General features: G+C 40.0%; 5 protein-coding genes across 12 annotated transcripts; 1 reads left to right on the top strand and 4 right to left on the bottom strand.

Moving 5' to 3' along the window:
• Nucleotides 1–22,713: 22,713 nt before the first annotated feature.
• LOC109174334 lies at nucleotides 22,714–26,821 on the bottom strand. 2 transcript variants are annotated; one of them, XM_019323566.1, is made up of 8 exons: nucleotides 26,265–26,821; nucleotides 26,089–26,156; nucleotides 25,049–25,115; nucleotides 24,674–24,828; nucleotides 24,522–24,592; nucleotides 24,203–24,271; nucleotides 23,670–23,770; nucleotides 22,714–23,096 (listed from the first exon to the last, which is right to left on the bottom strand). In XM_019323566.1, exons 1-8 carry the CDS (start codon nucleotides 26,544–26,546, stop codon nucleotides 22,803–22,805), a joined length of 1,107 nt encoding a protein of 368 aa, XP_019179111.1. In that variant the 5' UTR covers nucleotides 26,547–26,821; the 3' UTR covers nucleotides 22,714–22,802. The 2 variants fall into 2 exon arrangements, with proteins under 2 accessions (XP_019179111.1, XP_019179112.1); XM_019323567.1 differs by lacking the exon at nucleotides 22,714–23,096 and adding an exon at nucleotides 23,158–23,264 and having other exon boundaries at nucleotides 23,620–23,770.
• A 15,136-nt stretch (nucleotides 26,822–41,957) lies between these two features.
• LOC109174553 (pentatricopeptide repeat-containing protein At5g66520-like) lies at nucleotides 41,958–44,201 on the top strand. Its single transcript, XM_019323766.1, has one exon. The coding sequence runs from the start codon at nucleotides 42,040–42,042 to the stop codon at nucleotides 44,041–44,043; it is 2,004 nt and encodes a 667-aa protein (XP_019179311.1). The 5' UTR covers nucleotides 41,958–42,039; the 3' UTR covers nucleotides 44,044–44,201.
• A 357-nt stretch (nucleotides 44,202–44,558) lies between these two features.
• LOC109174554 (alkaline/neutral invertase A, mitochondrial-like) lies at nucleotides 44,559–49,730 on the bottom strand. Of its 3 annotated transcripts, XM_019323769.1 has the most exons (7): nucleotides 48,935–49,730; nucleotides 46,739–46,898; nucleotides 46,306–46,517; nucleotides 45,620–46,113; nucleotides 45,491–45,539; nucleotides 45,103–45,217; nucleotides 44,559–45,015 (listed from the first exon to the last, which is right to left on the bottom strand). In XM_019323769.1, exons 1-7 carry the CDS (start codon nucleotides 49,553–49,555, stop codon nucleotides 44,891–44,893), a joined length of 1,776 nt encoding a protein of 591 aa, XP_019179314.1. In that variant the 5' UTR covers nucleotides 49,556–49,730; the 3' UTR covers nucleotides 44,559–44,890. The 3 variants fall into 3 exon arrangements, with proteins under 3 accessions (XP_019179314.1, XP_019179313.1, XP_019179315.1); XM_019323768.1 differs by having other exon boundaries at nucleotides 44,560–45,217; XM_019323770.1 differs by lacking the exons at nucleotides 44,559–45,015; nucleotides 45,491–45,539 and having other exon boundaries at nucleotides 45,082–45,217.
• Nucleotides 49,731–51,083: 1,353 nt separating this feature from the next.
• Nucleotides 51,084–59,444, bottom strand: LOC109174551 (nuclear poly(A) polymerase 4-like). Of its 5 annotated transcripts, none has more exons than XM_019323761.1 (13): nucleotides 58,937–59,444; nucleotides 58,698–58,775; nucleotides 56,826–56,966; nucleotides 55,615–55,677; nucleotides 55,359–55,520; nucleotides 54,884–54,997; nucleotides 54,740–54,802; nucleotides 54,193–54,522; nucleotides 53,930–54,094; nucleotides 52,870–53,763; nucleotides 52,674–52,769; nucleotides 51,644–51,720; nucleotides 51,084–51,546 (listed from the first exon to the last, which is right to left on the bottom strand). In XM_019323761.1, the coding sequence occupies exons 1-13, from the start codon at nucleotides 59,072–59,074 to the stop codon at nucleotides 51,522–51,524; spliced, it is 2,346 nt and encodes a 781-aa protein (XP_019179306.1). In that variant the 5' UTR covers nucleotides 59,075–59,444; the 3' UTR covers nucleotides 51,084–51,521. The 5 variants fall into 5 exon arrangements, with proteins under 5 accessions (XP_019179306.1, XP_019179307.1, XP_019179308.1 ...); XM_019323762.1 differs by having other exon boundaries at nucleotides 51,084–51,456; XM_019323763.1 differs by having other exon boundaries at nucleotides 56,859–56,966; nucleotides 58,937–59,443.
• A 4,561-nt stretch (nucleotides 59,445–64,005) lies between these two features.
• On the bottom strand, nucleotides 64,006–65,811 carry LOC109174471. Its single transcript, XM_019323708.1, has 3 exons — nucleotides 65,265–65,811; nucleotides 64,070–65,181; nucleotides 64,006–64,023 (listed from the first exon to the last, which is right to left on the bottom strand). The coding sequence occupies exons 1-3, from the start codon at nucleotides 65,809–65,811 to the stop codon at nucleotides 64,006–64,008; spliced, it is 1,677 nt and encodes a 558-aa protein (XP_019179253.1).
• Nucleotides 65,812–71,005: the final 5,194 nt, after the last annotated feature.

The following is a 71,005-nucleotide window of genomic DNA, read 5'->3' as shown; positions in this document are numbered from 1 at the left end:
CATTAGGTTATAGCTTGTCCTATATAAATTATTGCAGTACAGCACTTTGATGAGAAATAGATGAAACCCTTCACACTTTCACATGGTATCAGAACCTAAACCCTAAATAATATTTCCCCTTTCTTTCCTGCTGCTGTCACCATCGCCACCGGAGTTCACTGCCGCCGCGATTGTTTGTTGCTTTCCGACATCTGCCTGGTGGTTCTTCTCTCAAACAAAGACCACAGGCCTCACCGGAGCCTCGTCGCGAGCTTGAACCCAAAGTCCGATCGCTGTCTGCCGCCGCCGTCGTCGAGATCCGCCACTGTTTTCCGGCCAGATCTCCCTCCGATCTCCGGTCGAGACACTGTCACCACTGTTAGACTCGTCTCGACGAGACGCTTCCGGCAGTGTTGTCCGTTTCCCCTGCCGCTGATCACCACCGGCCAGAAACAGTAAACAGTGTGTTGTTTTTGTTGGTAACCTCTATGGCTTCATCTTTTACCTCTTATCCCACCATTACAATGGACAAGTTTGTTGGCAGTGAAAACTACACTTCGTGGGCCGCATCTGTGAAACTCTGGTTCAAAGGTTAGGTGATGTCTGACCATCTAACCAAAAAGGTTTGGGAAATTGAAGAATCGAAGAAATCAGATTGGGAAAAGGCAGATGCGCTATTGTGCAACATGTTGTGGCAATCCATTGACCCTAAACTCTATCTCATTTACAAGTCTTATGAAACTTGTTATGATGTTTGGAATAAAGCTAAGTCATTGTATACTAATGATATCTAAATGCTATATTCCCTAATATCTAATATGCTTAATTTCCATTCAACTGCTGATATGAGTACACAAGACTTCTTGGGTCGGATTGAAGCTTTACAACAGGAGTATAAGAGATAACAGAAAATCATGCAAAGCAGTGTGATAGGTTCTTCATGGTGTTGACCTTAGCTGCCCTTCGGCCTGACCAGGTTCACGTTCGTGGTCAGATCCTATCTAGTCCTAGTGTGCCTACCTTCACTGAAACCGCTGCTAGACTGCTTCGTGTTGCCTCAGCTCCCTCAATTGAGCCTATTGGAGAATCATTGGTTTTAGCTACTCGGGCTACGGATAGAGGACCCTCTGGACCATCTAGTGGTGATGGTGTTCGTCGTGGCAGACGTCCTCGGTGTGACTACTGCCACAAAGATGGTCATACCAAAGATCGTTGTTGGAAGTTACATAGTCGACCTCCCCGTTCTACTAATCTGGTCCAGGCCACTGAATCCGAGAGTCAGACTCATGAACCAAGCTCTACTACAATTGAGATGACCCCTAGGGAGTATGAAGAGTATCTCCAGCTTAAAGCAGCATCCCGCCTTGACTCTTCCACACCTTCACTGAATGCTGGTACTTCATCTTTGGTTTGTCTTTCACACACCAATACTCCAAAATCTTGGATATTAGACTCAGGTACTTCAGATCATATTTCCTGTAACCTTTCTCTTTTGCATAATGTGTCTAAGTTTAAGACTTTACCAATGTTCACCTTAGCTAATGGTCATTAGACACCAGCAATTGGTGTTGGTCAGGCTTCCCCTATGCCATATTTTTCTTTGGAGTCTGTTTTATATCTCCCTAATAGTCCCTTCAACCTTATCTCTGTGAGTAAAATTACCTGTACTCTCAATTGTTCCATAACCTTTTGTGCTGATTCGGTTGTTGTGCAGGATCGCAGTACGGGGAGGGTGATTGGCACCGACAATGAGTCACAAGGCCTCTATTACATGCGGGGTGGTGATGTTGCTACTTCTTCCTCTACAGAGTCTCCTTTGCTTATTCATAGTCGTTTGGGTCATCCTAGTCTCTCTAAACTAAAACAGATGATCTCAGTCTGTCTATTGAGTCTTTTGAATATTAGTCGTGTCATCTTGGAAAGCAATCACGTAAGTCTTTTCCAAGAAGAGTCAATAATCGGGTTGTGTCCCTCTTTGATTTAGTTCATTCAGATATATGGGGTCCTTGTCGTGTCAACTCTATTTTGGGTTTTCGTTATTTCGTAACCTTTATTAATGATTATTCTAGATGCACTTGGGTTTTCTTATGAAAGATCGTTCTGAATTGTTTCAGATTTTTCAAACTTTTTGTTCTGAAATACAAAAATTGCAATGTGGCAATGTGGCCCAAATGACATTGATATGTGACAACCAAGCAGCTCTACATATCGCATCAAATCATGTTTATCATGAAAGGACTAAACATATTGAGGTTGACTGCCACTTCATCAGAGAGAACATTGTGTCAGGGTGCATTAAAACTAGCTTTGTCAATTCTGCAAATCAGTTAGCTGATATCTTGACAAAATCTCTTAGAGCTCCTGGAGTTGAATATATTTGTAACAAGCTTGGAGCATATGATTTATACTCTCCAGCTTGGGGGAGGGGGGAGTGTTGAAACCCTAGGCCCGTTACAGTGGGTCATTAGGTTATAGCTTGTCCTGTATAAATTATTGTATTCTGTACAGCACTTTGATGAGAAATAGATGAAATTCTTCACACTTTCACATTTCCCATCTTTATCCTTATTATTTTAAAGAAAGGCTGAAGTGTCATCCCGCACCCTGAACCATACGCCATTCTTCATGCCGCACCCTAAACTTTTAAATGTGCTGATTCGATACACAAACTAATTTTTTTTTCCACTTAGCATTTTTTACAGGTTTCCCTCAGGTAGACGGTAGAAGTTGCTGATGTGGAGGTGATTAGTCACTGACGTGTTAAAATTTGTTGTGTTGGCATCCCTTTCATCTCTTTAGTCAAATATAATACGCAAACTAACCCCTAATTTTTAAAACCTAATTTTACTTTGTTCTTTACCCGGAAACCTCAATCGCGAAGAAACTAACCCCGACAATTCAACGAACACTGAGCGACGAACACTAGGCGACAAAGAGCACACTAGGCAACGAACACTGGGCGACGAAGGAAAGAAGAGTGGACTTGAGTAAGGTATTTAAATATCTGTATATGTAGAACAATGTATATACGAATAGTGTGAATATGGTGTGAATATGCTTTGAATATGATGTGGTGTGGTCCTCATACACAGTGATTTTGCTTTCATTTTGTATTGCTTTTGATGTAGTGGGGTCCTAGTGTTTGATTATGCTTGTATTTTAGTGTGGTCCTGCATTTCTTTAATCTTCTTTTTGACAGTTGGTTTGTGTAAAACTGTGCCTTGAATGTGTGACAGTAGCTTTGTGTTTTGTGTTTAAATGTGCCTTGATTTTTTTTATTTTTTATTTTTGTGTCAGGATGAATGAAAGTGTGGAATTAATTATCCATCATGGTGGTAATTTCATCAACAAACTTAGGTTAAAATATGTGAATGGTGAGACAACAGTAGTGTGTTTGGACCCTGACATTATCTCTTATCCCCACTTAGTGAAGTATATAGCAGGCCAAAGATATGGAAAAATAGCCTCACTGACATATAAGTTGACCACTGAACCCTTTACAGCTTTAAAGCTACTTCATAATGATGCTACTACTATCCACTTAGCTCAGATTGCTAGTGAGAATAAAAGTTGTGAGATTTATGTTGGACATGGGGTAGATGAACCTGATGTGGTTGATTTATGTTTACCTAGGCCTGAATGGGGGAATGCAGTTCAAGCTGAGGATGAAGCAGCAGATTTAAGGGGTGAGGAGGCAGATTTAAGGGGTGGGGAGGCAGATTCTGGGGGTGAGGAGGCATGTGACACCCCAAAAATCCACATTCAATCCATAGATTAATTGAGTAATTAATCCTATTGTATTTGAAGAATTAATTCTTAAAATCCTGATTTTTAATACTCAAGGACTAGTATTTGACTAGTCAACCTTAAAGTTGTGTTGTACCTTGAGCTTTGAGGGGAGTTCCCTTGTTCCTTACACTTCCTAAGGGTTAGTAAGGGTATTCTTGACTTTTCACCAAGAGTTAGTATTGTAACCTAACCTAGAAGACTTCTTCATTTCATTCCATACATTTCTTAGAAATTAGTTCTACCTTCTCTCTAGAAAATAAGTGTAGCTTATTCTCCAAGCCAAGTTGAGACCCTTGTCAAGATTCCAAGATTTGCTTCCAAGATTCAACCTTTCACCTATTTGGGCATCTAGGAGGGTAAGATCTAAGTTCATCTTGTGGTTTTGGTTCCATCTTAGTTGTCTTTTTCTTAAAGGTAGGATCTTTATGATCTTTTGGTTTGATCTTGAAGTGGGTTTGGAAAGTAAGCCTTGTGGAGAGCTTGTTGTGGTGTAAAGTGAAGTCTTTTGGTCTACAAGAGGTTTGGAAAGTAAGCCTTAGCGTTTACCGTGTTTGGTAGACGTGGCGTGACACCCCGTTCGGATTTCTTTTATCCAGTTTTCGCTTTACCTTCCGTTGTGCTAGTTTTATTGTTTAATCTGCATGTGTTAAGGCTTTTATATAGGTCTTGTTTGGGGGGGGGGGGGTGTTACAATGCAGATTTAGAGGGTGATGATGAAGAATTTGGGTGTGAGGAAGATCTGAGTGAAGAATTTGAGTTTGTCTGCTACCGGAGTGGCTCAGTACAGTGGTCATTCTTGGATTAGTACGGATACCATGGGGTACCGTGACTATTTGAGCTATCTGTTGGGCCGTGCGAGTGGTTTCACTCAAGCCTCTAGGCCAGAAAAGAAGTTGTTGTCTGCGGAGCAAAGGATCTTGGTGATGTTGGTGTCGGATTGTTTGTTGCCTAATAACAACAAGAGCAATTTGTTGGGTAAGTTGGAGTGCACCTTTGCCTTTTGCCTCAAGAACATGGTTAAGTTTAACCTGCCTGCTTTGATGATGCAACACATGGTGTTTTGCCGGGATCACAATCGGAAGAGCTTGCCATATGGGATGGTGTTGAGTTGGATCTTGGTTAAGAAAGGTGTTAGTGTGGACGGTTGCCTCCCGAAGGCCGTGGGAAAGATGGCGTTGGATACCACCAATCTCCGGAGTTGTAATCTGTTTCGGTTGGATGATGGTGAGTACATCACGCTTGAAGAGGTTGCAAGGAAAGCACCTGATGAGAGGGAGGAGTTAGCTGCTGAGCTTGGAATCCATGCCGGGAAGTTGAGCCTCGCAGTCCAAAGTTTGGGCGGTGACGAAGAAGCTGAGGAGGAAGCAGACCAAGAGGAAGAAGTAGGAGCACCGGAGGCCGCCGAAGCTGAAGAAAGTGATTCGGACAATGAGGAAAGCCGGAGAAGGAAGGAAGCTCGCACAAAGAGGGAGCATGATGTCATGGCGCATGAGGAGCGCGTTGCCACCTTGCTTCGTCAGCAGAACAGCATGATCGCCGAAGGCTTTGCGTTTATGAAGGCGCAGTTCGTCGCAGTGCATCAGAGGCTGGATCAGATTGAAGCCAGTTCTAGCCGCAGAGACGAAGACGAAGAGGAGTCCGAAGAGGCCGAGGAGTCGGAGAGTGAGGAGTTTTAGCTTGTGTTGCGGTAATCCCGTTCGCCTTGTTCCTTGTTGTTTCCTTCTTAGCCGTTGTTAGCTTGGTGATAGGTTGTTGTTTGCTTTGTGTGCTTGCTTGCTTTTGTTGTTGCCTTGTTGTTTAGCTAGCTTGATAGTTGGTGTTTGGAGTTAGTAGTTTAGTTCTTGGCTGTTGTCTAGAAGTTGGTGGTTGTGTTGAGGTTAGAGTTCTTGATGCTCAATCTATCTGTTTGTTAACCTCTTGGCAATCCTTGAATTTGAAATGCATTCTTTCTTGCTTTGGAATACTTTTTTGCTTTGGAATCCTTGTGAGTTCTTTTGGAGTCTTTGACCAAAAGAGTTGTTCTTGAACTTCTTGTCACACTGTCGTTTCCTTTCACCGTTTGCTTTTAATTCGTCGTACCCAAGCTTCGGGGACGAAGCTTCTTTGAAGGGGGAGAGGATGTGACACTCCAAAAATCCACATTCAATCCATGGATTAATTGAGTAATTAATCCTATTGTATTTGAAGAATTAATTCCTAAAATCTTGATTTTTAATACTCAAGGACTAGTATTTGACTAGTCAACCTTAAAGTATGATTCTCCCTTAGGGTGCGAGAGGTCCTGAGTTCAATTCTCGGAATGCCCCAAAATTACAATCTGTGGCCCAATGATGGACTGCTAGCTGGGCAGTTTCTGAGGGCATTAGCTTGTTGAGGGGATTGGCAATTTATACTGTGCAGATATTGTTTGGTGGATCTATACTTGTGTGGAGATGAAGCCACTTATATGGTTTTGCAGGTAGGTGGAGAGCTAAATATGAAGATGAAGATTTTTTGCACTAGTTTAAAGAGCTCCCGACTCGATGTGTAGTTGCTATCTAGCTTGATGGGCAAAAAAGCCACTCTAGAAGGGATTCTTGGGTAGGCTATGCCTTATGGGCTCATTCTGGAATGTGTTTAGAATGGGGAGTCTTGGTATGCTCCAAGTATAGCACACACCTGGAGATGTGAGTGTCTTTAGCTTGGTGGATCCTTAGGATTTGGTAATTGGAAATGAAAAAAAGAAGTGAATGAAAAATGAAAAAGGAAATGAGAGGGTGGATGAGGGAGTGATAAGGGGATATCTTGGAAAAAAGAAGAACAGAAAGGGAATGGGGAGAGTTGGGGGAACAATTGCTTAGCTCGGGGTCATAAAGACTCCCCGGATTAAAACACGGTATGCCGTGCCGTGGGAGTTGACCTTGGGCCAAAGGGTGGTGGGGAGGGATCCATTGCTCATGTCGGGGCCTCAAAAGCCCTCCCGGGCAAAACATAGTACGCTATGCCGAGGGGGGTTGGTTTTGGGCATGAGGGTGGACGAGGTGAGAGTTATCGCTTAAGCCAGGACCTGCAAAGTTCCCCCGGGCTAAAACACGGTACGCCGTGCCGGTGGGAATGGGTCTTTGACTTAAAGATAGCGGGTTTCTGTAGTTTGGATCCTAGAGCTTAGGCATCGTTCTCATCACTTGTGTGGGACGGGGAGCCTATTTTAGACTAAGAAAGGAAATGCTTGGAGAGGTTTGGAGTATTTAAGGCTAGACTTTACCCGGTGATCCCTTTGATGAGTTAGCCTTTTGGGCCTTTTGAGTTTTGATTTGCATTAGTTTGATGAGCTGGGAGCTCTTTCTCCTTTATGTGGGGTGGTCACTTTCGGGCCACCCCATTGTATATATGTTTTTTGAGTTGGCCGAAAAGGCCTAGACTTGTTTGAGCCATAGCCCACTTTCGGGGTTATGGCGTATACTTGTAGACGTTTGTTTGTTTTTTTTTTTTTTTGATGAAATAAATGTTATATTATATGATTGTTAAAAAAAAAAAAAAAAAAAAAAAAAAAAAAAAAAAAAAAAAACCTTAAAGTTGTGTTGTACCTTGAGCTTTGAGGGGAGTTCCCTTGTTCCTTACACTTCCTGAGGGTTAGTAAGGGTATTCTTGACTTTTCACCAAGAGTTAGTATTGTAACCTAACCTAGAAGACTTCTTCATTTCATTCCATACATTTCTTAGAAATTAGTTCTACCTTCTCTCTAGAAAAGAAGTGTAGCTTATTCTCCAAGCCAAGTTGAGACCCTTGTCAAGATTCCAAGACTTGCTTCCAAGATTCAACCTTTCACCTATTTGGGCATCTAGGAGGGTAAGATCTAAGTTCATCTTGTGTTTTTGGTTCCATCTTAGTTGTCTTTTTCTTAAAGGCATGATCTTTATGATCTTTTGGTTTGATCTTGAAGTGGGTTTGGAAAGTAAGCCTTGTGGAGAGCTTGTTGTGGTGTAAAGTGAAGTCTTTTGGTCTACAAGAGGAAACCCATGCTCTACAGAACCTATTTTTCTTACCTATATGTGATTTCTTGGATTCCATATGTTTTGCTATGAAATGTGAGGGTTTATGCATTTGTCTTGTGATATTGCATATCTAGAGCTTGTGTTTAGGGTTCCTTTGTGCCATTGCTTGGCATTTTCCATGGTTCAAGTCATTTTGTTGTATTTGGTGAGATTTGGCATGTTTTGGACTTGAATTTGTGTTTGGAGAAGAAAATCCCCGAAGGGATTTGTTGTGGAACAGGAATGTTCCCGCGGGCGGGGCACCACCCGTCGGCCTACCCGCGGGTGTAATGCCCTGTGGGAATGTGTTCCCGCGGGCGGAACCACGGGTGGGGCACTACCCGTGGGTCCACCCGCGGGTACACGAGTGGAGTTGGATCGGGATTTGTTCCCCGTGATTTGTTTGACTCGGTATTTGGTCTTTTGACTTCCCGTTCTTCTTTTGTGGAACTATTTGAGTGTCTTCTTGATGTTTCGTATGTCTAGAACTATATGGTAGGTATCCATGTAGGACTTTGGTGTCTTGAATCGTGCTAAGTGTTCAACATTGTGTTTCGTTGGACCAAGAGGTGTCTTGTGTGTTCCTCGGAACTATCTTGAGTTTCTCCGTTGTTAAGCATGCTCGTTTATTGTCTTAATGCTAGCGTGTGGGTGGTTTGTACCTTTCGTTTAGTTGATGATAACTTGCGTTATCCATCGTTGATGTTGTTGGGCTGTGACCCGTTCCTTGATTGAGTATGTTGCATACCTTCGTTGTGATCCGTTGTTTGACTCTTGTTGAGTTGTGGTGCGTGTGTGGCTTTACCTGGATTGCACGATTAGTGGTATGGGACACTAGTCACCAAGGTATTGCAGCGGTCCTCGTGGTGGCCGTGACGTGATTATGGAGTTGTGGCCTTTGTGTAAGGTTCACGTTTTTGGGGGATAACATGTGTTATCCGGGCATGTGTTGCCGTGTACGGTACCTTGTGTACTATGAATTGGTGGTCGAATTGGTGGGGGACGATGGTCCCGGGGGAATAAGGTTGGACTAAGAAGTACAGGGGTCCTGGAGGTAATGGTTGGAAGAAGATATAAGGCCGGGGGTAGTCATAAGGTTGGAACCGGGCATAAGGAAGGCATATCAACTCGTGATGGGTGATGTTGCGAGGGCTTGTAAATCCGGCGTTGTGTGTTCTTCTCTCGTGACGTGTGTAGTCACGGAGGCTTGTGTTGCTTTGGCATGTGTTGCCGTTGGGTGAGTCTTTATCCTTTGCGTGTGGTTAACCTTTGTGGTTTGGGATGTGTTCCCGTGTTATCCTTGTGAGTGATGAGTCTTGTGTTGACTATTGATCTTGGTTTTTGACTTATATACTTATGTATTCCGTTTCGAAAATGGTTTACCGCTTATATCTATCTATTTATGATACTTAACGGTATTGGTGGGTTACCAGCATTTATCACTGACCGGGCGTCGTCCAAATGTTTATCTTTGTATCTTTCAGGTGATGTTTAGACGAGCGCGATGTCTAGTGCCTGGTAGCTTAGTGCCCTCATCCTTGTGTTGTGGCCTGTGTGCCCAAGTAGTTTTAGACTGATGTTTTGGGATAGATGTATACACTTGCAGATTGTTTGCCGTAGCGTTTACCGTGTTTGGTAGACATGGCGTGACACCCCGTTCGGATTTCTTTTATCCAGTTTTCGCTTTACCTTCCGTTGTGCTAGTTTTGTTGTTTAATCTGCATGTGTTAAGGCTTTTATATAGGTCTTGTTTGGGGGGGGGGGGGGGGTGTTACAAGGCAGATTTAGGGGGTGATGATGAAGAATTTGGGGGTGAGGAAGATCTGAGTGAAGGTGAGGAATTTGGGAGTTCCGGAATTGGGAGTGACTACTACAGTGAGGAGGGGACTGCAACAGATTTAAGGGGTGAGGAGGCAGATTTAAGGGGTGGGGAGGCAGATTCTGGGGGTGAGGAGGCAGATTTAAGGGGTGATGATGAAGAATTTTGGGGTGAGGAAGATCTGAGTGAAGGTGAGGAATTTGGGGGCTCAGGAATTGGGAGTGACTACCACAGTGAGGAGGGGATTGATTGTAGTGAGCAGATTACTAGTGGTTGTGAGCAGATTTCCTAACAGGAGAAAAAGGAAAATCAGAGTAGATGATGCACCAATACCACCTTATGTGCCAACATCTGAAAATCCCTTAGGAGATGAGGCAGATTCTGTGTATTATGACTCAGAAGATCCCCCAACAGTTGAAGAAGAGTTAGAAAATGATGAAGGGAATGAGGTGCAATCAAAGTACAACGATAAGTACCCAAAGTTCAACCCAAAATCAGATCCACCATTTATTGAAATTGGTATGTACTTTGATGACAATGTGCAATTCAAGCTTGTTATGATTAGTTATGCTGTGAGCACAAAAGGGGATCTGTTTTGGAAAAAGAATCAATTACAGTATGTTAGGGTTGAGTGTTTAGGAAAGGGTTGTGGTTTTCATGTTAGTGCAGGGTGGGAAGAAAGAACAAGGTGTTTTCAGGTGAAGGCACTTAAGTTGGAACATCAATGCAACAGCCAATTTACCTTGGGGATAGTTAGTCATAAATGGTTGGAGTGGAAATTTGAAGAAAATGTGAGGCAAAATTCAATTATTGGATATTCAGAGTTGAGCAGAGACATAAAATCTGAAATGAACTTGAATGTAACTGTTAGTATGTGTCGAAGGGCAATAACAGGGATACTGAAGAAGTTGGATATTGGGTATGAGAGTCAGTTCAAAAGACTTAGGGATTACGCTCAAAAGTGCTTGAATTCAAATCTAGGTTCTACAGTCAAGATAGAAACAACCATCACAGTGGAAAACTCACCATTGGTGTTTAAGAGGATATATGTGTGTTTTAATGCAATGAAGAAGGGTTTTTTAGGGGGTTGCAGGAGGTTTATTGGACTGGATGTCTGCTTTTTAAAAGGAAAACTGAAGGGTGAAATACTGACTGCTGTGGGTAGAGATGGGAACAATCAAATGTACCCAATTGCTTGGGCTGTAGTAGCGAATGAGAATAGCTCATCATGGACATGGTTTCTACACCTTTTAAAGACAGATTTGGGAATTGTGGACAACACTCAATGGACCTTAATGAGTGATCAGCAGAAGGTAAATACAACTCTATTATTTCCTTTATGCAATTTGTTAGTTTACAGTTTACATCAGTAGGTAATTAACTTTGATTTAATCTTGCAGGGGTTAGCTAATGTGATACAGGAAATATTTCCTGGAGTTGAGCACAGAAATTGTGTTAGGCATGTCCATGCCAACTGGAGTAAGAATCACAGAGGGAAGGTATTCAAGGCTCACTTCAAGCAGATTGCAAAGACACCTACTCAAGCACTACTTCTAAAAAAGTTGAAAGATTTGGAGAAGGTAGATGCTACAGCACCTCATAATCTGAACAAGTATCCTATGCAGTTCTGGTGCAAAGCATTCTTTAAAGAAGAAATTAAATGTGACTTGGTGGACAACAATCTTAGTGAGGCATTCAACAAGATATTGTTGAATGCAAGGTCCAAGAACATTATTCCAATGTTAAAAGATATAAGAGTTTTTGTGATGAAGAGGGATGCAAAGAAGAGAGCATTTGCTGAAAGATGGACTGGGAATTATGGGTAAGTGTGCTGAAGAAATTAAATGAAAACATACTTGGTAGTGCTAATTGGGAGGTTGTCTACAATAGAGCTAATGGATATGAGGTGAAAAAAGGAATATTCCAATTCAAGGTCAATTTACAGTTGATGACCTGTTCTTGTAGACTATGGCAGTTGACTGGTTTACCATGTTCTCATTCAATTTGTGCTATATTTCACAAGGGGGAACAGCCAGATCAATACATCCATCAATGGTATAGTAAGGAAATGTACTTGAAGACTTATGAGCATGTAATTGAGCCAATCAATGGAGAAATGTTTTGACCAAGAACTGAAGGAGATGAGTTACATGCCCCAGTTCCAAGGAAGATGATTGGCAGACCCAAGAAAAAAAGAAAGCTTGCAGATGATGAAAAGAACAAGGACAAAAACAAATTGAACTCAGAGGTTAAAAAGCTGTCAAGGAAAGGAAGAATAATGACTTGTCAACTGTGCAAGGGGAAGGGGCACAACAAAAGATTTTGTCCTACATTGTCAAGGCAAAAAAGGAGAATGTGGAACTTCTAGTGCTGTTAGAGGAAGGGCTGCAAGTGTTAGAGGAAGAGGGAGGGCTGCAAGTGTTTAAGGAAGAGGGATGGCGACAAGTGTTAGAGGAAGAGGGAGAGACACTGTATTGTCTCAAATGTCAGGTAATTACATTACTAGTGGTTGTTTATCAACTCTAGTTCTGTTGGATTATGATAGTAATATATTGTTTATGTTTGTAGATTGCACACAACACTGAAGTGTCAAAGGCTTTGGGCTATTGTTTTGCTGCTACTGAAATAGTATTTTAGGTACTGTTTTGCTACTGATTTGTTCTGATTTGTTACTGATTTGCTACTGATTTGTTTTGCTACTGTTTGCTGCTAGTGTTTAGAGGGTTAAGGAATGATGCTTAGCTTCTGTTTGGCTACTGGAGATTCTGATCTGCAAGGCTATGGAACAGCAGCGGTTTGGCCTACAATTTTTTGCCACTGATGTAAAATGAATGGTACTACTTTTATGTAATGGTTGGGCTACTGATTTGCTATAGATTAAGGCATTTTGGCCTACTGTTTTTTGCTACTCATCTACAAGGCTATGGAATAGCAGCAGTTTGTCCTACAATTTTTTGCTACTAATGTAAAATGAATGGTACTACTTTTATGTAATGGTTGGGCTACTGATTTGCTATAGATTAAGGCATTTTGGCCTACTTTTTTTGCTACTGATGTAAGGTACCCTGTAATGGCTTTTTGGCTACATTAATGGAATGTCATTTTGGCTACTTTTATGGAATTGCAGTGTCTCAAGCTTTTTTTAAATGACATTTTGTCTACTTTTATGGAATTGCAGTGTCTCAAAGCCATATGTCTACATACACTGATTCCATATCAAAGCCAAGAATGCCATATCAAAGCTGCTAAACCAATTGACAATACCAAATCAAAGATTTTTCATTACAATGTCAAACGATTAGATTTTCTACATACAAAATTTTGCTACAAGAAACACAATTACAATTATAATAAAAACACATTTTTTTCTCAACCCCTCGTTCTCTTTTTTCGTTGCACGATAGTCATTTGCAATGAGTTCTTTTACACCTTCTATTTCACACCTCAAAGACACCACGAGCTTCTTTAGGTCTTCATGCTCACCTTCCCCCCTCCTTCCACTTTGATCTTTCCATAGGAAGAAGCCACGACCATTTCCATCCTAGCAAACTCAATTTCAAAACTGACTTTATCAAACAATCTAATAAATCCAGTAAATACACACTCTGAATTGCTACCTTTTCTACATACAGAATTGCTACATATACACTCAAACAATCCAATAAATCCATTCGCAAAATGCATTCAGACACTAACTATAATTCGCAAAATGCAGAAATATCAAAAATTATTTCCAAAATTCAATAAATCCCTACCTTCCATCTTTGACACCGGAAGAATTGCTTTCCCGACTCTCTAGTTGTGCAATTGGAGCTTTCAACCCACAATTACAATAAACACTCGGCTCATACTCTATATTTACTCTCACTCGTGATGAATTCGAGGAAGAAGACATTTATATGCAGATTGCTTGGTCGGAATGCTGATTGCGTCGCCGGAAATAGTCCAAGACCTCGGAGCTCTGCGTCATGGATTTTGCCTAACGTCTGTGTGTTGTGGGTTAGGTTTAGGAGGAAATGGAAAATATAATAGGAAACGTCTGTGTGTTGTGGGTTAGGTTTAGGAGGAAATGGAAAATATAATAGGAAATGTAAATTAACATTAGATATAGAAAGAAATGTAAAATATATGCTAAATATATAATCCACATCACCTTACCACCGGATCCATGTCATCACTTTTACAGTGAAACCTGTAAAAAGGCTAGGTGGAAAAAAAAAATTAGTGTGTGTATCGAATCAGCACATTTAAAAGTTTAGGGTGCGGCATGAAGAATGGCGTATGGTTCAGGGTGCGGGATGACACTTCAGCCTTAAAGAAATGATATACTTTACCATTCTCAATTAAAACCAATTTCTCTTCTCAGCAACTTTCACCGCACGATAATCCCTCCATCTTCATTCGCACTCCGCTCCCTTCATCTTCATTCGCACTCCATCGTCCATTAGCCATCGCACTCCGTAGAAACATCGTCCATCAGCCATCGTACTCCGCAGCATCAGCCATCGCACCCCACAGTCCCCAATAGTCCGCAGGTATGTTTATATTATTTTGTTGTATTGCATCTCGAATATGAAAATGATATGACAAATGCGATAGTTTGTGGTTGTAGTAATCGTATAAAAAAATGCTATATATTCTATCTATAGTGGATTACCATATAAGATGTTAACAATACCTTCCTTCATATTAGTAGATTACTGGAATTTGCTTAAATTATTACTTCCTATATAATTGCTAACAGAATAATCCCTTTATATAATTGCTGACAGTACAGTGGGTATATATGTGCAGTGGATTTATATGTGCAGTGTGTATATGTGCAGTGAGTATACATATGATGTATGTATGTGCAGTGGGTACAAGTATAGATGAGTTGTGGTTCATATAACAATGTATAGATGAGTTGTGGTTCATATAACAATGTATTGTCTTTTACTCTTTGGGTTTATAATATATAGTATCATGTGTTTATGAATTGAATTTGTTGGTATGTTTATGAATTCTTTCAATTTCTTTTCATGTATTGTCTAGAGCTTGATATTTCTCTGATCTATTTCCTAATTGCTTGAAATAGTTTTGAGCCCCAAGTTTCAAATCATGCTTTTTAGTATCTTAACCTTAATTTCTGGTGCATGCTTTGTTAGATCATGTATTTTATTTTAATTTCCAGTTTTAGTGTTCATTTTGCACGTTCATTTTGATGTGTTTAGGGCCATTAAAGTGCAACTTTAGCTTACTATTATTATTATTGTTGTTATTTCTAAATTAGCAATATGGCTTCACCAAATGACAATTTGGATGGAGAAAATTTTAAGTGGACCAACAAGAACGTGATGCTTTTTTGTGAGATTTGTATCAAATTTATTCGAAAACATGGGCGTGGGTTAATGAAATAGAAGGAGATTAAAGAAGAGTTTGAAGCTACCGCCAAACGGAAAATTGCACATAGAAGTTTAAAGAATAAGTGGGATGCTATGAAAAAAAATGGAGAACTTGGAAGCATCTGAAACGTGGTGAAACCGATTTTAGGGTGGGATCCTAGTACAAATAAGATTAGTGGCTCCAATGAGTGGTGGGAGAAAAAAAATCAAGGTTTGTATTATAGATTTTTAAGATTAAAACATAAATATATTTTGGTGTTGATTGTAAACTTATTCTTTTGATTTCTTTTGTAGGAGAACTCAGAGTATAAAAAATTTCGTAATAAATCCATTGATCCTACAATGGAAGATTTGTGGTCTAAGTTATTTGAAGATAGCTATGCAAATGGTGAAGGTTGTGTTGCACCCACTATGGATCCTCAATTAGTGCAACATAGGTATATTGAGGAAGAAAATATAGAAAGTCAAGAAGAGAATAGGACTAGGCAAGGATTTGAAGATGAGTTATATTCTCATGATAACCAACATTCTTCTCAATTGCAGGATTTGGAGGTTGATAAGTCTTCATTTTGGAATAATTTTATGAGTGATGTGAACCGTTCTAGTGGTAGTCAGGATGTTGGTGGCAGTCAAGTACCTAGACAATCTCAAGGTAATAATGCCAGAAAAAGTACAGAAACTCAAAATATTGGTCTTAAACCCACTCAAATGAATGTAAGAGAAGACAATCAGGAGGAGCAGCTAAACTTTTAGGTCAATTAGACAATTTGATTTCAAATTCAAATCAGGCATTGGACATTTTACAATCTGATAGTACTGTGAATACTCAAAGTAGTACAAGTTTTAGTCTTGCTGCAGCAATAAGTGTTGTTAACCGCATGGTTAGTGATGGTATTATGGAAAAAGGTGGAGATTTGTGGTGTTTTTCTCTCAGCTTGCTTAAGGATGATTTGAATTGGGAAATTTTTTTCAATCTTGATGATGACTCTTCTAGGAAAGCTTGGTTGAAGTATATGCATGATACAAGCAAATGAATGCTCATTTTATTCAATATGTTTGGTTGTAATTTCAATTTGACATTTGTGTGTTTGAACATTAATTTTTGTATGAACTAATTTTATGAATTATAAACATTTTGTTTTACTTTTTATATATATATATATATATATATATATATATATATATATATATATATAGGGTTGAGTTCAAATGAGGACAACAATATATAGAGGACTGTGAGGACAAATAATGGGCACACAACAAATTTATACCAGGCACACAACTTAATACATAATGGCACACAAGAATAAATGTAAACATCAGGTTTCGAACCCAAGCTCTATAAATTAACAAATAATGTAAACATTTATTCTTGTGTGCCATTATGTATTAAGTTGTGTGCCTGGTATAAATTTGTTGTGTGCCCATTATTTGTCCTCACAGTCCTCTATATATTGTTGTCCTCATTTGAACTCAACCCTATATATATATATATATATATATATATATATATATATATATATATATATATATATAGGGTTGAGTTCAAATGAGGACAACAATATATAGAGGACTGTGAGGACAAATAATGGGCACACAACAAATTTATACCAGGCACACAACTTAATACATAATGGCACACAAGAATAAATGTAAACATCAGGTTTCGAACCCAAGCTCTATAAATTAACAAATCTAGCGCGCGACATACAAACTGTGGCACACGACTACATTCGGTCATGCACACGAGATACCTGCTAATGGCACACACTACATCTGTCCTCACAGTCCTCTATAATATATTTGTCCTCATTTGAATACACATCTATATATATATATATATATATATATATATATATATATATATATATATATATATATATATATATATATATATATATATATATATATATATTGAAATATATGTTCTTACTTCATATTTTATTAAAATATATTGATTTCATTATTTTATATTTATTATATACATCATGGAGTTGGAATGGAAAAGAAAAAAGAGAAAGCAAGCACTTCGTGCAATTATAACATTGTATGCCACAATTGCTTTAACCAAAACATATTACTATAAATATATTTATAAAGAACCTTGTATGACTTCACTTTTTAGAGGACAAGATTATGGGATGTTTTATTTCTAAATGTTAATTTTTTTTTTTTAAGACAAAATGTTAAATTTTAATATGTAAACAAACTAATTTAAATTTTTTGAAGATGTCTTTTTTAGTTTTTTTACATTTATCAGCTTATCAAAAAGTTAATTTTACCAAACACTTTCAATCATAACAGCTCTTCAGTTTTCAGCTCCTAGCAGATAGCATTTCAGCTTTCAGTTTCTTTTCAGTTTTTAGCTCCTAGCTTATAGCTTTTCAGCTAGGTTTGCCAAACAGAGCCACTATGCTTTCTTCAAGATATGGGTAAGGGAAAGTCACAATCATGAATCATGGGATTATCCTTGTCTGATAGCTACCTATCATTCCCTATATGAATAGAAGTTCCACTCCTACTCTCCACCTATTGTTCCTCTTGATAACCTCCGGGTTTCCATAAGACTACTCCACACAAAAGGAAGAATTATATCCTCTACTTGCCTCCAATAAAGGAGAATTTGGAAAATATCTAGCTTTGAAAATGTTGGCAAGGAGTTGGGTCTTTGGATTAACCTCCAAGATTATTTGCAAAGCATGACAATGTTGAATTCCTGGAGCCTCCTATAACCTATTAAGACTCTAGTATTTTTTACTGGCAATATACTTTTACTTCTATTAGTTTTGTGTCTCGTATGTATATATTGATGTTGTATCACTGTACATATCATTGATGAGTGATTAATATACACCATTCAGTGTCTTCATCTGGTATCAGACGACAGGTGAATCATGGCTTTTGAGATTGTTCCTGATTCCTCTAGTCATACTGTGAGTGATGTCGTATCTGCTCCGTCGGCGGTTCCTCCTAACATGTCATCACTTCGTCTCCATTAAACTCACCTCTAAGAATTACTTGTTTTGGAGAACTCAACTCATCCCGTTTTTTCGTGGCCAAAATTTGCTCAAGCATTTTGTAATCTTATCTCTCAGTTGTGCTCTACAACGACTTACCTGATCCAAATATTCTCAAATTTATACCGCTTTCGAACTCACACTTGGATTGAATGAATTGGCCACGATATTAACGGCGAGTGGTCACTGGAAGATCGAAGCAATTAGAGAAGGTACCTTAGCCTTTCCAAACATATCAATCCAAGAGTCATTGACTAGAAGTCGATCCAGTTTTTCCTCCACTAAACCCTCACCTCTAGATCTCTCATCTCTCCCAAGTAAACTGAAGCCCACTTGTTCTACCGCTTCATGAAATCCCTTTATAAGCCAAGCCATTAGAGGCGTGGATGCTGACCATCTTAACGTCAAGGTGTTTTAGGAGTTGCCATGATTCCCTCCCTCTGTCTACTTCTTTCCCCGATGGCAGCAACCATCTCCTCACAGTCACTTTGAATTTCAAAGTTGATAGTACCCTTGTTATGAGTCCACTGCGACCCCATCTCTAAGCTTTTAGCTCCGCCTCCATTGCGTTTGCTGCACTAAATGTATGGGCACACCCAGAAATCCACCCTCCAACCTTGTCTCTAAGGACTGTACTCCTTCATGCTTGATTATCCAGTCCTCTAAAGCACCCATCAACATTTAGTATCATCTCAGCATCAATCATCGCCTTCCATTTGAATTGTTTCTCAATATAGTTTTATTCTTTATCACTGACATTTTGTTATAAAAAGTTGAAAGAGTTTCCACTAAGAAGATGAAGATAATACTTGGCCTCTTAGTGTGGATCAAATCCACTAAAACATGCCCTTCAACTGTCTGTGGGTTGCACAAAACTCCCAGGGCACCAGACTCTAGATTGTCGCTAGAGCAAGCATATATTCTATATAAAAGTCTTGTGACTCTTCTAGAGCGATTTTGACACTATATATATATATCCTTCGTCAAATATTCCTAAACATACTAATTTACTCCCGTATCATTTGTGCAACACAAGCTTTATTGTCCTGGTTTAGGACATTGGGGGTAATTCGTAGCATAACCAGTTTAAGACTTGACATTATGAGATCAATAAAAAAATAGCCAACATCCGAATAGCCCATCAAAACCATATCTTGGTTTCTCACATAAATGACAAACTCTTTGTAACTCGAAAATACCGAAAGATGTGTTAAGCATTATTTCACTATTTCATTGTTGGAGGAGCGCTAAATATTGCTAGCAATTTCATCACGAATACGATATCAGAGCTGATGTGATTATGTAACTTTTAGTCCTAATGTAGTGCTCCAACGACAATGAAGTAATAGTAATGGACTTTTGATCTTAAGTTATCCTCATTATCTTCTTTGAGTTTAAACGATTCTTTATCTACTCCAAGAAATTAATAGGCAACCATTAGTGTGATGAGAACATAATACTTGTCCATATAAAACATCTCCAAGACGTTTTTCAAGAGAGACTAACTGGTATATAAAATTCCTTCACGGGAATACTCGAACTTCAAGTTGAGATGATACTTGGTCTTTCCAAGTCATCCATTTCAAATCCCGTTTTTAGGTATGAGCTAATATCGTCAAACTCTATATGTGATTCAATAATAGTTATGCATAGATTGCGTTAATAAATAAGCAAATAAATAACTCTATTTGTAATTCCTTAATGAACACATAATGGCACATATTATTTCGAGACACTTTAAAACCTTCATAATTTAACATCATATATGTTGCGATTTTTCTCATTTTGAGAACCTTAAATCATTCATGGACTTTTTGAAATAAATATTAGCTGCGTATCTAAATTTGTTATTTACTGCCAATGATATTAAGTAGCGGAACTTAATATCATCTATTGTGGGAGAATATATTTTACTAAAATCAATTATGAGTCTCTGTGTAAACCCTTGGCTACAAAACTCGCTTTATCACACCACATCATTATCATTATTCCTCTTACATACAAATGTACATTTGTAACCAACATGGTTAATATCCGATAGTGTACGTGTTATAAAGAGAATTTATTTTAGCGAGCTGAGCTAATGCCTTAGTTGCTCCTTTATATGTTAACTAGTCATGACACGTCTAGTGCCTAACTCTGAATCCAGATTATAAAATGAACAATTATATAAGCAATTGTATTGTAGATAACTATAATATTTTTATCATAATTTTCTCCCATATTTATAAAATTGATGACAATTTCTAAATCGATCAGATTGTTGTCATTTCCCAAAGACATTTAAATATTTAAATTTAGTCGTTCCGCATCGCTAGTGTTATGTTTGTTTGGTGCATCTATAAATTTATTAAAGTTTTTCATCATCTGGACGAACGTTTTCAAGATATAATTCTTCACGATATTTCAAAAGTGACAAAATTTCTTTACTAGATCTAGTGTTATGATTCTTATCTTTTACACCGATAAGTCTCCTACCCTTTTGACGCCAAGGAGCATCAGTAGATATTTTTTATCCAAGTTGGAAGAAATATATAAGACTCGCTCACTCTTTTATGATTAGTATAATCAATAAATATATTTGGCAAATTATTTGTTAAAATTTACAATACGGGACCTAATCACTCTTTTATGAGTAGTATGTCAAATTAGATGATGTCCCCAACAAAAATCACGTAATTTTAGAATCTTTTTTACTACTGTTTGACATGTATATAATGTCCAATCAAGATTAGTAAAAATCTAACTCATTATATTTTGGCCAGCATAACCTAATTGCTCATGTCATAATTTAAAAATATTTAGGTCATTAAATCTTAAAATATATTACAAAACTAGTATTTGTCTCGTGCGATGCACGGAAAATATGTTATAATAATATATCCTATATTAGGTTTATTCATATATAAAATTTTTGTTATTTAATAATTATCACCCGCGCGATGCACAGAAAAAAAATTATGTTATTATAAATATAAATAAAAAATAGAAAAAATAAAAATATTTTAAATTGTTTAATATAATAATATTTTTGAGCTTCCATTGGTCAAGTATTTATTATTTTTATAGAATACAAAATTACAATTAAAATTAAAATTAAAATTTTGTATGGTTAATATAATCTCTAATTATGTACATATTCAAATAAACTTATAGAGAGAATTTACATAATTACATTAATTTATTCTTAATTGTATTTCATCTATATTATAATTTTCACAATACGAATAATAACTAAGATAATTACATTTAGAAAGCAAATTTCAAATTTTGCATGAGTAAATTTAAACTCTAATTGAACACATTTTTTTATATGATTATATAATATATTCTTTATGCACATGTCATTCCATAAACCCAAATGTCATTCTATAAGTCCAAGACCACTTTTTGTGGAGGTAATTCAAATGTATTTTTTTTTCTTTTAAAAGTTCTAAGTTTAGAAATCCAGAAAAAAAAACATTAAAGACCCATACGATATATACATTTATATATATATATTTAAATGTTTATTTATGGCTCAAATGATTTTTTTTTTATTCTGAAGTCCAATAATTGACCCACGGCCCGCATCATTTGCTTTCTTCATCCCTTCTCGCTTCTGTCATTTCTTTGAAGCATTTGAGAGGGAGAAAAATTATATATAGAGACTTGTATTAATTGCACTGTTTCAGATATCGAATAGGTTTTCATCGAAAATTTAATCAATATTGTAATCCCAAAAAAGCACCATAAATAACAAAAGCGTATCAAATAAACTTTCATTGTAAAGCTAGAAATTTAATTAATATTACATCGTTTCATATTTTCTATTAATCGGAAATCGGAATCCTTAATCCTAATATCATAACATTTAATAACTCCATTAAATCAATAAATGTAATCCTTTGTTATGGGCGAAAAAAAATAGCTATTTTATTTTTCAAATGTTGTGCTTTTTTTTATAGTAAAGGATGTTGTGACTATTTTATATTTATAGCTAATAATAATAATAATGTTGGTAATTAATTGTAACAGTAATCTTAATTATATGGTTTGGGAAGTAACATTAATTGTAACATTAATTACTTCCCAAACCATATAACTTTATTATAGTTTAGATTAGATTAGATATGGAGATTTGAGCAAATGATAAGCAATAATATGAAACCATAATTAATCAACTAAGCATAGATAATGCGACTCTAATATCATAGGTTAGATATAAAAATAATATAATGTAAACTTACACATGCAAACATGTAAACATTTTAGCAACAACAACGTGAACTCACATTTTCATGATGTATCATGACACAAGCCAATAACCATTATAAGTAGTATTCATCATTCACCGATGATATAGAACACTCGTTGATAACGTGTTGTGAAATTAGATATATCCTCGCGTGAATAGTTATATGATTTTGATTGCAGTAAAGTAATTAGATAAAGAGAAAGACAAAATACTGAGAGAATAATAAATACTCTTATTAATCATCCTTCCGTCCAACATATACAAATATATAAAGTTCTCTAGTAATTTCCACATCTAATAATTTACAACATGGATAATATTATTTTTATTATTGTTTATGAGTACTTTTTTTTCTAATCATATTGAGAAACAAATAACAGACAAATACAATTAGCTAACAAACTCTTGATGTAAATTATCTAATACTTCAAAAAAAAAAAAAAAAAACATAAAATGAATTTAAAGTGAAATTGAGAAGTGTTTTAATTTAAATATAGGAACTGGTTGGTTCTATAAAGATAGAAAGAATACCCGCATGTTTCGTCTCTGAAAAATGTAATGTAATTAAAGAGGATCCATCGGTGTAAAGGGGATGGTATTTTTGTTGTGAACCCAGTAAGCAACAAATACTGAAATGCCTAAGGCGAGGAGTGATATGAGGAAAGCGAAGGCACTAGAAACATCCCAGTAGCTATCTGAAGCTGAAGCCACCACACGAGAAGAGCCTGGGGCTACATCTAAACCTGCCCAATCACAACTAATTGTATAATGTCCTGATCCATGCCATGCATTTCCATCCACTGGATACCAAAATGCAGCGGAGAACTTGCTCGATTGCCCGATTGTGAACTGCACATCCTACACTCCGCAAACCCAACATTGTTAACAGACAGATAGATTCATCAAATGATCGAAAATATGCATAATGATTTATGAACTTTAATTTGTAATGAAGATCAAAAACCACTCTCTTGATGGGATTAAATATATCCAATTACCCTAATTGAATATAAGAACGATATGGCCCTATTTGGTAAAATAGTTAGTCTATCAGCCAATTTTGACTTATTTGACCACTATTAACTGTTTGACTTGGTTAAACAATCAATATAAGTGTTTGATTAATTAATTTTTTGTAAAAACTATTGTTCTAAAATGCTAAAATTCAAAAAGCTGCTCAATGTAGCTTTTTCGATCAGCTTTTTGAGAAAGTCATTTTGTATATAATCAGCTAACAGCTAATTTACCAAACACTTTTCTATAATTAGCTAATCCTATCAACTAGTCAAACCCACTAACCCAATCAGCTAACAACTATAAGCTAACAACCATTTATCAAACACCTCCAATATGTTTTCACTTCAGATCCAATATGACCAACTTCGCTAACTCAAAACTGGATAATAGTGAGTAATAGAATAGACATTCAACCTGTTGAAGACGATCCATTGTTCTCAGAGGCCTTGCAAATTCAAAATAGTAACTGCCCTTCTTACCGGATGATCCATATGGGCTGTCTCCCTCAGAAAACCCTGAAATCAATAATATTAAGAAATCGGAAAAAAAAAAAAAAAAAAAATGCACACTACAATGTAGTGAAATAGGTATTAAGCTACTCCATATTTATGAAATAAAATTCCCAGTACCAGAAACATTAATGGAAAACTATAGAGCACAAGAGTTTGATGTTATATATTCCATGAAACATGCGAAGTACCAAGTTTGAAATCAATTTCCCTCAAATCAACTTTCTCAAACATTTTGGTTTTGGAATAAGAATAAATCAATAGTTCAGATACATCAATTTCATTTATATGGAGGTAAGAGAGCAAGTAATAGAAAGGGGGAGAACATAGTATTTCAAATTTCAATTACAAAATATTTTTCTTAACAGTTTCTTAATGGCAAATAATTGCACTCCACAAAAACAGAATACCATATAATATAATGTCAAAAATGGTAACCTGAATGCACTGAGAAACTACTGTGCCACCATGCACCTTTCCAGTCATTCTGAGCAGTAGAATCATTTCCTGAAAAACAAGATACAAACAATTTAATTATGGTATTAAGCAAGTCATTAACATAACTATCACCCCTCACATATTAGAAGTGCCTAACATGGGAATGTTATATAACCAAGCAAATATAACATTTGCTATCTTAAATAACTTGAACCAAACACCCCCTAAAGGTCTTGAAACCCCAAACTCCAAGTCTTGTTTTAGTTGCAAGGGTACTATTGTACTAAAGAGCCAAAACACCTGGGATACCAAAAGTTACCTGTGCGACTAACACCGTCAAGGTTTAAACAGTGTGGATTCCAAGCATACAAATCAACCAAATGACCAAATCTGTTCAAAGAAGCAAGACATATTATCAAAAAAATCAAAAATTAAACTGATCAGATAACCCTATATGAGTTGAAGATATACCTGTCATCTCCATTACCATCTCTATTATCAATTGGATTTCCACCATAAAGTCTGCCGGGAATAGCATTTCCAATGGAGAAGTGCATGATATCAACTTCAAAGCCCCGACAACTTTTATCGTTGCATGAATTAGGTGATTCTTTACATCCACCCATCTAGTCCAACAAAATTGGAGGGTCTTAGAAAGAAAAGACAATGACAAAATGGGAGGGAAATTACCTTCTTTCTTAGGTTATCTTCCTATTATATTCCCCTTCTATATTTCTAGAAATATTCCCTAATGAATAAATATGCATATGTAAAGTTTCTTGTTCAGCACATGTAAAATCCAATAAAACAAGCTCTAATAAAAAGTTTTAATAATTAATCATTTACATTATGATATGTGGCACTCTCACCAACTTGGTACATCAATGCTACAGATGGGCACTTGTAATCATCTCTGCATGAGAAGAAACAGCACATTATTACCTCAGCACATGTAAAATTCAATAAAACGTTTCATAATTTGTAAGACAGGTATGTTCTAATAAGAAACAAACACATATTAACTCACTAGAAAGTAACTACCAAAAAACAACGATATTTGGATTTAACAATAGAACCGCATAAATGATAATAAAACATTTCATATTTTATAAGATAGGTATGCTCTCATTTATCCGAGGAAAACCATGTCGTTGGGGGACTTAAGAACGGATAGTGTTACGAATGATATCTCAAAACCTATCAATCACAAAGGCATTCAAACTCATTTTCCCACTCAAGTGGTTTTATAAATTATCGCACTATGTACTAATAGCAATACCATAAACTTCTTTCAACCAAAAGCAAAATGAAGTATTACTAGAGAACTTTTTACTTTATAGGAAGATTTCATAGACCTATCAAGATAATTGTGAGGTTTCTATAGGAAGTACATTTTTGGGTACAAGGGTTACACCTTTTGCAAGAGATAAATAAGTATTTGTCAAAACATTAAAAAGTTAAAATTAAAAAATAATAAAAATAAAATAAAAAGATTGTATAGCTAGTTATGATCACCAAAACTAAATTCTAGCTTTCTGAATTTGAATTTCATATCCCCACCTCTTGGAAGCATGGTTGGGCAAGAGAAGACGTTGCATATTTACATACTCTCCTTGATGTTCATGGTCTATAAGGCATTCTAGATATTTCAGAACTTTCATTGATGTTTGATAACCAGGAGCCTTTCAAAAATTTCAAATGTTGGATGATCAGGACAATTTAAATTTATGGAGACATGTAACTAAAGTTAAAAATGGAGATGCATGCCTGGCACAATACAACATCAGTTCATTCCAAGTATTTCTTTATTACATTAAAAAAAAAAAAACAATTACTTAGCACAGTTTCTGAGAATTTATATATTTAAACGAAAGATAATAACTAACCCTTTCGTGTAAGCATAGTCCCCATCTACTTGCAGCATGAAGTATACATCTTTCCCATCGTGCAAAGCCTAAACAGAAAATGATTTAATGTAAATAATAAGAAACTATGTTGTGTGAAAAATCAATAGTTATACAAATATGTGTAGAGAGTCAGTAATAGTGAAAATCAAGAGCACTTTGACGGTCATTTTTCCACCACCGAACTGATGGTCATTATCCGGGTCGAGAGCGGGAAGGAGAGGGAACTCGAACCCGTCAATATCCGCCCAGTCATCAGCGTGGCCGTCGAGGGTGACGAGTCCAGGCCGGAAATCGGCCACGATTCGGGACTCCTCCACATCCGAGTCGCAGTGCCACTCGCCGGACTCCTCGTGTGCGGTAACGATCCTGACCCGGGTCGACCCGAGTGCGAGCAGGAGGAGGGAAACCCCGGTGAGAAAGTGAAGTTTGAGATTCATCGGTCGGAACGGCGGCGTATCAGGTGGTGTGGTGGACGAACGGTATCCCCGAGACGCCTGATTTTTGGAGCTTCGGAAATGGAGAATCGTTGACTCCAGTTTCGTAGGCGGCGCCCATGAATTGTCGCCTCATATGCCATGTGGGCTAATACTACAACTGTTTTTCGCTTGGATGTTTCGTCAACTCTGTTTCAAGGTATCTTCCTAAAAGCATCTTATCCGCTACATTTTAGTTAAAAAGCTGTCCTTCATGCCAGCCAGGGCAACTTATAGCATAGACAAAAGTGGTAAAAATATCTATTTGGTTAATTTATTTTTTATACTTTTATTTTGTTTAATTTAGTCTTCCTATTTTAAAAAAGAGTAAATACTCAAAATGATCTTTCGATTATAGCTAAATTCACAAATTGGTTCTCGACTTTTAATTTTAACCAATTAAGTCCTTAACTTTGTAATTTTAACACGATTTGGTCCTCCGTCTATTTGACCGTTTGTTAACTGTGATTTTTTAGAATATATATGTAATTTCATGGTCCATTGTCGGTTTTTTAAGGTTCCGGTTGCATTTTCAGACCGCACTGTTACATTCAAATCCACTGCCAAAAGCAATCTGCCAAATCCTGTCGTCTTTCTTCATCCCCTATTTGGATTCAATGTAGTTGAGTTCGTACCTGAGCGAAGAGTTAAGAAAAGTGGGGTGTTATGTAACACGATAGATTGTGTCACGGCAGCGGATGAGGGCGGGCGGCAATGAAATTACATATATATCCTCAGAGATCACGGTCAACAAACGGTCAAATAGACGGAGGACCAAATCGTGTTAAAATTACAAAGTTAAGGACTTAATTGGTTAAAATTGAAAGTCGAGGACCAATTTGTGAATTTAGTTATAGTTGAGGGACCATTTTGAGTATTTACTCTTTAAAAAGTGATAAAACTATTAAAGACTTGTGGTATACCAAGTTGCTCCCTTACATGGAAAGTGATATGTAAAAAAAAAAAAAAAAAAAAAAAAAAAAAAAAAAAAAAAAAAAAAAAAAAGTGATAAAACTAAGGACAATAGTTAACGGTGTTAATATTACCGTTAACTTAGTTTACGTGGCATTGACATCATTACTGTCACATTATGATATTTATATTTCACCTCATATATTATTTTATAAATATTTAAAATTTAAAATTAATTATTTTTACCACTAATATATTACATTAATATGTCCAAAATAAATAACTACAAGCATGCTAACGAGTGTCCAAATCTCATTAGGAATATTTTAGTAATTATTTATTTTAGCCATACTAATTTAATATATTGGTAGTAAAAATAATTGATTTTAAATATTTATAAAGTAATATATGAGTAGAAATATAAATATCATGATGTGATAATGATGATGCCAGCGCCAGGTAACATAATATAAGCTAACAGTAACATTAACACTGTTAACAATTGTTCTTAATTGCATTACTTTTAAAAGTACAGTGACTAAAGTGAGCAAAATAAATATATAAGGACTAAATTAAACAAAACACTATAATACAAGGACCTCGTGTGTACTTTAACCAACAAAAGTTGATCATTATCATTATAATAGAGTAAATTCATTAAAATAGGAGTTATATTACCTGTCTCACAAATTCCTAATCCCTCACTTTTATTTCATGGCTGCACTACGGGAGATATCCCGCTGTACTTGAAGAGTATAGCGACGCGAACTGGATATCTGATATTAAGGACTCTAAGTCTATGAGTGACTATGTGTTTACACTAGCCGGTGCAGCCGGTGCATGGAAATCCTCTAAGCAAACTGTGATAGCTAGATCCATGATGGAATCTAAGCTGATAGCCTTGGACAAAGGTTGTGAAGAGGCTGAATGGCTATGCCATTTTATAGAGGATATTCCTAATTGGGAAAGACCGGTACCTTCAATATGTGTGCATTGCGATAGTCAAGCCACAATTGGGAGAGTACAGAGTCATATGTATAATGGTAAGTCTAGACATGTGCGTCGTAGACATAATACCATTAGACAACTGCTCACAACTGGTGCTGTCTCGATTGACTACGTAAAGTCAAAAGACAATATAGCGGATCCGCTGACCAAAGGGTTAGGCAAAGAAGTTGTGGAGAAGTTGACACGAGGAATGAGTCTAATGCCTTTGTACTAAAAAGTTCTATAGTGGATACCCAATCTAGCTGGCACCTAGGTTCAATGGGACAACTAAATTATGAAACGGAGCGCGTCACTGTGGGGGTCTCGGACTCCCTACCACTCCTTGTTAAAAACAGTGACTCCCGCACGAGGCTAGCATGTTGATGCTTTAATGATTCTTGAGTATGCGGGATACTCGAGAAAGAATCACATATGTAAGAGAGAAGTGAGGATCGCTTCAAATGAGAATTGTTGGGCACAATTCTTTAGAAACTCTCGCAGAACTAGGAACGGCGACCCACGATCAAAACGGGCACACTCATGAGAACAGAGCACGGTTGGGAGGTTCCTATGTGAGATATGTCATCGTCTACACAAACGACAGTCGGTTCAAAGACATCGCGTTCTACCGTACAGCCAGTAGAGTAAACATGTCTTCACAAGGGAAGGTTCAAAGGGTATAGTGGCTCCCTACCTATCCTATGCAGAGATCGACCGTTTGAACACAGTTGTTTCCGATTTCAAAATACCCTGAAAATCAATTTTTTATTCATGTGGGGGATTGTTGGAAAAAAAATAGCTTAAAATGGCATGTTAAGTGGCTATTTTGTGGCACAATTATCAGTGGGGTCCACTTCCAATTTGGGTCGGGTCAAAGTGGATTCGGATTCTTCGTAGTGAGATGAAGAGATTGATATATTGTACGCTCAAAACGGATAATGGGTGAATGAGATATTGATTCTCAAAGTAGACCCATTTGAGTTGGAAAAATAAAGGGGAAAAGTGAGCTTTTGTCCCACATTGGTTTGGAAAGAGGATTTGCCCCCCCCCCCCCCCCCCCCCTTTTATACAAGAGCTCTTTTGGAGCTTGTAGAATTGTATAGCATAGAGGCTCTCTCGCGGGGGGGGGGGGGGGGGGGGGGGTGCGAATCAAATTCCAACTAGAAACGAGATAAAAAATCAAGCCCGAGCTCATGTGCGCCGCTAGAGCTATGTTTTGTTTCGGCCTGGTGGTCGAAACTGGAAACATGATGTATGTTTCGGCTTGGAATGTTTCTGTGACTTGACTATCTTTTGGCTATTTTAGTACTTAAAGTTAACTTATAAAGAAGTCATGGAATATAGTTAGCATTATGCTAACATTAAGAGATCTCTACTTAAGGCATGCTTATAAAGTTTTAGAGATCATACAGTGTACTCTTTTGTACAATTTGGATGCGTTTTCTCCTTCAGTTGTGCACATAATGTATTTGATGTATGTTTCGGCCTGCACGAACCTGTCCTGTTGTGACTGTTGGGTGGTCAATTCAAACCCATGTTCATGTTAATGGCTGCTGTTACAGGAAGGTGGAGGGGTGCCCTTAAGTGCCTAATTAAAAGCTATTTAATCTCCCACCTCTATATAAGGAGTTGGGCAGTAGAGATTTACACATAACAAGAAAGTATCTTTTTGCCTCAAAACTCTCTGCTTCTACTCTTTCTTAGACATACTGTGTTCATAATCTTGCTCTACTTCGCAGGATTCCTTGTTTGGGTGCTCAAACATTGAATCGTAGCAAGTTTTATCCTGGGAAGCCTAGGCCACAACGCTCCTAGCATTTTTGGGAGGTGGCAAATAATGTTTTAATGAATGAGTGATCGCTTGACTCTTGCTAAAAACTCAACACCAAACACTAGTCAAATTCTCCATCTTTCCTTCCCTTCTTTTTCAGAAAAATAATAATCTTATTTTATTGGATTATTATTTGTTTTTCACCAACGGATTTCCAACAAGAAATGCCCTGTCGCCATGGAGATATATGGAGAGTTGTCATGCCACCTCAACATTTTGATAGGAAGCTTTCAACAAGTTGAAATTTTTTGCTAAAAAAACTCTTGAAACCAAAGGAGGAAAGCATGATTTTCATCAATCTGCGTGGCATATTTGGAAATGGAGAAACTCTTTCGTGTTTATGAATGCTAGGATTCATAAAAACCAAAAGTTGCTTGGATTAGGAAGTACAATTTAGAGGTTCACATTGCCTTGGAGGGTAATCTAAGTCTGAGGAGACCCCAAGCCTCACCATCGAGAAGCCTTCATTGTTTGAGAAAACCCAATGTGAGTTGGGTAGCACGTAAGCTGGAACAAACGGGTGAAGTTAGCAAGCTATCTGGAAGTTATTAGAAATCACAACAATGACTAAATTGAGAGATTCCAGAGAAACTTAGGGGATTGTAGTGTTGGTAGGGAATATCCCGACCGACATAGCTTCACCACGACCGAGGAGCCTTTTGTCTCTTTCTCCTTGTCTTTGCAGGTAACAGGTCGGGCTCAACGAGAAGAACCCGGTCGTAGACCGACCGGAGTTGCCCGAGCGACGGTGTCGACCACCGAGCGGTAGCCCTTTGGCGAAAGAGCTGGCGAAGGACACGTGGCGGCTCTTTACATCGACAGGCAGGGCACCCAGGAGGATGGCACGTGGTGGCTACGTGGAAGACATGCCGAGCAGCTGGGATCTTGTCTCCGGCACAGCGGCTATAAATGCCCACAGTAGCTACAGTGTAGAGGACTTTTGGACGATCGATAGGTTGTTACTAGAGAATCCCGACCGCACTCAGTCGGTACTCAGAGCAACCAAGTAGATTGTACTTAGGGCCTCTACCGTGATCAATAAAGGTTTTACTTGCTTTAATTGGTCTCGTGTTATTTTATATTGCTTACGTATAATTAGCAGTATCATTTTGGCGCCGTCCGTGGGGATCCGTGCAACAAGCCAACGTCTTGACGAGCACCCGATCACCATACCAACATGTATCCGTGGGCACACAACAACTTCGCCGACGACCAGGCGGATGCGGCGAGCTCCTCCGACCACTATGCTACCCAACAGCAGGGTCAGACGATGGACCTCAACCTCAACCTTTCACCACCGCATCCGTCAAATGCATACCCGGCCGCCCAGCAGCCGGTAAATTACATACAACCGGGATACCCACCACCCGGTCTGCCATACCAGCAGCAGCCGATGATGTATCCCGCCCAGTACCCGTACCCAGTCCCACCTCCACCATACGGGTATTGGCCAGGCCAACCGATGTATTACACTTCCCCGGGTGGTTATCCACCATATACGCCTGCATATACAGCTCCAGCCGCCGCCCCTCCAGTACAACCGATCGCACAAGTAGAGCCGCAGCGTCAGTCCACTTCCCGGGCTCGACGCTCGGCTCATTCGCGGTTGGGGTCGGGGGATGCCGATGCGATGGAGGCACCAGCTCAGGCCGTTCAAGCGGAGGACCCTGAGGAGGTTGCCCGTGCGGTAGCTTTCGATCGTCTCCGACCAGAGATGCGCCAGCGTCTGGGACCCCAGGACCCGAATCCCAGGCAAGAGGACGTACAAATGCAGGAAGCTAGCCACGAGGCTTCATCCGGATACAGCGGATCGAGATCACATCGACGTCGACGCGCTCGGGATACAGCCCAAGCCGCCCAGAACGCCGAGCTCAACGAGACCCGAGGATTGCTCTACAATCTCCAGGCCGAAGTTGCGCAGCTCAGGAGTGCGTATCCTACAGCACCCCCGACCGACCGATCGACCCTACACCAGACGCCTTTCACAGCAGCGGTAATGGCTCAGCCCTACCCGCTCGACTTAAAGGTCTCGGGAGAGAAGAGTTACGACGGTCGGACAGACCCTGAGGCTCACGTGAATGATTTTTTCAGCAATATGATGCTGAAGGGCGTTTCAGACGTCGTAAGGTGCAGGGCCTTCTACTCAACCCTCACCGGTCGGGCAGCAGAGTGGTTCCGCACCCTGCCCCCGGGGTCGATCGACAAATTTGAGACCCTGGCGATCAAGTTTGTACGGAAGTTCATTGCTTCCAAAGTGGTGAGGAAGTCCTATATGTACCTCGAAAAGGCCAAGCAGCTCGAAGGGGAAAGCTTGACCGACTTCCTCATCAAGTGGAAGGCAGCGGTCGGGGAGGTCGAGCCCATGGATGATGCGACCGCCACTCACATGCTTCACATCTCCCTCCGGGCAGGGTATCTATACCAGGATTTTATCCTCCACCCCCCGACCACATATGAGGAGGCCCTCCGAAGGGTCACTGATTATGCTAACGCAGGTGAGGCGAATGCCGTCAAGCGCTCGCAGGAGGTCGGTTCTTCCTCCCGTAAACCGGCCGGCCGGGCGGAACATCGATCGGGAGATGACAATCCCCGACCCCGCACTAGGCATGGCGAGTTTACGGCCTTGAACCGATCCGCAGCGGAGGCCATGCAATATGCCCAGTCCTGCAACCTCATCAAACTCCCCCATCCCGATCGAGACGGCCTTGATAAGAGTAAGCACTGTGCTTACCATCGATGCGCCGGGCATGACACCGAGGAGTGTACCCACTTGCGCCAATTGTTGGAAGATTTGCTCAATCTGGGAAAATTGGACAAGTGCGTGGGGAAGAGAGAAGACAGCAAGAGAAATACCGATCGGAGGGATCACAGGCGATCTCATCACCGCTCTGATCGGTCGGGTCAGGACCGAAGAGACGATCGAAGGGACGATCGTCATGATGACCGACGGGACCCTGACCCTCCGTCCGGTAGCCGCCCGGCCGGAAAGCCTACCATCCACGTTATTTTTGGTGGGCTGGAAGATGCTTCCCGACCGCGGATTAATTGCCCGGTCGCAATAGTGGATTCCCGGGAGACCGGGAAGAGGCAGAAGATGGAGCCCATAACCTTCACCCTTGAGGACCAACCTAGCAGCAGCGACCACGGCATGGAGGCGCTGGTGGTCACAATCGATGTCAAGGGGACGGATGTCCAAAGGGTTATGGTGGACACGGGCAGCAGTGTGAACGTCCTTTACTTGGACGTCTTCGAGAAGCTGGGCCTCGACAGGAAGGAGCTGACTCCGGTCGGTGTACCACTGTCGGGATTTACCGGGGCCTTGATCTACCCCGAGGGAAAGATAACGCTCCCCGTAGAGATCGGCACGCCTCCAAAGTCGATCAAGACGGAGCTGGAGTTTGTTGTGGTCAACCTCCATTGTGTCCACAACATAATCTTGGGCCGACCCGCCATTATGAAGATCGGTGGGATAATTTCTATGCCCCACCTGTGCATGAAATTCCCTACCCCTAATGGGGTCGGTGTGGTTCGTGGCGATGTCCAATCCGCCCGGAAGTGCTACACCCGAGCGGTTAATCGACGTGACGCCGGTCCGTCATCCCGGGTGAATACTATAGCCAAGGAGGAGGCCAAGGAACGGAAGGAGCAGCCCGAGCCTTCCGAAGAGATAGAAGAAGTTCCCCTGTCCGAGGACCGCCCGGACAGAAAAATAAAGATTGGCCGAGCCCTCACCCCCGAGCTCCGGGCAGAAGTCCTGGCTGTACTCCGGGAATACGCTGATATCTTTGCGTGGGGGCCCGAAGACATGCCTGGGATCGATCGGTCGGTCATCTGTCACAAGTTAGCCGTCGATCCCGCAGCCAAGCCGGTCGTGCAGAAGACACGACATCTCTCCTCCGATCGCCGCGAATTTGTCAGAGAGGAAGTCAAAAAGATGGCGGCGATCGAGCACATCCGACCGGTGATCTATCCCGAGTGGGTGGCTAATATTGTCCTTGTTCCGAAGCCCCCAGCTTGGAGGATGTGCATTGATTTCACCGACCTCAACAAGGCCTGTCCGCTTGACCCTTATCCTCTACCAAGCATTCACCAGATGGTCGACGAGACGGCCGGGGCCGAGTTGATGAGCTTCATGGATGCCTTCAAGGGATATCACCAAATAATGATGCACCATGAAGACGAGAGCAAGACAGCCTTCGTAACCCCGGACGGGCTGTATTGCTACCGAGTAATGCCGTTCGGCCTCCGGAATGCAGGAGCGACCTATCAGAGAATGGTCAATATGCTCTTTGCCGATCTATTGGGCCGAACGATGGAGGCCTACATTGACGACATGCTGGTCAAGAGTCGTGACCGATCCGACCACACTCGGGACCTCCGGGAGTGCTTCCAGATCATGAGGAAGTACCAGTTACGGCTGAACCCGACCAAGTGCACGTTCGCGGTTCGGACCGGCAAGTTCCTTGGTTACATGATGACCAAGAGAGGAATTGAGCCCAACCCGGCCAAAGTAAAAGCGATTCTGGACATGCAACCACCTTCCACCGTTCGGGAGGTCCAGCAATTGACCGGTCGGTTGGCAGCCCTCAGCCGGTTCCTCTCCAAGTTAGCCGAGCGCGCTTTACCTTTCTTCAAGGTATTGCGAAAAGTTAATGGGTTCGTCTGGGACGAAGAGTGCCGAGCAGCTTTTGATGAGTTGAAGGAGTACCTCATGTCACCTATTGTGCTCTCAAAGCCCGAGCTCGGAGAAGAGCTAGACGTGTACCTCGCCGTCTCCGATCGTGCAGTAAGCGCAGTATTGTGCCGAACCGATCCGGAAGGGGTCCAGCGACCGGTGTACTATGTAAGCCACGCGCTACATGGTCCCGAGCTCCGGTACTCCCGGTTAGAGAAGGTCGTCTACGCCCTCTACATAGCCGCGAAGAAATTGGCTCCCTACTTCCAGGGTCGAGCGATTCGCGTGTTGACCGATCAGCCGATCGGACCAGTCCTCCGCACCGCCTCTTCATCCGGTCGCCTAGTCAAATGGGCGTTAATGCTGACCCAATACGCGATCGAATACCGACCAAGACCTGCTATCAAAGGTCAAGCCCTTGCTGACTTCTTGGTTGAATGCACCGCCCGAGATGCCCGGCCTCCTGAAGTTGCGGATCCCGAGGCTGAGTGGTGGTCGTTGGCTATTGACGGGTCAAGTAGCAAAAAAGGAGCAGGGGGAGGAGTAGTAATCACGAGCCCAGAAGGATTCAAAGTCTATTTTGCTCTCATGTATCAGTTCCACCCGACCAACAATGAAGCCGAGTATGAGGCGTTCGTAAATGGCTTGCAATGCGCTCGGGACTTGGGGGCTGAATACATCCGAGCCCAGACAGATTCTGCGCTCGTGGTCGGGCAAGTTCTCGGAGATTATGAAGTCAATGGTGAGCGTTTGCAGTTGTACCGAGACCTCGCCATGGAAAAGCTCGCTCAGTTCCGGGGGTATACCGTCCGACATATACCCCGATTGGATAACGCCGATGCGGATATCTTGTCCAAATTGGCCCAAGACGCCCCGGAACACATGTCGAAGATAGCTCGGATCTTGGTGATCCCCAAACACAGTATCCATCGCCTGCCGGTCAATCCAATCCAACCGGTGGAAGATAGCTGGATCATCGATCTGAAGGAATACCTCGAGCACGGTCGACTCCCAGACGACCCGCAACGTGCTCGAAAAGCCAAGCTGAGAGCCCCGAGATTCCAAGTCGTGAACGGTCGTCTCTATCGGCGATCGTATGGAGGCCCCCTTATGCGTTGCTTGACCGCATTCGAGGCCGAGTTAGTCATGAAGGAGCTGCACTCGGGAATCTGCTCCTCACACCAGGGAGGTCGATCCCTGGCCCGTCGTATTATGCTGATCGGGTACTATTGGCCGTCCCTCCAGCTAGGCTGTGAAAAGTTAGCTCGGGAATGTGAGACGTGCCAACTGTACGCCCGGATGCCTGGACGACCGGCAACCTTCTACCAGCCGGTCACCACCGCAATTCCTTTCGCTAGGTGGGGGGTAGATATCTTGGGCCCCTTTCCTCAGCTGTCCGGTCGGAGAAGGTTCGTGATCGTCGCCGTTGATTACTTCTCCAAGTGGATAGAAGCCGAGCCCTTAGCCACGATCACATCTCAGCAGTGTGCTCGGTTCCTTTGGCGTAATGTCGTTTCCCGTTTTGGCGTGCCCGTACATCTCATCAGCGATAACGGTCGCCAATTTGTGAGCCAATATTTTCAGAATTTCTTGGCCACGATCGGGACGACTCATGTCCGGTCGTCTGTCGCTTACCCGCAGGGAAATGGACAAGTGGAAAATGCTAACCGGACGATTTTGGAAGGTCTGAAAAAGAAGTTACACTCGGCCGGTCGTAGTTGGGCCGATGAGTTGCCATATGTCTTATGGACTTATCGGACGACCCCGAGGGAAGCTACTTTGGAGACCCCTTTCGCCCTGGTTTACGGAGCTGAAGCCCGGCTCCCGATCGAGGCTTGGATCCCGACCGATCGAGAGAGAACCTACAACGCGGAGGACAATGAACACGCCATGGCTGTGGATCTCGATGCGGTCGAAGAAAAAAGAGAGCTAGCCGCTCGGCGTATGGCCGAGTACCAGAAGCGCGTCAAGAGCTCGAAGGACGTTCGGGTCAACCCTCGTTATTTTCAAGTCGGAGATTATGTCTTACGACGAAGGGAGGCCAGTCAACCTTTAGATGGGGGAAAGCTAGCTCAGAACTGGGAAGGGCCGTACATCATCAACGCTGTCATCCGGCCGGGAACATACCGACTAGAGACAACGACGGGTCGGCTAATAGAGGGGACTTGGAATTCCGAGCACCTCGTTCTTTTTAGGCATTAGCCTATTTTTTGTATTTTTAGACGAAGTGGGGGCTGGACCTGCGAGTTAGTCCCGGTCGTCATTTCTATGTAAATTTTATGGTTGTAAAATTAGTTCAACCGCCTGCGAGCGGGAAAGTTTAATGTATATACGATCAATGATTGCTCGACCGTTTGTATGCGGCGGCACGATCGGTTATTTTCTTTCACCCTCGTCATGAGCAGATCAGTTCGACATTCAATCGATCGGGCGAAGTCTGTCGACCGGTCAAAACGCGCTCCACATAGGCGGACACTCAAGTCACGCCACCGATCGGGGAAGCCAGGAGCTCTCGGCATTATTCCCCGATCCGTCCAACTTCTGTCCACTATCGCACCCACTCGTGCCTCGAGCGCACAATAGTGTGGGGGCTGGGATAAGGAAGTGTGGTACAAGGCCCGTCGCTCGGTTACATTCCGACCGTAGAGGCTTGGAAGTTTTTTCGACAAAGGCCCGGAGATCGGGTAAACCTGATCGGTTGGCCAGTTTTGAAGTCGAAACATCGAACGCACGACCAGGCCATAAGGTCGTAAGATCGGGCGTTGAGCGGATCGAGTGTCGCGAGACCGGGTCTAAAGGCCAAGTGGTCGAGTGATTATGATCGGTTTGCGAAAAGTGAAAAGCAAGAAGATAAAAGACGAACGACGCAAGATTAGAGCAAAAATAAATATTATTAATCGACAAAAGGCGCCCGGTACAATTCGGGACCGGGCTCCCGATCAATCGTCATTACAAAAAGGGGAGACAGGCCTAGCCTACTTCTTCGCCTCCCGAGCTCCAGCAGCTGCCTCCTTCTCGCTCGATGGGGCCGCCGACGATGCCCCGGGTTCGGACGCCTTGGCTTTCGGGGCGAAGGGAGAGGGACCGGGATCGGCTAGGTCTGGGGGCAAGACCGAGAGGACCAGCTGAAGGTCCTCCCCATCCAAAGCTTGCTCCAACCGGGTGCGGACTCGTTCGAGCATCTTCCGCTTCCCGGCCGTAAAACCCCAGCGGCCGAACGAGACGATCAGCTCTTCACCGATCGCTGTTCCCCGGGCTTCAGTGAGGAAGGCCGAGCCCAGGTCCTTGTCCTTGAAGGCTGCCCGCGCCAGCTCGCTCGGATTCTCGAGCTGGGCCTTCAGCTCCTTGGCCTCTCCAATCGCCCGGCTGGCGACCTTCTCGGCAAGCACCCGTTCCTCGTCACCCTTCTTCAGGGCCTTTTGCGTTTTCTCCAGCTCGGCCTGGAGCTCTTTGATCTCCTTCAGACGACGAGCAGCCGTCTTCTTGTGGTGATCAGCCTCCTCGGCCAGCATAGCTTGACCCTGAAGAAGTTGGGTCGCCCGGGAGATCTGCAATACAAAGAGGATATTCAAGGTTAGCCCGGTCAAAGATACTTGGGCAAAGGAGGTTATAAGTTGGGAAACTCACCTCGGCCAGATCGTGGCCGATCCGTTCAGCCACCTGGTTTGGGGTCATCTTCCCCAGATCCACTCGGGCCGGCGCGGCGTTGCCGATCCGTGCCAGCACGGACGTAGACTCCTTCTCTCGCCCGACCGAGGGGCTCGGGCTGTGCTGCTCACGGCGGCGCTTCAAGCTACCCACCTCGGCCGCGCCCTGGTCGGCGACCTTCTCCTTGCCCCGGGCGACCTCCACCCGAGTGACCAGGACGTCCGGCTGCTCCACGATGAAGCCCTCGCCCGTCGTCACGGTCGAGGCGCTCAGAGGTCGGGCAGATGGAATCTCCTTTTCCCCGGCCGCTTTGGTCTTGGCCTTCTTCTTCCCGCCGAGGGAGATCTTGACCGGCGGGGGAAGGGCGGTGTCTTCATCACCGAACTCGGCCATAGCTGCAAAACAAGAAAGTTAGTTAGATCGAGGTAATAAGCCAGGTCGAGAGAAGTAGCTCGTGCCAAACCTTTCTTCTTTCGTTTTGACGGCTTGGCGACCGTCACGCCCATCGGAACGGGCAGGTACTTCTCCGGCAGCTCGTACGTGGGGGGCGGGAGCATGGCGACTGCGAGACTTTCAGCCGTCCGGAAGTTGTGTATTCATGCACCTCGCTCGAAATCCGGCTGACCGTGTCCCTCAGCGCTTGCGTCTCGACCGGCACCACTTGCTTTCTGAAGTGGCTGCTCCAAGCACGGTCGACCGGAAGGATCCAGGGGTCGTATTTGATGGAGAAAATTTTGTTCTTCCACCCCTTGTTGTTCCCGGGCAGGCCTTTGATGGAGCACATATCTGCTCGGGACTGCAGCATCAGGAACCCACCCCCGTAGCGGCCCGGGAGAACCTTGATCTGGTAGATGAAGTTGAACAACTCCATCGTGCACTCGGCCCCGTGCCGAGCACATATCTGCGGGAAGCAGGCGAGGATCCGATGTGCGTTCGGGCAGACCTGGGCCGGGGCGACCCGGTAATAGGCCAAGAAGGCGTTCAGGAGGGGAGTGAAGGGAATGGCGACCGGGGCCATCAGGGAGTCGTAGTGCATCCCGATCCATTTGCCCCGATGCCTGTCAATCACATTCCCCAGCTGCCGGCTCGTGTCGAATTCTACCCGACCCCGGAGTATTTCAGCAATCCGAGCCGCTTCGCCTTTTGTCAGCAGGCTCATCTCTTGCTCGACACTCTCGCTGTTCAAGAACTCGAGCTCGACGGCTGGTGTGGCCGGCCCGGCCGGGTCCTCTTCGGTCTGCTCGGGGGTATTTCCTCGATCACCTCCTCGAGAAGCAGCTTCCGGGTGGTCCCCAACCACCCGGGTAGGCGTTTCCCTAACGCCCTTGGTCGGAGAACCACGCCCGCTTGACGTGGTTCTCTCCTCCTCTTCTTCGCTGGAGCTCCCCGATCCGCTAGAGCTAGAGCTCGATGTCCCGGAGGAGCTTGATGCGCTGTTATGCTCGACAGCTCGATCGGGAGCTGACGTTGCTCGGGGGCTGGCTTCGGGAGTGTAGGACATAATGTTCACTTCCTCGTCGCTGATACGTTCGACCTCCTCGTCATAGCCCGCGATCGAGGCGTTTTGACTATCCGAGTCCGACATAGTTCTACCTAAAGGTCGGTCGGGAGTTAGTACAGGGTTCGGGGAGTTAGCTCGAAGTTAGTGCTATCCTACTTCTACGCTAAGTAAAGAGTAAACAAAGAGTAAAGAGCTAAGAGCTTACCGAGTGAGGAAGCTTGGAAGAAGATCTGAAGTGTTGCTTTGCTTGACCGCCTTGCTGAGATGCTCTGCTCGGGATTCTTAGAGGATACCGACTGAAGCGAAAGAGTGAGGAAAGTTCAAATGAGGGCCTCAAGGGCCTATTTATAGGAGGGCATTTAGGCGGGAAATGGGCCAACTTGCCTGACACGACCCGCGCTGAATCCGAGGCGACGGATGGGATCGCCGAGGCCGGCAGAGGCCGACACGTGGCATAGGAGGGAATGACAGCTGGCAGGTCGGCTTGGTGGCTGACAGTTGGGCTTCTTCATCCCGTCCCGTTTTTCCCGACTGATCAAAAAGGCCCGGGCTGGGGGGCTCTTGGTAGGGAATATCCCGACCGACATAGCTTCACCACGACCGAGGAGCCTTTTGTCTCTTTCTCCTTGTCTTTGCAGGTAACAGGTCGGGCTCCACGAGAAGAACCCGGTCGTAGACCGACCGGAGTTGCCCGAGCGACGGTGTCGACCACCGAGCGGTAGCCCTTTGGCGAAAGAGCTGGCGAAGGACACGTGGCGGCTCTTTACATCGACAGGCAGGGCACCCAGGAGGATGGCACGTGGTGGCTACGTGGAAGACATGCCGAGCAGCTGGGATCTTGTCTCCGGCACAGCGGCTATAAATGCCCACAGTAGCTACAGTGTAGAGGACTTTTGGACGATCGATAGGTTGTTACTAGAGAATCCCGACCGCACTCAGTCGGTACTCAGAGCAACCAAGTAGATTGTACTTAGGGCCTCTACCGTGATCAATAAAGGTTTTACTTGCTTTAATTGGTCTCGTGTTATTTTATATTGCTTACGTATAATTAGCAGTATCAAGTGTGGATATGGCTAAGGCTTGAATGGGCTTTACTTCATGGTTTTAAGAGGGCTTGGAGCTTAGGCTATGACAAAGTGATGTTACAAAGCGACTTGACCAATTTGGTCCGACAGATAAATAACTCAGAATTTTATACGAAAGGTGGAGGTCCTCTGCCTAATTTGATTCTTGAATGAAGAAGTTGGATGGAGAGGACTTGGTCTGTAAGGTACTGTCATGTTCTTCGTGAACAAAACCAAGTCGTAGACTGGCTTGCCAAAAACTATGGCAATGGTTGGAACCTTTACTTCTTATCTTCCTGCCTGTTGAGAGAGCTTGTTGAGCGCGTCTGAAGTGATGAAGTGGGGATGCCTAGTTTATGAGGAGACTAGTGCTTCTTTGAATAACTCTAGGGTTGTGCCCTTTCTGCACCCAAAAGAAAATATTTCCAAGTGACCTGTTCACAGTTATGGAACAGTGCAAGGACTAAAGTGAAATAATACCAATAGATTATACTTCATCCGTTCCATTTTATGTGTCTAGTTCGGTTAACGAGACTTGACTGAAGTTATTTTTAATTCAAATTTTCATAATATTAAGTTTAGTATTAGTATACAAAATTTATATATTTAGAAACTACACTAAAAATATTATTAAATATAAAAAATTAAATTTAAAAATGAGTAAAAGATACTAAAAAAAAAAAAGAGTTTGATTTGATCAATAAATAGTAACTATGACAGATAAAATGGGACATAAGAGAAATATTATTAAGTTTCATTGGTTCCAACTTCCCATTGTACAAATACTGAATGGCCGTGAAAACACTGAAACACACACAGACACACAAAAGAGATTAAAGATGAGCGCGACGGAGCTACCTTATCATCTAGCGAACGAAATCCGCCAAACAACAGAAGCCTTACCCAATTTCAATTACTCCCAGAAAGCAATCTTGAATCTTCTCAACACAAAATGCGCTGCTTCTTTCAAACATCTAACCCAAGTTCATGGCTTAGCGCTAAAAACAGGTCTTTTCCAAGACCACTATGTTGCCGGGACCTTAGTGAAGTGCTATGCAAGTCCTCAAATTGGCAGCCTCGTATGTGCAATGGGTGTCTTCCAGCAAACTCCAAACCCCAATGTTTTTGTGTGGAATTGTTTGATCAAAGGGTGCGTAGACAACAAAGACACACGCGCGGCCATTTCTGTGTACTATGAAATGGTTGTTTCCGCCTCTGCTAAGCCTAATAAGTACACATATCCTCCACTGCTCAAAGCCTGCACCAGGGAACAAGCTTTTCAAGAAGGCATGCAGTTTCATGCGCACGCGGTGAAATATGGGGTAGGCGCGGATGGGCACATAACAAGTGCTGGGATTCAGATGTATTCTTCATTTGGGTTGTGTAATGAAGCGCGGAATATGTTTGATGCAAGTGGGGCATTATCAGATGTTGTTTGTGGGAATGCTATGCTTGACGGGTACATGAAATGTGGAGATGTAGGGGCAGCTGTGGTGTTGTTTGAGTGTATGAGGGACAAGAATTGTGGTTCATGGAATGCGATGATCAGTGGGTTTTGTCGAAATGGGATGACAGATGAAGCCCAGAAGCTGTTTGATGAAATGCCTGAAAAGGATGAAATTTCTTGGAGTGCAATGATTGATGGTTATAACAAAGAAGGGCGTTGTAAAGAGGCCTTAGAAGTATTCAATCAAATGCAAAGGGAGAAGACTGAGCTGAAAAAGTTTGTTCTTTCATCTGTCCTAGCAGCCTGTGCTAAGCTAGGTGCTCTTGATCAAGGGATGTGGGTTCATTCATACATTAGGAAAAATTCCATTCCCCTGGATGCAGTTTTAGGTACTTCTTTGGTGGATATGTTTGCGAATTGTGGGCGCCTAGACCTGGCATGGGACGCTTTTGAGAGAACGAAACAGAAAGAAATCTCTACGTGGAATGCAATGATTGGAGGGCTTGCAATGCATGGCAGAGCAGAGGATGCATTACAGCTCTTCTGGAAAATGCAGAGGGAGGAATTTAGGCCTAACGAGGTCACTCTTGTGGCGGTTCTTAGTGCTTGTGTTCATGCCGGTTTCGTTGATACAGGCCTCGAATATATGATCACTATGAAGGAAGCTTATGGATTTGAACCAACAATGGAGCACTATGGCTGTGCAGTAGACCTATTGGGAAGGGCAGGGCTATTAAATGACGCGGAGGATTTGATCAATTCTATGCCTATGGTGCCAAATGCAGCCGTTTGGGGGGCTCTTCTTGGTGGCTGTAGGATACATGGAAATGTAGAGTTAGGCGAGAGAGTCGGGAACATCTTGCTGGAAATGGAGCCAAAGAACAGTGGGCGATATACGCTGTTATCAAACATCTATGGCAAGGCAGGGAAATTCGATGAAGTTAGCAGACTGAGGAAGCTAATGAAACAAAGAGGAGTGAAAACGAGTGCAGGATTTAGCACGATATGCCTCGATGGATGCGTGCATGAGTTCAAAATGGGAGACGGGTCGCATCCCGAAATGGAGGACATCAACCCAATGCTGCAGAAGATGATGGAGAGGATTCATTTGGAAGGCTACAGGCCTAACACATCAGAAATTGTGTTTGATATATGTGAGGAAGAGAAAGAAACCGCGCTTACCTACCACAGCGAGAAACTAGCCATGGCATATGGAATCCTGAAGACTGCCCCGGGAACAACTATCCGAATCGTGAAGAATCTGAGGGTGTGTGAGGACTGCCACACTGCAACCAAACTCATTTCAAAAGTGTACAAGAGAGACATAATAATGAGAGATAGAATGCGATACCATCATTTCAGAAATGGCCACTGTTCTTGTAAGGACTTCTGGTAAATAACTCCTCTACTTACTTTCAAATTCGATGTGTTCATAATCCCAAATTATATATATAATGCAAAATGAATTGTGGATTACTTAAGAGGAATAATGATCAACCAAACAAAGAAAAAGATAACATATGATTCAAATGTTAATATACTTGTTTTAAAACTTTTGCTACTCTGTTAAGATAGATGTTAAAAAGTAGTTGCATAATTTATTAGAACAACCTTTTAAGGGGCATTTGGTTCCATTAGAGTCTAGGTTTATCCTGCAAAGGATGACACATTATACCATGGACCAGGGTCCATGTCCATATTGCATTATTGTGAACTGATCCAAAACGACATACAAATTGCATACATTTAAAATAAATTGGAAATACATAATAGGTTAACTGTAAGTACTTAAAAGTACATAATCTAAATGTCGTTTTGGTAGACCGGATCCTTTGGCAAAGGATCAGAGTGGTTGTTAAAATGCCAAAAAGAAACATAATTTATTTATTAATCGAAATATTTTAATTTAAGCTCAATCAGTTTTCACCTCCTGCACAAGCATTCAAACACAGATGAGGTGATGTTATAAATTGCAGGTCGAAATCCTTGAAGATGTGCGTTAATAAATTACATTTACATGAAGAATTTTTCTAGCTAGCCCCATGTATCTTTTAATTACTTCCTCTCAATTCTCATCATCATTGATCATCCAACTATTACAATTACAATTACAATTACAATACTTACAAATCAAGTTAGTTCTTCTACTTTTGGTGTGAGGAAGCTAAGAACACCCATTCTTTTACTTCCTATGCTCTGACTACTTGCTGTACAGCAATGAAAGCCTTGTGCTTGCTCACTAGCTATACAAGGATCTGCGACTTGGCAGCAGATCGAGAGCACCTTTTCCGGCTAGAGTTACTAAGACTGCACACACAATTCTCAAGAAGGTCATAGTCTTCTTCCCAAATCAGCAGGGATGCCTTTTCTGGATTCTCCAGAAACATTTTAGACGTCAAAAAACCGGATATGGTCCAGTTTTGGTAGAGGCGGGCTTGTTTTCCTATGAACTTACCGTGTTTGGTGTCATAATATTCAGGCCAACGGTCCACTGCCACCCGTTTTTCAGCCAATTCAATTGCTTTAGAAGCCAAATCCTCTCTGCCCATCTTTAGACATGCCAATGTGAACTGAAGTAATGCAAGAATATGCTAAAATCAGCTCCATAAAAGCCTTAACAACTAGTGTTTAACCATGTTGACATAATAGCATATTTGTTGATCAGATTTAGACACACACACACAGATATGTATGTAATAATGTATGCATGTACAATAACAAGTTCTTTAGGTATGAGACATGATATTGATATTATCCAATGGCTCAATCTATTCAAGTGAAATCAGATTATTGATTTAAATACATTGTGTTCTGCTGGGGTTCAAGCAAATCACAAGTTTTACCTGCCACAGAAGTGTTGGCCACGATCCCCCATTATGATACGACCATGGCCTGCAGTGGTCGAAATAATTATTAAAAAAAACATTAACTTAGTACAAATATGCAGATTTAAAGAGTATGAAAAAACTCACGTATTCTTTGGGTTACTTCCGGTGATTATACGCCATTCTTCAGACTCCAAAGCCGGATAACATATCTTAACAGGCATCAGGCCCATAAGATCATCCCATTTGGTATCAATCAAACGTAGGATGGCCTTGTTTTGTTTTGGAGTACCCAACGACGTGATAATGGACCAGAGGTTCCCAAGCGTGAAGAACCTGAAGTCCATGTGAGCTGGCTGTAAATTGCCAATGAGATAACCACCTTCTGTGGGAATCCAGTCCATTAACCAACTAGGAATTTGTTCAGGGTAGATATTGAACTTGTTTGTTGCCTCTGTGGAATACTCCTCTGTCTTATATCGGTATATTTCGTTTATCTTCTTCTTATCAATCCAATAGTATTCCCTAATGTGAAATGACAAAGCACTGAGCCGGTTGGTAACGGCTCTCACCAAATTCTTGGACCCTTCGTCTAAACCAAGCATCTCTCGTGCAGAACGAAGAGCTGAGTAAAATAAGGCCTACAATATACATTGTGTCATGCCAAAGACAGATAGCCTCTATATAAGCACTTTATGAATAGGATAGAAATCCTTCTTTTTCCTCTTTCTGTGAAATGCCTGGCAAATAGCAAAAGCAAATACAGGAGCACTAAAACCACAGAAGCTACATGTAAATTTGAAAGTATACTCTTACTAATACTTTCTACTTACTTGAATCTCAAGTGGGTGACCATGAACCCCCATTCGCCTATCTATCATGCTCGAGCCGTCAGTGACTAGCAAAGAAGGAAACATGTCAAAGCCATCCGACAAACACAAGTTCAGTATGAGTTTAATGCCGGTTTGGACATCCACTCTTTCTTGCAAGGACAAGTCACCAGTGATCTTCCCATAAGCTCTCAACACGACAATCCACCAGAGTCCTATAAAACCATATAGTTAACACCATTAAGCAGTCCTCCTTTCCATATGTTTCTCTATTCCTTTGTACTAACTAAGGAATCTTTTTAAGCTTGTTCTTGTTAGTCGATATCAAGGATGAGTTTTCAGAAATGAAAGGACTGATCTTTTATACGAAACAACAAAAACACTTTCTACACAACAATGACAAAAAACTACTTCATAGGTAGTAAAAGGAACTTGCCTGAATCAACAGGTGCAACCCGGCCAATAGCTGACTCCCCAAAATCAGGATCAAGAACTTCTTCAAACTTGTCTTCATCAAGAGCCACAGTTCTCACTTTAAAACTTGCAGGCATCAGCCCCTGCCCTGGACTAAAGCAGTCAACTGTTTTCTCCCAACTCTAAAATCACAAACAAGAAACCAATGAATTCCGTCAATAGATAAAACATATGCATCATTTTTACGAATTCCAGTTTCTAACTGTGACTCTAATTGGTTATGGAATAATATGGTTGATCATACCAATTTTAGTTACAAAGATGGCAAAAAGACGGAAGACATCAATTTGCTTTAAAGCTTAAAATTCCAAGCCATAAATCAAATTGGAAGCAGAAGCATGAGAACTCATTTATCTCAATAGCAACAGGCAAGAGCAATGTTCATGAATGCAAATATAGATATAAAAATATTTAAAGAAATCCCAGAAGTCCTAGATCAAGTAAAAACAAATGATTAGCAAAAGTATTGTTTTTGTTGGCTGTTGGGCGGAGGCCGGTAACAAACTAAGGTCAGCGAAGGGGGAAGCCCAACACGCCTCTAAAAATGTGGCAGTAAGGAGATAAAATTAGGCCTTTGTTGTGGGCTATAGCTTTTGGCGTAGTGGTAAGCGGCAAATTATTGTGTGGACCATGGTCCACAGAATGTTATGTGGACCAAAAAAAAATACATTTTTAATATGCTAAATGTACATTATTTTTGTACTGAATGTATATTATTTTACAGTAGACAAAATATGGTCCACACAATAATGATTGGTGGTAAGCGCTTAATCCTAACAAGTGGTAGCTGTTGCAATCGTTATACCGTGCACCGCGGTGCACCCCGCGCCTCCAAAACAACGTCGTTTTGTTAAGTTGTGTGAGGGGTTGACGTGACCATGTATGTGTATTCTGGTATATAATTATGTACATTATGTTATACAATTATGTATATTTTTTTTATACAATTATATATATTCTTTTATACAATTATGTACATCCAAAACATGAGATTTTTTTTAAGAGTTAAAAGTTTATGTGTATTATGTATTATGTTAGATTATGTGTATTATCTTTTCAAAAAAGAGTGTGTATTCTGTTATACAATTATGTACATTCTGTTATACGCTTATGTACATTTTCAAAACATGAGAACATTTTTTTTAAGAAGTTAACAACAGACACGGAAAGCGAAATTTCCCAAAAAAAGTACAAAACAATGTCGTTTTGCACCGGGACGCACAATGCAATGTGCACCTTGGTGCACGATATAAATTGCCTAGGTGTTAGGAGAGAGAATTGTTAGGCGGAGACCGGTAACGGGCCAAATCCAGCACCCTACCTCTACAAAATGTGGCGGTGAAGAAATAAAGTTTCGTCTTGGGCTATAATTTTTGGCATAGCAGTATTGTGCCTAGCAACCCCACCCAAATAGTATATAACTATAAGGGGGTGTTTGGTTGGATGTAATTTGGGTGTAATTGAATTGCAATTCTGTGGAAGGTCCAATTACGCCGTTTGGTTGGAAGAAATTGCAATTCCCTCCAAATGCTGAATTCTAATTCATACCTCCCCTATGAATTGAAATTCGTTGTTTTGATGGGAGAAGAAAATATATGTGAAGACCGTTTTATTCTTTTGTCTTATTAGCTGTACTTCCTTCTTTCCTTGTTTCTTCCCTATTCATCATTCGTTCCCTTCTTTTTTCTTTTCCTTTCCTTTCTTTCGGCCTGTTGTTTCTTCCCCATTATTTTTGTTTTCCTTTCGTCATCTTATTTTTGTTTTCCTTTCGTCCTTTTATTTTTGTTTTCCTTTTATTATTATTATTATTATTATTATTATTATTATTATTATTATTATTATTATTATTACATAAGGGCATTTCAGTCATTGTATTATTTATTCCCTTTCAATTTCATACCTTATTCTTACATACCAAACACTGTAATTTGAATTTCTACTTTATTCCCACCTGCATACCTGTAATTTGAATTCCTACTTTATTCACACCTTATTCTTTTCCCACCGAATTATAATTCCTTTTCACCTTAATTCCTTCCTTCCAATCAAACACCCCCTAAAGACATTTCAAACACAATAGATGCTTAAAGCCCAATAAATATGGTCTCAAGCAAAAGGAAAGAAGCAAACACAAAACACATAAACACCATAAAATCACCTGCAGCTGCAGGGTATTGAGGAGGAAATTCTTCACAATCTCGCTCTCCCCCTTGAGCAAAAATGCAAGAGCCGCTGGAACAAAGTCCCTTATGAACACCTGATCATAATTAAGCGGCAAACTATCATTAGGATCATTGGCAGCCAGGGTCCCAACAGGGCTCCCGCAATACGTAACAACGGACTCTTTCAACAACTTCCACGCCTGCTCTTCAACGCCGGACTCCTTGCCAGAAATACCATTTCCCTTTTCCAAATGCTCAGACTCTTCAACTCCCTCTCTATTTACCGCATCCAAATCAATCTTCTCCACAACCCGGGCCTTCCCATCCGAATTCTCCCCGTTCAGCCCGATTTGGGTGGAAAAACGCCTAGGGTTCGGCGCAACACTGCGAACCAAACTGAAACTTGTGCGAATCCACCGGCTCGTGAAATCACTCGACTGAACCCAACTCGAATAAAACAGCGACTTGTGTGAGCGTTTAGGGGGGGCGTGTAAATTCAACCTGTTGGGGATGATCAAAGGCAAAGGCGGGTGGGGCTTCGGGATCGAAATCCCCAAAAGGGTTGTAGTCCTACCGCGAATCAAAATCCGACATGGCTTCACCGTCAAGAATTTCATTGTCCCGTGGCATACATGAAAATAGATCACTAACCAATTTTATTTGGCGAAAATTGCAGGATAGTTATGTATAAATGTTTGTATTTACGAATCAGCGAATTGCTAAGCGTATGTGGGGAGTGGAGATTTTCATGGGAAGAGTGAAGAGCATATTTGGCGGGAAGAGGGGGAACCCGGATGCTCCAACAAACATGATTTATGTTTTGGAAAATTGGATAAACAGGACACTCATTCTCCATTTTCTTCTTTGGCAAGTATAACCGCGAAATAAATTATCAAACTACGTCCAAATTTGTAATCCATCACGTAGAATATGAGAACTAATCTGGTTGGTGTATTAAAAAGATGAGGTATCTATGGATAAAATTAATTGAGAAAACAAAAAACGTGCATGTGCATATGAAATATTATAATGTGTACATATTAAATGTGTATTGTGTACAACGTAAGATATACACACACAACATATTCTTAATATGTGCACATACTTAATATGCATACAACATAATGCTTCATATGTACACCCTATATATATAATTCAGTTCCCGTGCGGTTGGGTGTGTTCCGTGTGTTTGTACGGTTAAATCTAAGCCATTGATTTTGCTGAAATCAGCGTTCAGGATTAACAATGATTAAAAGAAAATGTGATGACAATTTGGTCTTTTTGCATTTAGGTCAAATTTAAGGTGTATGATTTTTCTTTTTGAAGTGCGTAATTTTTGTGCTTAAGGTGTGTAATTTTTGTACTGTGTGACTTAAAGTGCGTGAGTTATTGAAAACTTAAGTGCGTCGATCTAAAGCTTTAGATGCGTGGTTTTCCTTCTTAAGGTGCGTGATTTTCTTTTTTAAGGTTTGTATGTTTAAGGTAAGGTGCGTGATTTTCATTCTTAAGGTTTGTATGCTTAAGGTATATCAGTTGTTGAAACTTAAAGTACATCAGTCTAAAGTTTTAGATGCGTAATTTGTATGTTTAATGTGCATCAGTTGTTGAAACTTAAGATACGATATTTTAAAACTTTAGGCGCATAGTTTGTATTCTTAAGATGCTTTGTTTATGTGTTTAAAATACGTAATTTGTATACTTAAGTGCACCATTTTAATACTTTGAAGTACATCTTTTTTTGTGTTAACAGCACGGGAAGTTATATATTTATTTATTTATATTGAAACCAAAATCCAACAATTGATATTTTGATCCTCAGTTGTAAAATTTGCAAAATATATAAATTGAGCTTTAAGATAACAGGGACATCAACATTCACCCCTGATTTCATCTATTCATCTAAGCTGAGTGGTAAGAATTATGAAATTTGCAGAGGTGTGGTTACTGGTTAGTAGAAGTAACTTCTTCCACACCACAAGCATGGATTATAGATATGATGGAGTTTATCACAATTTAACTGCTGAAACCATCCCATCCATATACAAAATCCAGTAAATACATATTCAAAAATCTTCACATCTAATTAGGATAAAAATTAATAGAAAAGCTTGGTCAACTCCAATAAAGAGTAAGGGAGAGAGAGACTTTCACAATTCTAGAGAGAGATCACATAAAGTTATTTGTCGCATTTAGAGAACAACACACTCCAAAACATACATGTTGCAGAACCCCCAGCAGCAAACCCCAAAATAAACAAAAAGAAACAAATCATTGTCAACACTATTTACTTATTCTTTTTCACTCTTAACAAAAGAAGATACCAATCATTAGATTTTTGACAACAAATTCGAGTGATAATAAAGCAGCTCAAGGGAATGCAGAACAGATAACTTCGCCCAGCTCCTCTGATAAACAGTCCAACCAAGGCATTTTATGTGCAACCCCAGACAAGAGTTAGCTAGAAAAGGCAAATGCACACACCTACCCGCCCGCCCGCCCACTTCAACCATGTCCAAAGCTGGCATAACCACACACACTTTCCATGAGACTTGTGGTTCATTTAATCAACTCCCCACCAGGCATTCATGCTGTTGATTCCAGACTAAGCCTGCTAGAGAGGAACCAGAGAAAGAGCCCAGCAAGAAAGTATAAAAATAACAGAGCAAAAATCAAATAATGAGTGTCAGGACATGAGAAACACATGCCTTATTGCTGGCTCCTGCACGGCTTCGGCACTTGTCACATCCTTCGTTTCAACTATCCTTGCAATGTCATGATTTGGCTAGACAACAGCAAAGTAGAAATAATGATTACTTACGAAATCCAAAAAGAAGACTATGCTTAGGAGGAAGAGTTCCTAATTATGCTTCAAAACACAAAATCCAATGGGTAACCCCATCCAAGTAGGCTACAGATATAAACTTGTAACCACAAGGTCACGAATTCGAATCCCAGCCTCCTTGGTTTGAGCCGGTCAGCTAAGGGCAACCTAGGCTAGTTTACCTCCTTGTGGTCCTTTGCCGGCTAGGGTCACAAGGCAGGGTTTACCCAGTGCCCACTTCAGGTAGTGGCTGCGGGTTTCCCTCGTCACCCAAAAAAAAAAAAAAAAAAAAAAAAACACAATCCATATTCAAGTCCAGGTATGGAGGTATAGAATGCCACATGTTAAGTCCCTGACCATTCATGAATTCATGAAAATGGAGGCCTTCTGAGTGAAAGAATAAACCATATCAGAAAAAAACAAATACACAATCCATGAAGTTATTAATTTCAACTAAGCAACTTTTGCAAGGCCTATCTAGAGGGGTTCTCAATCTTCCAAAAAACAAAGAAATTTCTAATTTTCCAAAAGTAACAACACACTAATATCGGAAGAATTAACCAATATTATGTCCTGCTCATCTATTAATGCAAGAGTTGCATGAGGCCTAACACCTACAAATATATGAACCAAACTTCAGTATTATGAAAAATACCAACAGCATTTCAGCTCTTCAACCAACAGTAATGCCAAAAGAAAAAGAACTGTAGACTTAAATACAAACGCATAATGGACATAACATCATCTTTAGTTTAGTAATATAAGAATGCAAAGTTTCAGTGGAAATGGAACATAAATTGGTGTATTCCACTCATGATAAGTGCATAATCCATAATACCATATAATGTTTACTTTATAAATATAAGAAATGATGAGGTTTCAGTGAATGTAGAACAAAAAGTTTTGTAATAAACCTTTGTTTTTTCAGCCAAGCCATTCCCCAATACTCCACTAGCACTTAGACATTGATCCCCAATTTGAGAAATCTGCTCTGCCAAGCTTATATCACCCTGCAAGGACCCTTTAGCTTCACAATCTTCAAAAACATGTAAAACTCTCACTGCCATCATCAACAATCCCTGACCCAAATTCACAAACATAGAAACTCACCCGGCAAGTGAGGTTCTGGATTTTGTTACTTGACACAAGTATAGTTTCAACACATTCAAACTGTCCTCCTTGATTGCATGGTCCATTTAGCTGCTCATTGTTGCCAATTGCAGCTCCCGCGCCACCCAACTGAGCTGATCCCAGTGCTTTCACCTTTTCATCATTCTGTAGGACCTCACATGAAGTGAGCACCTCCTGAATAGAAACTGTTTCTTTTGGAATTCCAAATAAAGCACTAGGAATAACACATCCACTTAAATTAACAGGTAGGGACCGGGCATTTTCATTCAAAGCAATGCCATTTTGACATCCAGATAGACCATCCACTGAGATGTTTACTCTACCTCTGACCTCATCACTGGCATTCCTATGCTCTAGAGTAGAGTCTTCGCAGATGCCCATCATCTGTGGTAATTCAACACATGCAGGAGAGACAGATCCTAGATTTTGTGGACTTATAGATGCCCGCTTCCCAGGTTTCTCTGATTTCACATCAGTTATTTCAGTTTCAGCTTTTCTCTTTGGATTCCTTTCTTCAGGGGATGTGCAGCCTTTGACATCTTTTTCAGGAGTACAAGAACTATGATAAGTTATGTTTCTAGACTGACGCTGTCTCTTGTGTCCTTCAGGAAAGACATAAGCAGGAATATGTTTTCTACGAACATGAGACACAAATATATCCATCCCAGGACCCCAATAAGAGTACATGTTTACATCTTGTTTAAACTCATCAACAGTTCCACGAATATCAAACTGTTGCCCTTCTTCCACCTTAACTCCTTCTTTCCTTTGCAAGCCCATAAAAAAAGCACAATGTGGGCATGGTTTAGAAGCGTCAACAAATTCAGTTGGATATGGATGGCACTGTAACATTCCATTTGTGTCACGCTCTATCTGCAAAACATCAAATGAAAAACATGAACTCTTGACAAGAGAAAAGCAACTAGAGAGAAAACAGGAACAAAGGAACAAACATATATAATGCCTCAATGCATCCAGCACCAACTCACCAAGAGGTTCTTATGAACTGTTGGAATTAAATGAAACAGATATCTTTTACCTTAAGTGTTAGTTGTCTAAGCCGCGACTCCACCCATCCTTTCCAAGCCAACAAATCATTAGTGTGTGCTGCAACAATGTCAACCTGAAGATAGTTTTTGTATGCCTCAAAGAAAATATAAGGCTCAAAAAGGGCACCCCAATGTTTATTATTCAACTCAATCTCCTGAACAAAAGGCAGAGAAAAGATGCGCAACATCAATCAAAATAGACAGCCAGGAGAGTGAACAAGTTGAAAACTAAAATTGAACTCTTACATTTTACCTCACAAATCTTGTTACCAAATTGAAATTGGTCCATCATTACACGAAGAGTGCTTGGTGAGACATTGTAACTAGAATTCATGCAAGGGTAAGCAGGAGTGATGATTGGCATATGATGAGTCCGGTCTTTGGGATTCTTGCGAGGATCCCAAACAAGAAACCCAAGCTCATCTTCTTCTATAGGACATAACATAACAGGATTTGGCCAACGCCATTGTGTATAGACTCTGAAGAACCGTGAAACCAACATACTAGGAATTGCATTAGGATAAAACTGGCAAACCCGAGCAACCAAAAGAGCCCAATTTACACCACCAAGAAATCCAGTAACCTTACCAATCGAGGAAAAGAAAAATCATGTTCCCTTCGAAACATTTTTTTATATATCAGAAATATAATAATAACAATAATAATAATTATTATTATTATTATTATATTATTATTATTATAATAATAATAACAACAACAACAACAACAACAACATGGTTAACACCAATAAGTATTGGAAGGCACAAGGGGGTAAGAGAGAGAGAGAGGAGAATACTAACATTTGAATAAACGCCGCGCCTTTTGGCCCAAAATTTCAAGCATCTTAGTGTCATCCGGAAATGCTATGAGATTTTAAAAAGAACACAAACAAAAATCATGAAAATGATATAATTAGATGCACAACAGGTAAAAACTATGCTTACCTCAGCATTAGGAACAAGTTTAAGAATTTGATCAGCAACCCTGCACCCATTGAGACTTCGAACAGTTTGCTCATCAATATTGTAGAGAACAGAACGGTCTGAAATGTCCAAATTCTGTTGAAAATATTAAATATATAAAGAGCATGTATTATAATCCAACCTCAATGAATAATTCAACTTCACTTCCAAATTGCATATACTATCAAAGCCACCAAGATGGAGTCATCAAGAACATGAAAAAACATGACATAATACTCACTGCGTTTTTTAGAGCTAGGATAAATTCCTAAGCACCAAAAAAAGGTCCTTGAAAGAGATCCGGAAAAAACACAGAAAGTAATGCAATCCAACAATCTTAATTATCATGACCCCATAAAACCTTGAGATGTGGAATACAACAAAACATTGAAGTGGGAAAGTTAAATAAATGGACTGTTTGGGGAAATGATCTTAAAACATCTTTGATCAAACTTACTTCAGGGACAACCAGGAGAGAGATACTAGCATAAAGGAGATCAATTGATATTCCTTGAAATTTGAATTTCATGACAGGTACATGTGCCTCAGGAACAGGTTGAAGTTCAGTAACCTCTTCCTTCTCTGCTAATATGCCATGTAGAGTAATAAAAAAATCTTCCTGCAGAGAGAACAAAAAACAATCTTCGGTAAACAATGCTTGCTAGCCAAACTGTCTCAGAAACTCAGCCACAAGTACACAACTTAAAACTCACATCTCGATGGACATATGATGGACCAACACATAATGTGTCAATGTCAGCTCCAGGCCCATGAACCTGTAATAAATATTACTTGTTGACACATAATATTACTTGTTGAGAACAATCCATACTAGTAAAGAGGAAGAATTACTTTATAGAGTTGAAGAGGTGCTGACTGGAATATAAAATGATTAACTAAAAGAGATCCAAGTAAAAAGGAAAAATGGTGATCAATCTCAGAAAATATTCCAGAGAATATTGAAGAAATACAAGGGTCACACCAAAAGAATTCCCTTGCTTGTGCACCGTCAGTTTTGGTTAACAGCACTAATAACAGAAAACCTGTAAAAACAGAATACATGTAGTTGATACTAAATTCTTCTGTTTTCTTCTTTCACTCATTTCACATATTTAATATCCAAGCAGTGGAAGTTGTGTCACTTTATCAGCCTGTGAAGTATTTAAATAATAATAATAATAACAATAATAATAATATAATAATAATAATAACAACAACAACAATAATAATATAAGAGCAAAGCATTTCTTATTCAATCAAAATATCTCAATAGGAGCCTGTTGGTCAATGTTAAAAATTAAAGAGTATTAGTTCTAAAGCATATCGTCCCTAATTCCCTATACGAGGAAACTGTGCAATTATAAATTTGTCAGGACTTAAACAAGAGCAAAAATCAATAATATTGACCATCAACATACAAATATGATAATGGCACACTCAACTACTAAACTAAATGCACTACAGAATTTATCCTCCAACAAGACTAAGGGCTGGTTTGGATGAGGTGGCCTCTGAAAAGTTGCATTTCAATGTATTCTATTAAGCTAATTGAAATAGCTTATGGAAATAGGCTCAAAAAGCTTTCCAAAAGTCATAAACTATTTTTATAAGACTATACAAAAAAAAATTGCAAGTGCTCATACCAATTCATATGCTGAAAATAAGCTCATCCAAACTACACCTAACAGCTTAAAGTAGTTAGAGAACAGCCATTAATAACATATTTTTTCATCCCAATAATATATTTTTCATACCCAACAGCTTTCATTTGTACCCATATAAAAATAAGGGTAAAGAGATAATCAATGAAATATTTTATGCATGTGCACATCATAGAGATGCATGCACTTTCCTGCCTCCATAAATGAGATGGATCACTAACATGCATTATAGGAGAAGCAAGCAGCCTAAAAGCCTTACGGACCTTTAAGTAACAATAAAAGAAGTTTTTACTTACACCAAGCCTATAAGACCCAAAAGTGAATATGACAGCATTTGCATCTTCCACCATTTGGTCTGTATAACCTCTCTGGCGGGTCAATTGCTTCACCCAAAGCTTCACAATCTACAAGAGAACATTTATTAGTAAAAGAATTTGTAAGATGATTTCAATATAAAAGTAGCTGTAAACATCAGATAATGTTTCATGCAATGAAAATAATATGCTCAACAGGCAAGCAAACAAACATAGAACCAGGAGATAAAAGCAAACCTAAATTGTACCAAAAGTTTTGAAATCTGTAGAATATACTTGCAACACAACAGCTCAAGGATATAGCCATATGGGTTTCACCCCGTTTCAATTCAAAAAATTTGCAAATGCCAAGTGCCTTACAGATAAGTGAGTGTGCAACCATTATATGATGAAAGAATTACACATACAAATCAAAGTACTTAGGAGATACCTACACTGGATTTGTTCAATTTAGCCCCTCTGACCTCAATTTAGGTCAACTTGGCCCACGTCTTTAAAAATTGGTAAAATTGAGGATTAAAAAGAACACCTTTAGAGTCATTAGACTAGTCAGTATCTACGCTTTTGCGTGAGTGACGATAAGCTGCCATGGCAAATGCCACATGAGCTTTTAATATTTTTAATATCTAAAAATTATATTAAATAAAATTTAAATACCAAATGAAAAGGATAACAGAAAAATGCCCCCAAAAAAATCAAAAATAAAAAACAAGGAAAATGAACAAAGTTTTCAATACACTTCACTTCATTGCTGACAGTTTAAACCTCTATATACTATGCCATTCAGAAACATCAGATAACAATAACAATTGACATCAATATTTGTTATCTCAACTCAGCTGGTAAATTGTGGGGGGTCAACAATCAAAAAACCTCCAGCAAATTTATTTATTTATTTTTATTTTTTTAAAAAAAAAACACTTTATTACAAATATTACAAACAGGTCATGCTTGAAGGGGATATGAATCTCTAGGAACCCTTCTAGGGTTAGAAGTAACTAGGTTACTTCCTTGCTAAGTATTCTAATAATTGGCTAACTAACTAAGACTTAATTGAATTACAAACTAAGAAGTAAAATTCAGATTGCTCCACACCATATGGGCTGCCATCTCACGGCCAAGCTTGCTTTTATGGATGTCCCTGTGGGCTAAGCAACTAGTATCTTCAATTCCAAGCAAGTCCCATTCTACAAAGACCCTTTGTCACTGGCAGCTGGCCAAAGCCCTTCTCGGACACACCAGAATTAATTAGCTTCAAATTAAGTCCTTGATTTATTTGGATCCAATTAAACAATTCCTGATCTCCTCTCTTGGGTTTCAACGTAGAATTCTCCACTTGGGCCACTCTTGCTCCAAGATTCTTGAATAAATGCATTTTAGGCCTCTTGAATCTTCTTTGCTCTTGAGTGTGTAATTTGGCTTTGTGGAACACTCAATGGATTTTAGCGCGTTAGGCTTAGTTCGATCACTTAGACTAAGTTCTGGCCCCTAATGAGTTGTGGCTGTTGGGTGCTTAGCAAAGAGATTTTGGATTTTGAGTTGTTGCTATTCAGCTGTTCGGTGCTTAGGCAAAAAGAATTTGGATTTCGTTGTTTGTCTCCAGAGATTCTGTTGGTCAGTGCTGCTTTTAAGATTAGGGAAGTTCTAAACTAATTAAATGTTTTATTGTTTTATTATTTTATTTGAGAGAGATGAATTGTGCCTGTTCTTAAGCATATTTTGGGTTATTCATAGTACATACATGAAGCAAACTCAACCAATGGATGAGAAAATGTCTAATTATTGCAACCAACCATTGAGCTAAACAGAAATCTGAAATACCTGATCAAGCTTCCGCAACACCTCTTCTCTCCTTGCAGTCTCTTCCTCGCTCTCATACAGCCCAGAATCTCTCAGAAACTTCAAATAAAAAAACTCAACAGCTTCAGTATAAATTTAAACCCATATTCAGATGATAAAAACTAAGCAGCTTACAAACATGAACTCAATTATCTTAACTACAAACAACCTACCAACAATAAGTAATACCAGAATCTGTCCAAAGCTGGAAAAGAAAATACCTTTTCAAGAGCTGCGTTTCTATGTTTATCGGCCTCAGACGGCCCCGCAAGAGACAACGGTCTAGTTACGCCGTAATTCCTCGGTGCCACTTCCATTGATGGCGGCAAAGTCTCAGCTGAGTTCTCCGAGCCCACCATCACAGTGATCTTCAAAAATTATATTTTTTTCTCAAAAAAGAAAAACGAAACTCATAAAGCTACAACAATTTTATAAAATTAAAGCTAAATTTTGGAGATCATGACACCTATAATATGCCGAACAGGAAATACGGAAAAAATAATTTTCTTTTTTATTAAATTCTCGGAAGAAAACTAAAACCCTAAACAATCTATATAGAAATCTCGAGCTATATATACAGAAAAGGCTTTATAGGTATTCACAAATATATAAAGAGAGAGACGACGAGGAGGAGAGAGATCTGGACCGAGGAAGACGGGGGTCAATGGGAAATGGTTTGGGATGTTTCCGGGTAATCGCCCGAAGGCAGCATTAGAAAATAGTTGGGAAGAAACTAAGGAAGTATGAGTATTACTTCATATATTTATTTATAAAAGTAAGTTAAATTAGCACTTATATCTAACAAAAAGTAGTGTAATTAGATTTTTATTAGGGTGTATTTGAAAATTGGGAAAATGATTTTTAAAAATTATTTTTTTGATTTTTTGTGTTTGGCAAAGACGAAAATACTAAAGTCAATAGAAAATAGAGTATGATCAATAGAAAAGAGATGAATTTTTAAAGAAAATGACTTCTTCTTTTTTTTTTGTCGGGAAGTTATTTTCCGCTTCTTTCATGGAACTCTTACAGGGTGTTTGGTCGGAGGGAATTTAAATTACATTCCTACTTAATTTCTACCTAATTCCAAATGTCACTAAATTCTTTAGTTTGGTTAGAAGGAATTGCAATTCCACGGAATTGTAATTCCCTCATTTTCATGGAATTAAAATCTCATCCCCTTGGAATTTTAATCTCATGGATTTTAAGAAGAAAAAATAATAATAATGAGACCTCCCTTTTTAACCTAAAATTAAAATTGATGTCTGACAACAACAATGGACATTTTGGACTTTATACTACTTATTATTCACTTACGGGGCGTTTGGTTGGAAGGAAGGAATTAGGGGGGAAAGGAATTGTAATTCGGTGGGAAAAGAATAAAGTGGGAATTTAAATTACATTGTTTGGTAGGAAGAAATAGGGTGATGAGGAATTGAGAGGGAAGAAGTAAATAAATACTAAAATACCCTTATATAATAATATTAATATAATAATGCTAATGAGGGTAAATTAGTAATTTATAATGAGATTGCAATTCCACAAAGCATGGAATTGCAATTCCTAGGGTGGAGGCATGAATTGTAATTCAGCAAAAGGAGGGAATTGCAATTCAGCGGAATTGCAATTCCCTCCAACCAAACAATGTAATTTCACCTTTCATTGAATTTCAATTCTTTTACAACCAAACTACATTGTACCAAACTACTCATGTATACAAACATTGGAATTGAAATTTCAAGTAATTATATTCCTATAAACCAAATACTGGAATTTAAATTCACACGTTATTCCCAGTAATTCATCTCCCATGAAATTGCAATTCATTTCCCACGTAATTCTCTACCTCCAACCAAACGCCCCGTTACGAGGTGATTTGTTGCAAGAAGAAAATTAGGAAAGAAAAAAATAATTATAATTTCATGGGAGGAAAGGTGTGTGAGAATAAAGTGAAATTTAAATTATACTGTTTGGTTTGCAGTAATAGAATTACTGTGTATTTTTGTTTCAATATTATTATTGTTGTTGTTGTTGTTATTATTTCTTCTCCTTCTTAAATAACAAGTTTTTTTTCTTAAATAACAAGTTAATTTGTATCAAAATTATAATGCAATGCAGTTGTTAATTACTTGGACACTTTGGATATAAACTTGCATCACTAGAACATACTTAATAGCTCCCAAAACTTACTTAGACATGCAATGTTAAGCTTTATAAGCTCATTCTCAAAAAAAATAAAAAATAATAAAAAATAAATAAATAAATAAATAAATAATCATAAACTTAAAAATAGACAACGTTTTTTTAAGTCTAATTGTTCCCAAGAGAGGCCTCCGTCAGGGCGATCCTATATCTCCCTATTTATTCATGTTGGTTGCCGAAGGTTTTAGTGCCTTGTTAAGAAATTATGAGAGAGGGGGAATGATTCATGGTATTTCTGTTGCTCGGTCTGCCCCATCCATTTCCCACATTTTTTTCACGGATGACAGCTTTATCTTCAACAAAGCTAACCACTATAATGCGTCTAACCTTAAACAGTTCCTAGATCAATATGCTCTAGCCTCTGTACAGATTGTAAATTTTGACAAATCTTCCCTTTTTTTAGTGGTAATGTAGAGGAGGATATGAGGGAGTGTGTGACAGAGATCTTGGGTGTTAGGAGGGAAGGTGGTAGTGGAAACTATCTTGGCTTACCTATGATTATGCGTAAAAATAAAAATAAAAAAATAAAAAATAAAAAACAAAAAACAAATTTTTGGTTTTCTAAAAGAAAGGATTCTGGGGAGAATTAGGGGCTGGAATCAGAGGTTTCTTTCTAGGGTAGGGATGGAGGTCATTCTCAAGAGCATTATCCAAGTCATACCTTCTTATGCTATGGGGTTTTTTCTTCTACCGAAAGAGTTGATAAAAGAAATTGAAACAACCATGAATGCTTAATGGTGGAGAGGTGATGAGAGAAGGAATAAAGGTATTCATTGGAAATCTTGGAACAATATGTGTGCTCCTAAGGAATGGGAAGGGTTGAGATTTCGAAATCTTAGGAATTTCAACCTTACTATGTTGTGCAAACAATCATAGAGGTTTATTAATCACCCCGATTCTTTGGTTTCTAAAGTATATATGGCCAGGTACTACCCAAACTCCACCTTCTTGGAGGCTCAAAAAGGCTCTAACCCCTCTTTTATATGGAGTAGTTTGCTGGAAACACAGGAGATTGTCAGAAAACATAGCAGATGGAAGATTGGGAGGGGCAACATTGTATACATATGGAAAGACAAGTGGCTCCTAGACAGGGAGAATCCAACAGTAGCGACATTTCCTTACCCTTTCATGGAGAATGTTACAGTTGATACCCTTAAGGACCATGAGAACAACAAATGGGATGAGGACACAATTAGAGATATTTTTTAGACCAGGGATACTGAATTGATTCTAAAAATTCATTTATCTGAGCAGCACATTCATGACAAATTAATATGGGCACCAGAGGAAGATGAAAATTTCACTGTCAAAAGTTGTTACGGAGTTCTACATGGAGATCTTCGACAAGAGGACAGAATCAATGGGCTTTGGTCTGGAAATTAAAAACACTTCCCAAGGTGAAAGTATTTTTTTGGCAAGCCTGCACCAATTGTCTCCCTACAAAAGACTTGTGTAACACCTCACTTTTCTTAAACTTAATTAACAAACTAAACCTTTAAAGATAAACTAAAGCAGCGGATTAAAACAACTAAATAAACATAAAGAGGTGTCACTGCCCACGGTGACTGCACAGGCTAAAAAAAGAATCTAAAGGAGTCAAACTTAAAGTACTATAACCAAACTTGGGGAACAAAGCCCCGGTGTTCAACACCATCAAAAGATAAGGTAGTCAACTACAAAACCCAAAACAACAAGAGTTTAGACTACAAAGTCATCTAACTAAACTAGTCTAACTCGTACTCTCTCGTACGTACGAACTGGGCCCACCTGAAAGGAGTTAACAAACAACAAGTAGCAAACAAAACCCGTTAGCACGAAGCTAAGTATAACGCCACTCAACCCCGTAAAGTAAATACAGTATATACTTTGGAAAACAAAGTTCCACATTCTTTGCTCAAACAGGCCTATACACCATAGTTATCACAGCGCCTTGTTAAGTCGCGGCGCCCCCCGACCGACTTGTCGCCTAGGCGACAAGTTAGGAAGAACAATATATATATAATTATATATATTATATATAATTATATATAGATTAATATATATATCTAAAGTTTAAACATGCTAAAGTCTAAACTCTAAAAAATTAAACATATTCAAGTATTCAAGCATTCAACATATTAAGGTACCAAGTTACCAACTACATAACACACAAGTAACACAACTACACAAGTAGAATACTAGAATAATCAACAAGACAACAATATCCAAATTAAAAGTCTCAAAGGTCCATCAAGAAGTCATCAATATTTGTTTCTCCCTCATTGCCATCATTACTATCTTCATTTCCCACTTCATCATCATCTTGAACATCATCATCATCTTCAATGTCCTCATCATCATTAGGAAAATGTTCTTCTTCATTTTGTTCTTCCTCATCTATCCTAGAACTAGAAGGAGTACTAGTAGAAGCATTGCGGCTTTGTGAATAGCTCAACACTTGTGCACGTGAACCCTCCCCTGCGTGAGCTCTTGTAGAAAGATGAGAGCCCTCAAGATTGTTCGATGCACCAATTGCTTCATCAACATGCCTCCATGAAAGATCACCCCCGGGATGAACATCATCACTAGATTCACCACCATTAATCCATTCATTGTCCCATTGGAACTCTTCTAAGACCAATGGATTAAAGTTGGAGCCTTCTTCACGCATCTTTTGAAACCTACTTGCAATTTTACGATTGTATTGAACATAGACCAAGTCGTTCAATCTCTTATGTTCTAAGCGGTTTTTTTTCTTTGTATGGATCTAAAAAAGTAAAAGTAGAAACATAAACAAGTTTAAAATTCATGTATTAAAATTTTAGATAAATTATTCTATAATACTATTTACTAATTAGGAAAACTATACTTACAAATTCAAATGTGCTCCAATTGCGCTCACAACCGGAAGATGAACAACAAAGGCTTGTGATGCGCATTGCTAGTGTTTGAAGCTCAATGCTAAGTCCACCAAAAGCATTCCACCAATCAACTACAAAATAAGTTTAAGATTTATCATATTTAATATACTTTGTACTTAGTGTCTTAGTAGTTATTTACTTAGTATGATAGTATTACTTACGAGGAGTCTTTGCTTTTTGTTGCTTGACTGCTAATGGCATTCCAAAGTCTTTCCTCATGTTATCATAGTTATATGCTTGATTGCTGATCTTCACTTGCAAGTCATCATCGTCAATCATCTTATGAAGTATTGTATTGAACATGGCTCGTTGCTTACGAGCACATGTACTATCCGTCGCCTTAAGGTCAAAGTATTTAGAAGGATTTAAAAATAAGGCGGCTCCATATAAATCCACTCCCATCTGATCATCCCATCTCCGTTCTACAATAGCCATCAACTTTCCCAACAACCTTGGCTTGCTTGCAAATGATTCATTGAGTTTTTTCTTAGCAGCCAACATAGCCATCGTAAACTCGGGCATAGCTGGAGTACTATCAGCATCAACGATCCTCAACACACTCAAAATGGGATGTGGTGCTCTCAAGAAATCCTCAACCGCAATCCAAAATCTATACGACATCACGATCTCACACACCTTTTTACCCGCTTCGGTGTTGGATAATTTTGAGCGAACCCAATTATCACTAACAAATAGAGCTCTCAAAGCATTTCTGTGCTTGTACAAACTCTGTAAAGTGAGGAATGCTGTGGCGAATCGGGTAGCTCCAGCTCTTACAAGATCTTGCCCACCCGTATGTTCTCTCATGGCACTAAGGATTTGCCCATGTCTATAAATAAAAGTGGTAATATTTCTACCACTTGCAATCTTGGACTTGAACTCTGTCATCTTCCCAATGTCCTCTAGCATGAGGTCAAGACAGTGTGCTGCACAAGGAGTCCAAAATAATGTCCGAATCCTCTCCTCCAAAAGTTTTCCCGCGGCTTTATAGTTTGCTCCATTGTCGGTCACTATTTGAACAACATTTTCTTTTCCAACTTCTTCAACTTTTTGCTCCAACAATCCAGGTAACATTCTTGCATCGTGTGACTCACTCGATGCATCAACCGACTCCAAGAAAAAAGTCCCCTCGGGACTATTCACAAGAAAATTAATCAAATGTCTACCTCTCTTATCGGTCCACCCATCAGACATGAGTGTGCACCCGTATTGCTTCCAAGCAAGTTTATGTCTTTCTTTCAACTTATCAGTCGCTTGCTTTGAGTCCAAAAGGAGGGGTACTCGTAACTCATGAAAGCTAGGAGGCTTCAATCCTGACCCCCATTGTCCAATTGATTCAACCATTACTTCAAAGCTTCTTGAATTAGCTGCATTAAATGGTATGCCATTCTCATAAAAAAATCTACTATATGTAGCATTGTCCTCTTTGGTTCTTCCTTACTCTTCGTACAAGCCTCAATTGTTCTTTGAGTAGGACCCTTGGAATGCCTCTCATCAACTACTTTTTCAGGGGTCTTTCTAAGTAGTGATGCAACTGATTGAGTTTGTTTTCCTACTCTCGGTTGCGGTTCTGCAAATCTCAAAATGGTTTGTTTTCTCTTACTAGCCGTCCCGGAACTTGGATAAGTAACGGAATCGTGAGATGATGGTTGTGTTTCTTCCCTTGCCAATTCTTGCACATCATCATCCACATTATCATCCAAGACCACCCTTGATCTCTTCATTCTTGATGTGCCTTGCATATATTGTTGCATTTCCCTCATAATCTCCGTAGTTGTTTTGGGGCATTTAGCAACATCTCCGTAACCCGCCGCCAAGTTTTGTTTTAGTCTTTTGATTCCCGAATGCATTTGTTTGTGGCAAAGTGAACATTCGACTAAATCTTTGTTTGCCAAGTCCGGCCAAAAACCATACTTCCATCCCGGATCATTTGACTTAGCTTTCCTCTTAGGGTCGGTAGATGGATCATAGCTCTCATTTTTCGAATTTGCAGCCATAATTGACTGTAATCCTACTGTCCAATCATGAAACAATGTACAATTTTTTTAAAAAAAAAATAAATAAATAAAGTAATTGACCAAGTGGTAGGCAGTGAGCACTGCCTCTGCTCACTGCCGCTACGTGGCCATAAGGCCATTAATGGCTTAAATACCAAACAAAGTCATTTGACTCATTTCTTTGGTATATAAAGCCACTACAAATGAAAACAAAGAGAAAACAAACAAAAAAAAAAAAGAAGAAGAAAAATCGACGAAGTGACGAACAGCGAAGAAGAAACAAGAAATCAGGAAACAACTCACAGCTCGCGGTGGTCCGGCGACGGCAGTGGTCCGGCGATGGCGGTGGTCCGTGGGCGACGGCAATGGAGGGAGGGAGGGTCGGCGTCTCGGAGTTGCACTGTCGCAGACTTACAGCTTCTTCCGTTTCTGACTAAGGTCGTAGAGTCGCAGCAGCTTCTTGCGTTTTTGACTAAGTCTCGCACTTTCTATTTCTTATCTTAGGGTTTTTTTTCTTATTAGTTGTTACTTAACTTTTAAAAAAATTTAAAAAAAATAAAAACCAAAAATGGGCCGGGTTTGCGGGTTGGACGACGGATTGGCGTCCATGGCGTCGCCTGGGACGCCATGGCGATGCCATAGCTCGACTCGCCCCTTTCAGGCGAGTCGAGCCCTCCAGGCGTCCTGTCTCCACCGACAGGACGCCAAGGCGTCGCCTAGGCGACGCCATGATAACTATGCTATACACTTAGACATACTTGGCATAAACTTCTAGATGCTTGCAACCTAATACTCATATAGGCATACTTATTCAATAAACAACTTATCACATTCTCATCTCATGAACAAACTAAGCTTCTCAATTACTCAATAAACTCATGTTTTCTCATATATAACTCAAACAAGCATTCATATGCTATCATATACTTATCATGCATTCTCTTGAAAGACACATAACTCACTGCAAGCTCATACTATCAATCATGCAATCTAGTGCAAGGCGTATAACTCATAGGCAACTAATGCAATCTAGTGCAAGATATATATAAGCAATCTCGTGCTACTACTCATGCAATCTAGTGCAAAACATATATATAAGAAATCTCGTGCTACTACTCATGCAATGTTGTGCAGGGCATATATCTCATAAGCAATCTCGTGCTACTAATACTAATCATGCAATCTCATGCAAGATATATAACTCATAAGCAAACTCATGCTATCAAATAACTCATAAGCAATCTCATGCTACTAATCATGCAATCTCGTGCAAGATATATAACTCATAAGCAAACTCATGCTATCAAATAACTCATAAGCAATCTCATGCTACTAATCATGCAATCTCGTGCAAGATATATAATAAGTATATATATATATATATATATATATATATATATATATATATATATATATATATATATATATATATACATATACACTCTTTTGTAAAAGGAATACTTTTTCTGTGGAGGTTTCTTAGAGCAAAAAATGACTCGCTTTGCTCTTCTTTTCTTAGAGTCTCAAAGACTAGCTTTCTTAGAGTCGTGTTGACTCGCTTTCTTAGAGTCATGTTGACTCTCTTTCTTAGAGTCATGTTGACTTGCTTTCTTAGAGTCTCAATGACTCGCTTTCTTAGAGCCGTGATGACTTGCTTTCTCTTTACTCGTGGGCGAGGCCGAGCTTCACCATAATGTGAATGGACACATTGGGCACGACGTCTAGCTGGCCAATCTCTCATCCCGCCCACAGAACCAATCTCGTGGTTCCAAACTCAAACTCTTGGAATCAGGTATCGAACTATCAGCGTGCACACCCCCTGACCAGGATTCCAAGACTGGCGGGCAATTTCCAACCTCGTAACGTGAGAATACGCCGCGTTACATGATATCGGATCGCAATGTCCGTTGCTTTCTCTTTTACTCATAAAGGACATAGTCCAAACGGGTCCTCCAAAACAAGGTTTTCCTCACAATAGATATATATAAATATATCACTCAAGCATCTCAATATGCAACACTTTTCTTATGCAAATATGCACATAACTTCTCAACTCAATCTCAATATGACAAGATAATAACTCTCTACAATAGATATGAGTTTGTAAGAAAATAATACTTAGGCTCACATTGGCTACTTATTATGCACTTTTAAAACATGATATGCTCAAAATGGCATTTACTGTAAAGATATGCTTTTACTTTCTATTCACTGTGAAACTCAATCAAAACCAATAAATCATGCTTGAAACTCATAACCATGGTTGCAAAAATCGCACCGATAAATTAGCGCCTAGGTGCTAGGCGCCCGGCCGCCGCTGCGAAGAAGGCCGGAATCGGCCTCCTCCGCGGCCGGCCGTCTAGGCGGCCGCCTAGCCGGCTGAACCGGCGGTTTAATATATATATATATATATATATATATATATATATATATATATATATATATATATATATTGCGTTTTAAATTGCGAAAAGTTCGGGAAGGCATAACTTTTGACTCGGTTGTTCGTTTTGGACAATTTTTTTTCAAATCGCGTATTTTTTCGAGATCTATCCACCGCAAACTGCCTTTGGTCCACTAATTTCTCAAAAAAATACTTCTTTAGCTCTTAATTTTAGTTTTTTATGTATTTAGACGGTTTAAACAATCTTTTGAACAATTTTACAATCACTTTCGTAAATAGTTTTTGAGAAATAACTATGGAAACCTTATGTTTTATTACTAAATTTTAAAAATTTTTAATTTTTAATTAAAAAAATAAAAAAAAAATAAAAAATAAAAAATAAAAAACGGCGCCTAGGCGCCAGGCGCCCCCTTGCCGCCTATATGCTATTGGAACTCAAAAATACTCTCGAATAAACATGTTCAAAATTAGGAACTTGGCAGGGAACTTCAACAATTTATAATAACCACTTTAGGCATGCTTTGCTAGCTAAAATCAACCATTTAGGCTCATGCTTCTCTATTCAACAATCATACTATGACATGATCAACAAATAAAATAAATAAAGTTTGATAGCTCACAAGTTCAAATACTGGGAGTAAAACCAAATACTTCTGCAACAATTCCTTGTACAAAAACAAGCATAAGAGGCTCAAATCTTCTCCAAACTTAACAAAATCAAAGCCAAAACGTGCGTCAACACGGCCCCGGGGTCAATGACACCCCGTCCGAAACGACACGTAGCTGAGCCACAAGGGTTCGGCCACTGCACTGGAAGCACTCAACGGATATTGGGGCGGGGCTCAACTAGGCCTGCCCCTCAGACCGCTCAAATGCCGGCTCTAGGCAACGACCCCCTCCTAAGGCCGTTCCTTAGGCCCGGCTAGTCACGGCCCTAGCCAACGGTCCCCTCTGTGGGCCGTTGGCTGGATCCGCTATGCCCACTGGTGCACACTATCTGTGCACCAGAAACCTTCTTTTCATCTGCAAAAATTTCTCAGACAAATCTAACTCATCCAAAACATCAACAACACATCATAGACAAGTAATAGATCACTTAATAGCTCAAATACTTCAAAATCTAGCATTTCTACTCATTTCTACACATCAAAAGACTTCACAGAGTCTTGAAAATAACTTTGGAGTCCATGGATTATACCTCTTGTTGCCTCTTCTTCTTGTTCTTCTTCCTTGTGTGAATCTCAGCCTCCATTCTACTCAAACACCACTTCTTTCACCTCTTAAACACATCAAACCAACACAAACAACATATACACTGCCTAAGAAAAGATATCAGAGATTGAAGGCTAGGATGGAAATCTTAAGGATAAAGAGATGAAGGGATGAGATGAAATCTTACTGCCTTTGCTTTCTTTCTTCTACAGAGCTCAGAAAATGGAGAGGCAATGGAAAAATGAGATCAAGAAACAATGGAGAGATATCATGGTTTTTATAGGGTGCAAAACCCTAGGAGGAACAACAATGATTGGTTGGTGGCAAAGTGTTAATTTTGGTTGATTCTATAAAGCATCAAACAAAGATGGATTCTTGTGGTCTACCATGCTACATGAACCAAAGGCTAGGATTACTATTTAAAATAATTTGGGGTTGAAAACGGAATTTTTCCAAAATAATTTATAGATAAACACTTGGTTTAGGCTTCTCAAAATTCTCCCGGTTTCACTCAGATAGGTTTCTCAGTTCAAAACTTGGCACGCAATGTACCCGAAAATCTAGGATTTTAGATTTAAAATAAGTCCCGGTGTTGAATTTACTTAAAAGTGGCTCAAAATAATTCATTCAAACACCGATTTCATCGCAAAAAAAAAAAAAAAAATTATGGAGTGAAAATTGGCTATTTTGGATTTCTCTTAAAACCAGATTTATGAAATTTAAATTTTGGGTTGTCACAACTTGCTCATTAAAAGAGAGGTGAATTGTGATGGTGTCTGCCCCTTGTGTGCAATCTGAGTCAGGAATCCATCTGGCATTTATTTGTGGAGTGTGTCTATGCTAAGCAAGTATGGAATCTTTTGAAGTTTAATTTCCAGCCTTCAATCATCTACGCATAATATCAAGGATTGGTTCATTGTTAATTCAAATATTCTCAATGCTGCCAATCTACCTATATTTGTTACAACCTGTTGGGAATTGTGGAAGCAAAGGAATGAAAATGTTTGGAATGCAAGGAATCTTACGTCTGCTGTAGCGGTGCTGATTAAGACTAGAACTTTTCTAAATGAATGGCTCAAGGCAGCATTTCCGAGCACGAGGAAGAATGAACAACAGGCTTTTGTTGGATAGGAGAAACCACGACAAAGCACCCTCAAGATGAATGTTGACGCAGCGATCGACAAGAACAATAATACCATGGGGTTCGACAGTATAATTAAAGATGCACACTAGTAGAAAAACAGTCATTCGCGTCCAAAGTTAAGGCTAATACGCGTCCAAAGTTGCTTGGACGCGTATGTAGGAGACGCTGATTGTATAAACAATCAGTGTCCAAAGTAACTTTGGACGCGAAAAATGATAATTCGCGTCCAAAGTTGAAGAACTTTGGATGCGAATTATCATTTTTAAAAACAAAATATTACCTACACGCAAAGGTAACGTTTTGATTTTAAAAATGATAATTCGCGTCCAAAGTTCTTCAACTTTGGACGCGAATTATTTTTTTTTATATTTATTTAATTTGATAAAAATTCCAGTTTCTTCCTGTACAAAAAATATTATTCACATTCTGTACAT

Source organism: Ipomoea nil, unplaced genomic scaffold (assembly GCF_001879475.1).
Source record: "Ipomoea nil cultivar Tokyo-kokei standard unplaced genomic scaffold, Asagao_1.1 scaffold0642, whole genome shotgun sequence".
Classification (NCBI taxonomy): Eukaryota; Viridiplantae; Streptophyta; class Magnoliopsida; order Solanales; family Convolvulaceae; genus Ipomoea; species Ipomoea nil.
Note: the sequence above shows the minus strand (reverse complement) of the source record. Positions and strands in the feature narration are given on the sequence as shown.

Coding starts and splice junctions, on each gene's coding strand:
- LOC109174471 (XM_019323708.1), bottom strand. CDS start 65,811: ATGGCTGCAAATTCGAAAAATGAGAGCTATGATCCATCTACCGACCCT. Junction 65,182..65,264: donor TCAAAGAACAATTGAGGCTT/GTACGAAGAGTA, acceptor CATTTAATGCAG/CTAATTCAAGAAGCTTTGAA.
- LOC109174553 (XM_019323766.1), top strand. CDS start 42,040: ATGAGCGCGACGGAGCTACCTTATCATCTAGCGAACGAAATCCGCCAA.
- LOC109174554 (XM_019323768.1), bottom strand. CDS start 49,555: ATGAAATTCTTGACGGTGAAGCCATGTCGGATTTTGATTCGCGGTAGG. Junction 46,518..46,738: donor GGTTGCACCTGTTGATTCAG/GCAAGTTCCTTT, acceptor ATGGTTTTATAG/GACTCTGGTGGATTGTCGTG. Junction 45,218..45,490: donor GGCCAACACTTCTGTGGCAG/GTAAAACTTGTG, acceptor GCATTACTTCAG/TTCACATTGGCATGTCTAAA.
- LOC109174334 (XM_019323566.1), bottom strand. CDS start 26,546: ATGAATCTCAAACTTCACTTTCTCACCGGGGTTTCCCTCCTCCTGCTC. Junction 24,829..25,048: donor AGAGTGCCACATATCATAAT/GTAAATGATTAA, acceptor TTGTTGGACTAG/ATGGGTGGATGTAAAGAATC. Junction 23,097..23,669: donor CAATGGATCGTCTTCAACAG/GTTGAATGTCTA, acceptor TGCGGAGTGTAG/GATGTGCAGTTCACAATCGG.
- LOC109174551 (XM_019323761.1), bottom strand. CDS start 59,074: ATGGTGGGCTCGGAGAACTCAGCTGAGACTTTGCCGCCATCAATGGAA. Junction 53,764..53,929: donor TTAGACAACTAACACTTAAG/GTAAAAGATATC, acceptor GATGTTTTGCAG/ATAGAGCGTGACACAAATGG. Junction 51,547..51,643: donor GTGCAGGAGCCAGCAATAAG/GCATGTGTTTCT, acceptor CCTCTCTAGCAG/GCTTAGTCTGGAATCAACAG.